The sequence below is a fragment of the Oncorhynchus mykiss genome, chromosome 20, assembly GCF_013265735.2.
Source record: "Oncorhynchus mykiss isolate Arlee chromosome 20, USDA_OmykA_1.1, whole genome shotgun sequence".
NCBI lineage: Eukaryota > Metazoa > Chordata > Actinopteri > Salmoniformes > Salmonidae > Oncorhynchus > Oncorhynchus mykiss.
In genome coordinates, this window is record NC_048584.1 from 30,264,277 (window position 1) to 30,336,365 (window position 72,089).

The 72,089-nt window shown below is 42.7% G+C and overlaps 1 protein-coding gene across 1 annotated transcript; it reads right to left on the reverse strand.

Annotated features, from left to right (window-relative positions):
* Window positions 1–7,702: 7,702 nt before the first annotated feature.
* On the reverse strand, window positions 7,703–44,988 carry LOC110498786 (lutropin-choriogonadotropic hormone receptor). The gene is made up of 13 exons (XM_036955549.1): window positions 44,701–44,988; window positions 43,639–43,710; window positions 33,378–33,452; window positions 32,855–32,929; window positions 32,589–32,669; window positions 27,040–27,117; window positions 26,603–26,671; window positions 25,095–25,169; window positions 18,148–18,336; window positions 12,435–12,668; window positions 11,994–12,105; window positions 10,382–10,639; window positions 7,703–8,429 (listed from the first exon to the last, which is right to left on the reverse strand). The coding sequence occupies exons 1-13, from the start codon at window positions 44,904–44,906 to the stop codon at window positions 7,866–7,868; spliced, it is 2,088 nt and encodes a 695-aa protein (XP_036811444.1). The 5' UTR covers window positions 44,907–44,988; the 3' UTR covers window positions 7,703–7,865.
* Between the last annotated feature and the right edge of the window lie 27,101 nt (window positions 44,989–72,089).

A 72,089-nucleotide genomic window follows, 5' to 3' on the forward strand; every position in this document is an offset into this window, starting at 1 on the left:
CCTAAGTCTAAATATTCTTGTTACATTGCACAACCTTCAATGATATGTCATTATTATGGCAAATTAGTTCGCAACGAGCCAGGCAGCCCAAACTGTTGCATATACCCTGACTCTGCGTACAATGAATGTGACACAATTTCACCTGGTTAATATTGCTTGCTAACCTGGATTTCATTTAGCTAAATATGCAGGTTTAAAAAGATATACTTTTGTGTATTGATTTTAAGAACGGCATTGATGTTTATGGGTAGGTACAGTCGTCCAACGATTGTGCTTTTTTCGCAAATGCGCTTTTGTTAAATCATCCCCCAGCATTGCATCGATTATATGCAATGCAGGACATGCTAGATAAACGAGTAATATCATCAACCATGTGTAGTTATAACTAGTGATTATGATTGATTATTTTTATAAGATAAGTTTAATGCTAGCTAGCAACTTACCTTGGCTTCTACTGCATTCGCATAACAGGCAGGCTCCTCGTGGAGTGCAATGAGAGGCAGGTGGTTAGAGCGTTGGACAAGTTAACTGTACAGTTGCAAGATTGGATCCCCCGAGCTGACAATGTGAAAATCTGTCATTCTGCCCTTGAACAAGGCAGTTAACCCCCCCGTTCCTAGGCCGCCATTGAAAATAAGAAAGTGTTCTTAACTGACTTGCCTAGTTAAATAAAGATTAAATAAAGGTGTTAAAAAAAAAAAAGACAATCGCCATATAAAGTTCAAAGAAGAAAAAGCCTGAAAGGAGAAGAGAAGAGGAGAGATGACTAGAAACAATTCGGTTGACTGTTTTATGTTTGGATTAATTATCGGAGTAGAGGACATTGTGCATTTTAGGTAAAATACCAACTCAACATTTATATCCCAGGACAAATTAGCTAGCAATTGCAAGCTAGCTAGCTAAATTGCCATACATGTTTAATGCTTTTTGACCTGTCCCCAAATTAATATAATTGGTTCAGTTTGTTTTGATATTTCAACCTGCTTGTCGTGATCGCGTTTGGTGTGGGAGGACAAAATCTATTTGCTCACGATGGCGCACGCACTCGTCCGGTTTGGGTATGGTGTTCGGTGCCAATACAATATGTATTGCGATTCATACTGTGATTTTTATTGTGATTTGTTGTTCCAAACATATTACTTCAGATTCACCACATTAAGAACCAGTGGAAGTTCTATCTGAAGTGTGGGGTGATGTGTTACGGAGGGGAGGACTGTCTTCTCGAAGGCTGTTGAGGAGGCAGAGTGGTGACTGGATTCATGTTATGTTCCACTGCAATGCCAATACAGATCCTAAGTAGCATACCAGTGTGAATATCAGAACTGAACCTTGGTCTGTATTTCACTCATGTGGCTACAGCCTTGACTTCGTCTTAAATGTGTCCAACGAGATGTATAATACAAGTGTGTAAAACAATAATATTATCATTTTGAAGTTATTGGGGAAAACTAGTTGTTCAGTGAGCTAGAAAAAACATTTGGAATCTATACAGACTTCTGTGAAGGAAATGTCTGTCCCAAAAAGTAGTGCACTATGGGGCATAGGGTTCCATTTGGGATGCTCACAATATCTAATTCAGCCACCACAGTGCAGTAAGGTCTTTCTGAATTGTTTATTTCATCCTTTATTTAACTATTTAAAATGCTTATCTTATTAATGTTAATGCCATTAATGAGTACATTTGCCAAGTAGGACCAAACGGAGCTTAATCATTTTTAATGATGCTCTGTTTGTTTATATGTATAATCCATTCATGTTAAGAGATACATCATATGATTTTCTGTTCTGAGCAATGTGACAAAACAATGTATACAGTATGCCACAAAATGTTTGTTTTTTTCTGCCATGGTGGTCTTTTCTGAGTTCTTGGTAGTGACTGAAATGTGAATTCAAATACCTCTTCTGTTTTCACTGCCAATAAAATATAAGCAGTAATATGAACCCTGCTGTTATTTTGTCATAAATTAAGAATGTACATACAGAACACAGAATCTAAATGGAAACGGACATGTTATGTAGTCAGGGCAAATGGATGCTTTACACCAGGGTTTCCCAACCCTCTCCTCAGGCCCCCCCAGACGTTTCACATTTTAGTTTTAACCCTGAACTGGCACACCAGATTAAATTAGTTGACTAATCAAGCCTTTGACTAATTGAATCCGGTTAGCAAGGAGAGGGTTGGGAAACCCTGGTGTATACGACCATGGTTGTCTCCCAAATGGCACTATATAGTGCACTATTACCAGAACCTTAAATGGAATCGGTTGCCATTTAGGACGTAGCCCATGTCTTTGCAAACAGGTTCATGTGCTCAAATGCATTAGCTTGATTGTGTGCTCAAACAGTCAGAAAATGTAGCTAATGGCAGAAAATCAATTTCCATTATGTACAGTATTACCCAAAAAGTAAATAATTGGAATTGAGTTAATTCTGGTTAAATACTGTATGTAACAGACTCTTGGGATACTGGAGATGGAGACTTCAACTGGGTACAAAGTCAAGGAAACATCACACAATTACAAATATATAGTTTATTACTAGTTTCAATGAAACAGGGGATAATAAAGGTTTTATTGGTTAATGTAACAGTTAACTTATCACAATGTTTTCTAAATAGAATATCACACAATGTTCAAATTAGAGGTATAAATCACAGCACTCAGGCAGGGTGATGGTGAAGCACAGCACACTTGAGGAAGCCACACAATCTACTAGCTACCAATGAATCAGGCTAAAGGCAAATACAAAATGGTGTTCCCCTTTTAAAATGTACACAAGCAAAAATACAATACAAACAATGCACTTTAATCAACTCACCAATACACTCAACAACAATACTTTAAAACACTTTGGCAAAAAGCAGTGTGGCAGCAGCTACCTCACCCTGATCTGGTTTGTATGCCAAGATAACTCCATGTGCTTCTCTTGTATTTAACTAGGCAAGTCAGTTAGGAACAAATTCTTATTTACAATGACCGCCTACTGGGGAACAGTGTATTAACTGCCTTGGTCAGAGGCAGAACAACATATGTACAGTGCCTTGCGAAAGTATTCGGCCCCCTTAAACTTTGCGACCTTTTGCCACATTTCAGGCTTCAAACATAAAGATATAAAACTGTATTTTTTTCTGAAGAATCAACAAGTGGGACACAATCATGAAGTGGAACGACATTTATTGGATATTTCAAACTTTTTTAACAAATCAAAAACTGAAAAATTGGGCGTGCAAAATTATTCACACCTGTTTAAACAGCTTGGAAAATTCCAGAAAATGATGACATGGCTTTAGAAGCTTCTGACAGACTAATTTACATAATTTGAGGCTATTGGAGGTGTACCTGTGGAGGTATTTCAAGGACTACCTTCCAACTCAGTGCCTCTTTGCTTGACATCATGGGAAAATCAAAAATAAATCAGGAACAAGACCTCAGAAAAAAATGTAGACCTCCACAAGTCTGGTTCATCCTTGGGAGCAATTTCCAAACGCCTGAATATACCACGTTCATCTGTACAAACAATAGTATGCAAGTATAAACACCATGGGACCACGCAGCCATCATACCGCTCAGGAAAGATACGTTCTGTCTCCTAGAGATGAACCTACTTTGGTGCGAAAAGTGCAAATCAATCCCAGAACAACAGCAAAGGACCTTGTAAAGATGCTGGAGGAAACAGGTACAAAAGTATCTATATCCACAGTAAAACAAGTCCTATATCGACATAACGTGAAAAGCCGTTCAGCAAGGAAGAAGCCACTGCTCCAAAACCGCCATAAAAAATACAGACTACGGTTTTCAACTGCACATGGGGACAAAGAAAGATAAATGGAGAAATGTCCTCTAGTTTGATGAAACAACAATATAACTGTTTGGCCATAATGACCATCATGTTTGGAAGAAAAAGGGGGAGGCTTGCAAGCCGAAGAACACCATCCCAACCGTGAAGCACGGGGATGGCAGCATCATGTTGTGGGGGTGCTTTGCTGCAGGAGGGACTGGTGCACTTCACAAAATAGATGGCATCATGAGGATAGAAAATTATGTGGATATATTGAAGCAACATCTCAAGACATCAATCAGGAAGTTAAAGCTTGGTCGCAAATGGGTTTTCCAAATGGACAATGACCCCAAACATACTTCCAAAGTTATGGCAAAAGGGCTTAAGGACAACAAAGTCAAGGTATTGGAGTGGCCATCACAAAGGCCTGACCTCAATCCTATAGAAAATAATGTGGGCAGAACTGAAAAAGCGTGTGTGAGCAAGGAGGCCTACAAACCTGACTCAGTTACACCAGCTCTGTCAGGAGGAATGGGCCAAAATTCACCCAACTTATTGTGGGAAGCTTGTGGAAGGCTACCCGAACCGTTTGACCCAAGTTAAACAATTTAAAGGCAATGCTACCAAATACTAATTGGGTGTATGTAAACTTCTGACCCACTGGGAATGTGATGAAATAAAAGCTAAAATGAATCACTCTCTACTATTATTCTGACATTTCACATTCTTAAAATAAAGTGGTGATCCTAACCTACCTAAAACAGGGAATTTTTATGAGGATTAAATGTCAGGAATTGTGAAAAACAGAGTTTAAATGTGGTGTATGTAATCTTCCGACTTCAACTGTACAAGTGATTATCCTGGCTTTCGCTAGCATCATTTTTTATTGTTTTGTATAATCTAAAGTGGTAAAATGTAACGTGAACAAGTGTTATTACTAAAAACAAGCTTTTATCTTACAACCATTCATTAAAAAATGGTTATTCTATATTTTTGAGAGAGATGCAAATCCCTAGATCCTAGTATGCGGGCGCCTTTAGTCAGTAGCCTTGCACGAGCCATGGCTTGTGTGAGCCGGAACAGCTCATAGGCTCCTGCTCCGATCTCCTGGTTCTGTAGCATGAGGCAGCTTGATGTACAAGCTCGCCTCTTGGGTATGACGCTACAAGCTTGGCACACCTGTAATTGGAGATTCTCCCATTCTTCTCTGCAGATCCTCTCAAGCTCTGTCAGGTTGGATGGGGAGTGTTGCTGCACAGCTATTTTCATGTCTCTCCAGTCTCTCCAAATGTTCAAGTCCAGGCTCTGGCTGGGCCACTCAAGAACATTCAGAGCGCTCAGAGCCACTCCTGTGTTGTCTTGTCTGTGTGGTTAGCGTCGTTGTCCTGTTGGAAGGTGAACCTTCACCCCAGTCTGAGGTCCTGAGCGCTCTGGAGCAGGTTTTCATCAAGGATCTCTCTGTACTTTGCTCTGTTCATCTTTGCCTCGATCCTGACTAGTCTCCCAGTCCTTGCCGCTGAAAAACATCCCCACAGCATGATGCTGCCACCACCATGCTTCACCAAAGTGATGGTGTTAGGTTTCCTCCAGATGTGACACTTGGCATTCAGGCCAAAGAGTTCAATCTTGGTTTTATCAGACCAGAGAATCTTGTTTCTCATGGTCTGAGACTCACTAGGTGCCTTTTGGCAAACTCCAAGCAGGCTGTCATGTGCCTTTTACTGAGGAGTGGCTTCCAACTGACCATCATAAAGGCCTGATTTGGTGGAGTGCTGCAGCGATGGTTGTCCTTCTGGAATGTTCTCCCATCTCCACAGAGGAACTCTGGAGCTCTGTCAGAGTGACCATGGGGTCCTTGGTCACCTCCCTGACCAAGGCCCTTCTCCCTTGATTGTTCAGTTTGGCCAGGCGGCCAGCTCTAGGAAGAGACTTGGTGGTTCCAAACTTCTTCCATTTAAGAATGATGGAGGCCACTGTGTTCTTAGGGACCTTCAAAGCTGCAGATATTTTTTGGTACCCGTCCCCAGATCTGTGCCTCAACACAACCCTGTCGTCTCGGAGATCTAAGGACAATTCCTTCGTCCTCATGGATTGGTTTTTGCTGTGACATTCACTGTCAACTGTGGGACCTTTAAAGGACAGTTGTGTCCCTTTCCAAAACATATCCAATCAATAGAATTTACCACAGGTAGACTCCAACTTGTAGAAACATCTCAAGGATGATCAATGGAAACAGGATGCACCTGAGCTCAATTTTGAGTCTCATAGCAAAGGGTCTGAATACTTATGTAAATAAGGTATTTCTGTTTCTGTTTTACAAATTTGCAAAAATGTCTTAACATGTTTTCACTTTGTCATTATGGGGTATTGTGTATAGATTGCTGAGGATTTTTATTTTATTTAATCTATTTTGCAATAAGGCTATAACCTGACAAAATTTGGAAAAGGTCAAGGGGTCTGGATACTTTCCAGTACCAGTCAAAAGTAGGGGTTTTCTTTATTTTTTACTATTTTCTACATTGTAGAATAATAGTGAATACCTCAACCATGAAATAACACATATGGAATCATGTAGTGTCCAAAAAAGTGTTAAACAAATCAAAATATATTTTAGATTTTAGATTCATCAAATTAGCCACCCTTTGCCTTGATGACAGCTTTGCACACGCTTGGCATTCTCTCAACCAGCTTCATGAGGTAGTCACTTGGAATGCATTTCAATTAACAGGTGTGCCTTGTTAAAAGTTAATTTGTGGAATTTCTTTCCTTAATTGCATTTGATCCAATCAGTTGTGTTGTGACAATATAAGGTTGGTACACAGAATATAACCCTATTTGGTAATAGACTAGAGTCTATATTATGGCAAGAACAGCTCAAATAAGCAAGGAGAAATGACAGTCCATCATTACTTGAAGACATGAAGGTCAGTCAATACGGAACATTTCAAGAACTTTGAAAGTTTCTTCAAGTGCAGTCGCAAAAACCATCAAGCGCTATGATGAAATTTGCTCTCATGAGGACTGCCACAGGAAAGGAAGACCCAGAGTTATCTCTGCTGCAGAGGATAAGTTCATTAGAGTTACCAGCCTCAGAAATTGCAGCCCAATTAAATGCTTCAGAGTTCAAGTAACAGACACATGTCAACATCAACTGTTCAGAGGAGACTGTGTGAATCAGGCCTTCATGGTCGAATTGCTGAAAAGAAACCACTACTAAAGGACACCAATAATAAGAAGAGACTTGCTTTGGCCAAGAAACACGAGCAATGGACATTGGACCGGTGGAAATCTGTCCTTTGGTCTGATCAGTCCAAATTTGAGATTTTTAGTTCCAACCGCCGTGTCTTTGTGAGACACAGAGTAGGTGAAAGGATTATCTCTGCATGTGTGGTTCCCACCGTGAAGCAGTGCGGAGGGTGTGTGATGGTGTGGAGGTGCTTTGCTGCTGACACTGTCAGTGATTTATTTAGAATTCAAGGCACACTTAACCAGCATAGTTACCACAGCATTCTACAGCGATGCGCCATCCCATCTGGTTTGCGCTTAGTGGGACTATCATTTGTTTTCAACAGGACAATGATCCAAAACACACCTCCAGGCTGTGTAAGGGCTATTTTACCAAGAAGGAGAGTGATGGAGTGCTGTATCAGATGACTTGACCTCAACCCAATTGAGATGGTTGGGGATAAGTTGGACCGCAAAAGGAAAAGTAGCCAACAAGTGCTCAGCATATATGGGAACTCCAGCAAGACTGTTGGAAAAGAATTCCAGGTTACTACCTCATGAAGCTGGTTAAGAGAATGCCAAGAGCGTGCAAAGCTGTCATCAAGGCAAAGGGCGGCTACTTTGAAGAGAAAAAAAAATGGGTTACTAAGTGTTATTTCATTGTTTTGATGTCTTCAGTATTATTCTACAATGTGGAAAATAGAAAAAATAAAGAAAAACCCTTGAATGAGTAGGTTTGTCCAAACTTTTGACTGGTTATGTATATATATATATATATATTTTTACAGACAATTGTTTTCGTTGTCATTCAACTATTGGCTTAAAATGTGATTTTACCCACAGTTCTGATTTACTGAGACTAGTCATGTTGCTCCGCCTCCCTCGCAGAGAAAGCATCCTTGCATCTTGATGTGGTAGGTGTAGAACCTGAAAGAGTGATGTTTTCTGGGGGACGTAGTACTACCCTTAGGCGGTATAGTGTGTGCTTCCAGGTTCTGTGCCCTGTAGAACTCAGCTCTGGCATGGCAAAAACTACAGCGACTCAACAACAAACGTATATCCTTCTGAAACGATCGAGTAAAGATGGTGTAGAGGAAGGGGTTACAGAGGGAGTTGATTGGGTAGAAGAGGACGAGCAGGATCTTGGAGTGGGAGACGGTGATGAGGGGCATGCGGAGAGCCGCCGAGATGCCGAAGAAAGAGATGGGTGCCATGCAGATGAAGTCGGTGAAGATTAGGACGGCCATGCGCTTGGCGATCTTGGAGTCACCGTGGCGGATTGCTAGGTCGGGGTTGTGGATGGACAGGTAGATGCGTACGTAGCAGCAGCAGATGATGAAAAAGGCAGTGACGTTGAGGAGGAGGAGGGCTACAACATACACCTGGGAGGCTAGGGACTCGATGTCCATGGGCAGGCAGATTGACACCTGGATGATAAAATATCAAAGAAAGTCAGTCAATCAGGTAAATGTGTAAAGCCCGTTTTACATCAACAATTGTCATGAAGTTATTTTACAGCAGAAATAAAAAGGCTGTGAATGTTCACCTACTACAGTATATGTTCTGTGTAAAGTGAGTGTTTGAATACGGGCCCAGGTTTACAGAAAGCATCACAGATTAAGCCTAGTCCTGGTCTAAAAAGCAAGTTCAATGGAGATTGAAAGTGCTTTATAGTCTAGGACTAGGCTTAATCTGTTTCTGATAAACCGGCCCTTTGTTAATACATGCCCTAAACTTAAATGAAAAAAATATATATATACAGTGGGGCAAAAAAGTATTTAGTCAGCCACCAATTGTGCAAGTTCTCCCACTTAAAAAGATGAGAGAGGCCTGTAATTGTCATCATAGGTTCACTTCAACTATGACAGACAAAATAAGAAAAAAAAATCCAGAAAATCACATTGTAGGATTTTTAATGAATTTATTTGCAAATTATGGTGGAAAATAAGTATTTGGTCAATAACAAAAGTTTATCTCAATACTGTTATATACCCTTTGTTGGCAATGACAGAGGTCAAACGTTTTCTGTAAGTCTTCACAAGGTTTTCACACACTGTTGCTGGTATTTTGGCCCATTCCTCCATGCAGATCTCCTCTAGAGCAGTGATGTTTTGGGGCTGTTGCTGGGCAACACGGACTTTCAACTCCCTCCAAAGATTTTCTATGGGGTTGAGATCTGGAGACTGGCTTGGCCACTCCAGGACCTTGAAATGCGTCTTACGAAGCCACTCCTTCGTTGCCCGGGCGGTGTGTTTGGGATCATTGTCATGCTGAAAGACCCAGACACGTTTCATCTTCAATGCCCTTGCTGATGGAAGGAGGTTTTCACTCAAAATCTCACGATACATGGCCCCATTCATTCTTTCCTTTACACGGATCAGTCGTCCTGGTCCCTTTGCAGAAAAACAGCCCCAAAGCATGGTGTTTCCACCCCCATGCTTCACAGTAGGTATGGTGTTATTTGGATGCAACTCAGCATTGTTTGTCCTCCAAACACGACGAGTTGAGTTTTTACCAAAAAGTTACATTTTGGTTTCATCTGACCATATGACATTCTCCCAATCTTCTTCTGGATCATCCAAATGCTCTCTAGCAAACTTCAGACGGGCCTGGACATGTACTGGCTTAAGCAGGGGGACACGTCTGGCACTGCAGGATTTGAGTCCCTGGCGGCGTAGTGTGTTACTGATGGTAGGCTTTGTTACTTTGGTCCCAGCTCTCTGCAGGTCATTCACTAGGTCCCCCCGTGTGGTTCTGGGATTTTTGCTCACCGTTCTTGTGATCATTTTGACCCCACGGGGTGAGATCTTGCGTGGAGCCCCAGGCCGAGGGAGATTATCAGTGGTCTTGTATGTCTTCCATTTCCTAATAATTGCTCCCACAGTTGATTTCTTCAAACCAAGCTGCTTACCTATTGCAGATTCAGTCTTCCCAGCCTGGTGCAGGTCTACAATTTTGTTTCTGGTCTCCTTTGACAGCTCTTTATTCTAGGCCATAGTGGAGTTTGGAGTGTGACTGTTTGAGGTTGTGGACAGGTGTCTTTTATACTGATAACAAGTTCAAACAGGTGCCATTAATACAGGTAACGAGTGGAGGACAGAGGAGCCTCTTAAAGAAGAAGTTACAGGTCTGTGAGAGCCAGAAATCTTGTTTGTTTGTAGGTGACCAAATACTTATTTTCCACCATAATTTGCAAATAAATTAATAAAAAATCCTACAATGTGATTTTCTGGATTTGTTTTCTCATTTTGTCTGTCATAGTTGAAGTGTACCTATGATGAAAATTACAGGCCTCTTATCTTTTTAAGTGGGAGAACTTGCACAATTGGTGGCTGACTAAATACTTTTTTGCCCCACTGTATTTTCAAATTCTGCTGACCTTAGTGTAGCTGCTGACTCCGAGGACAGGAAGCAGAGCGGCCAATAGGGAGAAGCCCCACCCCCCAGCCATCATGGCTACCACATGCCTCAGCCGCAGCCTTTTGTTCTTGTGCATGGCGTTAGTGATGGTGTGCCACCGCTCTAACGTTATAATGGTCAGCGTGTAGACCGACAGCTCGCTGGCGAACACCGTCAGGAACCCCGCCACACCACAGCCCGCACCCGTCTGCCAGAACGTGGCGTGGTTGTAGTATTCCTACAATAAAATACAACTTTATTATTGGATGTGGACTAGAACTCCTACAATAAAATACAACTTTATTATTTGATATGGACTAGAACTCCTACAATAAAATACAACTTTATTATTGGATATGGATTAGAACTCCTACAATAAAATACAACTTTATTATTGGATATGGATTAGAACTCCTACAATACAACTTTATTATTGGATATGGACTAGAACTCCTACAATAAAATACAACTTTATTATTGGATATAGACTAGAACTCCTACAAACAATACAACTTTAGAATTTGATATGGACTAGAACTCCTACAATACAACTTTATTATTTGATATGGATTAGAACTCCTACAATAAAATACAACTTTATTACTGGATATGGACTAGAACTCCTACAAACAATACAACTTTAGAATTTGATATGGACTAGAACTCCTACAATAAAATACAACTTTATTATTGGATATAGACTAGAACTCCTACAATACAACTTTATTATTGGATATGGACTAGAACTCCTACAATACAACTTTATTATTGGATGTGGACTAGAACTCCTACAATACAATACAACTTTATTATTGGATATGGACTAGAACTCCTACAATACAACTTTATTATTGGATGTGGACTAGAACTCCTACAATACAATACAACTTTATTATTGGATATAGACTAGAACTCCTACAATACAACTTTATTATTGGATATGGACTAGAACTCCTACAAACAATACAACTTTATTATTGGATATGGACTAGAACTCCTACAATACAACTTTATTATTGGATATGGACTAGAACTCCTACAAACAATACAACTTTATTATTGGATATGGACTAGAACTCCTACAAACAATACAACTTTATTATTGGATGTGGACTAGAACTCCTACAATAAAATACAACTTTATTATTGGATATGGATTAGAACTCCTACAATAAAATACAACTTTATTATTGGATATGGATTAGAACTCCTACAATAAAATACAACTTTATTATTGGATATGAACTAGAACTCCTACAATAAAATGCAACTGTATTTTTGGATATAGACTAGAACTCCTACAATAACATACAATACAACTTTAGTGTCCAAATAGGAAAGAGTCATTACAAAAATATAAACATTGGAAAGCAAGCATTACAGGGTCAGCCGCAGTGCAGCCCCCCTGGAGAAGTTTAGGGGTTAAGTTCTGCCTTGCTCAAGGGTTCAATGGTAGGTGGTTGGTAGTAATGTACTCAACTGAAAAGAGCAGCCCTACAGAAGCCAGTTCAGTCCCCACCTTTTCATAGCCCAACTTGAGACTTGAACCAGTGACCTTCTGATATACCTCTCTAAGCCTTTGGGCTATGTACCTTGCGTGAGTGGTAGTCCATGGCTGCAATGAGGAGGAGGTAGACCCCCATGCAGAGGTCTGCGAAGGCCAGGTTACACATCAGGAACCGAGAGACATTGAGCTTCTGGTGGCTGGTGAGCAGAATGATAAAAAATGTAAAAAATATAATCAATTACTTGAATATAAGTTGCAATTAAAGCATTGTTTTAATTATATTTTTCTTATTCAAGCAAAATTTCTTAGTAGACCACACATGGTCAGTTTACGCAAGAGGATAAGAGTTGAGCACATTCTTTCCTATAGAATTAAATCGATTACAAACCATTAATTCCAATTCAATTGGTTTGGAATCTATCCCTGACAAAGATGGTTGGCATTATCAGCACACTTGTCCAGAGACATGCAGGTCTATGACATTGACCACTCTAGTTAATCCTAAATCTATTTTCTCTCCCTTTACCTGATGATCAGTACGACCAGCACGGCCATGTTCCCGGCCACAGCGAATACAATGATGAGCCAGGTGACTGAACGGAGGAAGGAGTATCCCAGCAGATCCTCACAGGGGTTGAAGGCGTCGGACTCCGGGGTGCACTGGAAGGGTCCAGGACACAGGCTCAGCTGCAGGTCTGGGTATTGGAGGTTGATGTCGTACAGGTCTGTCACATTGTCTGCCGAGTGGTCCCTGTAGAAAAGGGGAAGACAACATGGATTTGTTCAACATTAGATGTAGGAGGTAGAGACCGCCCCCCCAAAAAGAAAATGGGCAATCAAGGGAAAAACATTACGAAAGCCTTTAACTTTCCCCTGATACATGGTGGAAATATTGTCTTACATGATTTCATCATCGTCATCGCACAGCCTTCTGAGGTTCGGAGAGAGTGCAAGGACAACTTTTTCCCTTTGGATGCATAAAGAGAAAAGGTTAGAGTAGACCCTTGAGTGTCAACCTTTTTGTGTACCTGTGATGAGCACCTATGTGCTAAAATATTACATGACATTACATTTCCTAACACTTTACCCAATACATTTAGTGTGTTCCCTCAGGCCACTACTCCACTATGTGGCGGAGGAATCAGAATTAGTTGGGTAACATAGATTAATAAGATGTTTTATTCATCTAATATGCTTATGTGAGATACTTGTCATTAGAATGTATCCTTTTGGACTATAGTGTTGGCAGTTGCACTTTTTTCTAAGCTGGGGCTCAGTCATTTGGGGCCCAGAGAGGGGAGAGGTCAGGCTTGTCGTTTACATGTCTCTGGTGCTATGCAGAATATCAGAAAGGGAAGAGGACAGGATGGAACCTTGCCTTCACATGTGAATGTATCTGTTAAACCATGTGAAGGGATGGCGTGATTAAGGGGGGAACCAATTAAGTCACTCCCCTCAGTGAGCTTGTCCAGGAGTGGGGAGAAGAGGGGGTTTACTTGAGATGGGAGTATATAGAGTTGACAATTGAGTTATGGCTTGGACGAGGTAATGTTTTGGTACTATGAAGTACCAGGAACGAGATTAGAACCTCGTTTTAGAGACCAAACTGAGAGATAATTATAGTGAATGCAATCTGGCTAAGGGATACTCCTTTCTCAAGTAAAAGGCCCTTTGTGAAGAGTTCCTAAGATCTGTGGTTCTTCATGTACAGTGAGGGAAAAAAGTATTTGATCCCCTGCTGATTTTGTACGTTTGCCCACTGACAAAAAAATGATCAGTCTATAATTTTAATGGTAGGTTTATTTGAACAGTGAGAGACAGAATTACAACTAAAAAAATATATAAATTGATTTGCATTTTAATGAGAGAAATAAGTATTTGACCCCTCTGCAAAACATGACTTAGTACTTGATGGCAAAACCCTTGTTGGCAATCAGAGGTCAGACGTTTCTTGTAGTTGGCCACCAGGTTTGCACACATCTCAGGAGGGATTTTGTCCCACTCCTCTTTGCAGATCTTCTCCAAGTCATTAAGGTTTCGAGGCTGACGTTTGGCAACTTGAACCTTCAGCTCTCTCCACAGATTTTCTATGGGATTAAGGTCTGGAGACTGGCTAGGCCACTCCAGGACCTTAATTTTCTTCTTCTTGAGCCACTCCTTTGTTGCCTTGGTCGTGTGTTTTGGGTCATTGTCATGCTGGAATACCCATCCACAACCCATTTTCAATGCCCTGGCTGAGGGAAGGAGGTTCTCACCCAAGATTTGACGGTACATGGCCCCGTCCATCGTCCCTTTGATGCGGTGAAGTTGTCATGTCCCCTTAGCAGAAAAACACCTGTATTCTCTCTCGCTGTGTGTCAACATGTACAGTACAGTATGCTCTCTCTCTGTGTGTCAACATGTACAGTACAGTATGCTGTCTCTCTCTCTCTCTGTGTCAACATGTACAGTACAATATGCTCTCTCTCTCTAAGTGTGTCAACATGTACAGTACAGTATGCTACATCCCCCAAAGCATAATGTTTCCACCTCCATGTTTGACGGTGGGGATGGTGTTCTTGGGGTCATAGGCAGCATTGCTCCTCCTCCAAACACGGCGAGTTGAGTTGATGCCAAAGAGCTCCATTTTGGTCTCATCTGACCACAACACTTTCACCCAGTTGTCCTCTGAATCATTCAGATGTTAATTGGCAAACTTCAGACGGGCATGTATATGTGCTTTCTTGAGTAGCGGGACCTTGCGGGCGCTGCATGATTTCAGTCCTTCACTGCGTAGTGTGTTACCAATTGTTTTCTTGGTGATTATGGTCCCAGCTCCCTTGAGATCATTGACAAGCTCCTCCTGTGTAGTTCTGGGCTGATTCCTCACCGTTCTCATGATCATTGCAACTCCACGAGGTGAGATCTTGCATGGAGCCCCAGGCCGAGGGAGATTGACAGTTCTTTTGTGTTTCTTCCATTTGCGAATAATCGCACCAACTGTTGTCACCTTCTCACCAAGCTGCTTGGCGATGGTCTTGTAGCCCATTCCAGCATTGTGTAGGTCTACAATCTTGTCCCTGACATCCTTGGAGAGCTCTTTGGTCTTGGCCATGGTGGAGAGTTTGGAATCTGATTGATTGATTGCTTCTGTGGACAGATGTCTTTTATACAGGTAACACGCTGAGATTAGGAGCACTCCCTTTAAGAGTGTGCTCCTAATCTCAGCTCGTTACCTGTATAAAAGACACCTGGGAGCCAGAAATCTTTCTGATTGAGTGGGGGTCAAATACTTATTTCCCTCATTAAAATGCAAATAAATGTTTGACATTTTTGACATGCGTTTTTCTGGATTTTGTTGTTATTCTGTCTCTCACTGTTCAAATAAACCTACCATTAAAATGATAGACTGATAATTTATTTGACAGTGGGCAAATGTACAAAGTCAGCAGGTGATCAAATACTTTTTCCCCTCACTGTAAGTTGAGAGGTGTATCTTTGCTATAAAATATCTCAGTTGCCATTATGTTGGGACTCTCAACAATTCATTATAGATAGTGAGTTGTTGAAAGTCAAAGGGCTATTGTAAAGCTCATATTATTAAAGATGAAGTTTAAGTATAACTCTGACTGGTGTGTGGTTTATAACTCTCCTCATTTGGTAATACAGGAAATTGCCACGACAACTATCACATACAGTTGAAATCGGAAGTTTACATACACTTAGGGTGGAGTCATTAAAACTAGTTTTTCAACCACTTCACACATTTCTTGTTAACAGACTATAGTTTTGGCAAGTCGGTTAGGACATCTACTTTGTGCATGACACAGGTACTTGTTCCAACAATTGTTAACAGACAGATTATTTCACTTATCATTCACTGTATCACAATTTCAGTGGGTCAGTAGTTTACATACACTAAGTTAACTGTGCCTTTAAACAGCTTGGGAAATTCCAGAAAATTATGACATTGCTTTAGAAGCTTCTGACAGGCTAATTGACATAATTTGAGTCAAATGGAGGTGTACCTGTGGAGGTATTTCAAGGCCTACCTTCAAACTCAGTGCCTCTTTGCTTGACATCATGGGAAAATCAAAAGAAATCAGCCAAGACCCCAGAAAAAAAATTGTAGACCTCCACAAGTCTGGTTCATCTTTGAGAGCAATTTCCAAACGCCTGAAGGTACCACATACATCTGTACAAACGATAGCACGCAAGTATAAACACCATGGGACCACGCAGCCGTCATACCGCTCAGGTAGGAGATGCGTTCTGTCTCCTAGAGATGAACCTACTTTCGTGTGAAAAGTGCAAATCAATCCCAGAACAACAGCAAAGGCCCTTGTGAAGATGCTGGAGGAAGCAGGTACAAAAGTATCTATATTCACAGTAAAACGAGTCCTATATCAACATAACCTGATAGGCTGCTCAGAAAGGAAGAAGCCACTGCTCCAAAAACGCCCCAAAAAAAGCCAGACTACGGCATGCAACTGCACATGGGGACAAAGATCGTATTTTTTGGAAAAATGACCGCTGGTCTGATGAAACAAAAATAGAACTGTTTGGCCATAATGACCATCGTTATGTTTGGAGGAAAAAGGGGGAGGCTTGCAAGCCGAAGAACACGATCCCAACCGTGAAGCACAGGGGTGGCAGCATCATGTTGTTGGGGTGCTTTGCTGGGACTGGTGCACTTCACAAAATAGATGGCATCACAAGGCAAGAAAATTATGTTGATATATTGAAGCAACATCTCAAGATATCAGTCAGGAAGATAAAGCTTGGTCACAAAGTGAAGGTATTGGAGTGGCCATCACAAAGACCTGACCTCAATCCTATAGAAAATGTGTTGGCAGAACTGAAAAAGTGTGGGCGAGCAAGGAGGCCTACAAACCTGATTCATTTACACCAGCTCTGCCAGGAAGAATGGGCCAAAATTCACCCAACTTATTGTGGGAAGCTTGTGGAAGGCTACCCAAAACGTTTTACCCAAGTTAAACCATTTAAAGGCAATGCTACCAAATACTAAATTAGTGTATGTAAACTTCTGACCCACTGGGAATGTGACGAAATAAATAAAAGCTGAAATAAATAATTATTTCTACTATTATTCTGACATTTCACATTCTTAAAATAAAGTGGTGATCCTGACTGGCCTAAGATAGGGAATGTTTACTTGGATTAAATGTCAGGAATAGTGAAAAACTGAGTTTAAATGTATTTGGCTAAGGTGTACATAAACTTCCGACTTCCCTGTAAATACAGTACAACATCCATGTGTACGTGCGTGTCTTATCATGTGTATGTGTGTCTGAGCCTGTGTGTGTCCAGTCTCCGCTGTTCCATAAGATGTTTTTTTTAAATCAGATTCTACTGCTTGCATTAGTTACCTGATGTGGAACAGAGTTCCATGTAACCATGGCTCTATGTAGTACTATGCACCTCCCATAGTCTGTTCTTGACTTGGGGATTGTGTAGAGGCCTATGGTGGCATGTCTTGTGGGGTATGCATGGGTGTCTGAGCTGTGTGCTAGTAGTTTAGACAGATGCCTCGGTGCATTCAGCATGTCAACACTTCTTACAATAACTGTGTGGCAAAATCCTGCACGGAGCCTTCACCGTGCGCTGCCACTTTAAGAGCGCATCAGCAGTAAGGAAGGAGGAAATAAAGACAGCTCGTTCAGCTCTTTGGGGAGGGGCTCTTGGGTGGCGCGACAGTTTGATTGTGTGTGCTGTGCTGCAGAAGTTTTGTTTTCAGCGTGTGTAGTTTATAAAGTATTTAACTCAATCATCGGTGTGATCGCTACAACTGGTAGTGATAAACTCAATCCATCCTCCACTTTGAGCCATGAGAGATTTACATGTTTATTATTCATGCTAGCTCTCCGTGTACATTTAAGGGCCAGCCGTGCTGCCCAGTTCTGAACCAATTGTAATTTTTTCGAGGTCTCTCTTTGTGGCACCTGACCACACAACTGAAGAGTAGTGCAGGTGCGACAAAACTAGGGCCTGTAGGATCTGCCTTGTTGATGGTGTTGTTAAAAAGGCTTTATTATGGACAGACTTCTCCCCATCTTAGCTACTGGTGTATCAACATGTTTTGACCATGACAGTTTACACTCCAAGCAGTTTGGTCACCCCAACTTGCTAAATTTTCACATTATTTATTACAATATTTAGTTGAGGTTTAGGGTTTAGTGAATGATTTGTCCCAAATACAATGCTTTTAGTTTTAGAAATATTTATAGATGTGTACCTACTTGTCTTTGCGTCGCCAGGTGTGAAAGGCACAGCAGTGGCTGGGGTAAGTAATCTCTGCCACCTCCAGCTCTAGGAGGCTTTCTAGAGGAGGTAGAGTCTTCAGGTAGGGGGTAGAACGGGCAATCAGGACCTTTAAATGTTCCAAACCTTGACGGGGGAGTGTGTCGAGAGCTGTGGAGGAGACGTCACTGGGCAACACACACAAGATACAGGAAACACCCAAGTCAAATGTTGACACATTTTTTCCTACCTGTTACAATATAACTTTATTGTCCATAGTTACAGCGAACAATGAAAAATTATCTTCTACTCTCTTCATTTCTCAACCCCTCCCACACATCACACAGAGTAGCACAGGGTAAAGCTGCATTGCAGCACCCCTGTATGGAGAGCATGGTGTGGTTAAAGGCCTTGCTCAAAAGCCCAATGGTAGGGGATTATCATTAGGATATGAACCCAGCAGCTCTCCAGGTGCCAGATCAATTTCTCATTTTTTTCCCAAGCGCCTCGCCCGGGAATCCAGAAGGCGACCTTTCGGCTACAGGCCCAACTCCTTAGCCGCTCGGGCTACCTACCCCCAAGACCTAACACTAAACTTTCACCCTAACAAATTTTTACACTCTTTTGTTTTTAACAATGTCAAGCAGGGTGCAAACAAACAATACAACAAGACAAGACAACATACCATTACAATCTAACAAATACAGAAGGAGACCTGGCCGCCAAGTTGTGTATATACACTGAACAAAAATTAAAACGCAACATGCAACAATTTCAAAGAGATAAAGTTCATATAAGAAAATCTGTCAATTTAAATAAATTCATTAGGCCCAAACCTATGAATTTCACATGACTGGGAATACAGATATGCATCTGTTGGTCACAGTGAGCATTTGCCCACTGAATTCGGTTACGACGCAGAACTGCAGTCAGGTCAAGATCCCGGTGAGGATGATGAGCTTGCAGATGAGCTTCCCTGAGACAGTTTCTGACTGTTTGTGCAGACATTCTTTGGTTCTGCAAACCAATAGTTTCATCAGCTGTCCGGATGGCTGGTCTCAGACGATCCCCACAGGAGAAGCAGGAGGATGTGGAGGTCCTGGGTTGGCGTGGTTACACTTGGTCTGCGGTTGTGAGGCCGGTTGGACGTACTGCCAAACGATGTTAGAGGCGGCTTATGGTAGAGAAATTAACATTCAATTCTCTGGCAACAGCTCTGGCGGACATTCCTGCAGTCAGTATGCCAATTGCACACTCCCTCAACTTGAGACATCTGTGGCATTGTGTTGTGTGCCAAAACTAGACATTTTAGTGGCCTTTTATTTGACCCCAGCACAAGGTGCACCTGTGTAATGATCATGCTGTTGAATCAGCTTCTTGATATGCCACATCTGTCAGGTGGATGGATTATCTTGTCAAAGAAGAAATGCTCACTAACAGGGATGTAAACAAATTTGTTTTTTGTGCATATGGAAAATATTCGGGGATCATTTATTTCAGCTCATGAAACATGGGACCAACACTTTACATGTTGCATTTATATTTGTGTTCAGTATATCTTCAATATTAAAGCTGATCTGTTCAGGAGTTTGAGTGGTTACATTACCCCAGCGCAATCCCTCAGCTGTGTTCTCTTTGTTATCATTCAAATCAAATCAAACTTTGTCACGTGCGCCGAATACAATCGGTGTAGACCTTACAGTGAAATGCTTACTTACAGGCTCTAACCAATAGTGCAAAAAGGTATTAGGTGAACAATAGGTAGGTAAAAAAATAAAACAACAGTAAAAAGACAGGCTATATACAGTAGCGAGGCTATAAAAGTAGCGAGGCTACATACAGACAGCGGTTAGTCAGGCTGATTGAGGTAGTATGTACATGTAGATATGGTTAAAGTGACTATGCAAATATGATGAACAGAGAGTAGCAGTAGCGTAAAAGAGGGGTTGGCGGGTGGTGGGTGGGACACAATGCAGACAGCCCGGTTAGCCAATGTGCGGGAGCACTGGTTGGTCGGCCCAATTGAGGTAGTATGTACATGAATGTATAGTTAAAGTGACTATGCATATATGATAAACAGAGAGTAGCAGCAGCGTAAAAAGAGGGGTTGGGTGGGGCACACAATGCAAATAGTCCGGGTAGCCATTTGATTACCTGTTCAGGCATCTTATGGCTTGGGGGTAAAACTGTTGAGAAGCCTTTTTGTCCTAGACTTGGCACTCCGGTACGGCTTGCCATGCGGTAGTAGAGAGAACAGTCTGTGGCTGGGGTCTTTGACAATTTGTAGGGCATTCCTCTGACACCGCCTGGTGTAGAGGTCCTGGACGGCAAGCAGCTTAGCCCCAGTGATGTACTGGGCCGTACGCACTACCCTCTGTAGTGCCTTGCTGTCAGAGGCCGAGCAATTGCTGTACCAGGCAGTGATGCAACCAGTCAGGATGCTCTTGATGTTGCAGCTGTAGAATCTTTTGAGGATCTCAGGACCAATGCCAAATATTTTTAGTTTCCTGAGGGCTTTGTCGTGCCCTTTTCACGACTGTCTTGGTGTGTTTGGACCATTCTAGTTTGTTGTTGATGTGGACACCAAGGAACTTGAAGCCATCAACCTTCTCCATTACAGCCCCGTCGATGAGAATGGGGGTGTGCTCGGTCCTCCTTGTCCTGTAGTCCACAATCATCTCCTTAGTCTTGGTTACGTTGAGGGATAGGTTGTTATTCTGGCACCACCCGACCAGGTCTCTGACCTCCTCCCTATAGGCTGTCTCGTTGTTGTCGGTGATCAGGCCTACCACTGTTGTGTCGTCTCCAAACTTAATGATGGTGTTGGAGTCGTGCCTGGCCATGCAGTCGTGGGTGAACAGCAAGTACAATAGGGGACGAGCACACACCCCTGGGGGGCTCCAGTGTTGAGGATCAGCGTGGCAGATGTGTTGCTACCTACCCTCACCACCTGGGAGCGACCCGTCAGGAAGTCCAGGATCCAGTTGCAGAGGGAGATGTTTAGTCCCAACCTTAGCTTAGTGATGAGCTTTGAGGGTACTATGGTGTTGAACGCTGAGCTGTAGACAATGAATAGCATTCTCACATAAGTGTTCCTTTTGTCCAGGTGGGAAAGAGTAGTGTGGAGTGCAATATAAATTGCATCATCTGTGGTATGCAAATTGGAGTGGGTCTAGGGTTTCTGGGATAATGTTGTTGATGTGAGCCATTACCAACCTTTCAAAGCACTTCATGGCTACGGACAGGAGTGCATCGGGTCTGTAGTCATTTAGGCAGGTTTCCTTTGTGCTCTTGGGCACAGGGACTATGGGGGTCTGCTTGAAACATGTTGGTATTACAGACTCAATCAGGGACACATTGAACATGTCAGTGAAGACACCTGCCAGTTGGTCAGCACATGCCCGGAGCACACGTCCTGGTAATCCGTCTGGCCCCACAGCCTTGTGTATGTTGACCTGTTTAAAGGTCTTACTCGTCGGCTACAGAGAGCGTGATCACACAGTCATCCGGAACAGCTGATGCTCTCATGCATGCCTCAGTGTTGCTTGCCTCGAAGCGAGCATAGAAGTGATTTAGCTCGTTTGGTAGGCTCGTGTCACTGGGCAGCTTGCGGCTGTGCTTCCCTTTGTAGTCTGTAATAGTTTGCAAGCCCTGCCACATAAGACGAGCGTCAGAGCTGGTGTGGTATGATTCAATCTTAGCCCTGTATTGATCCTTTCCCTGTTTGATGGTTCGTCGCAGGGCATAGCAGGATTTCTTGTAAGCTTCCGGGTTAGAGTCCCGCACCTTGAAAGAGGCAGCTCTACCCTTTAGCTCAGTGCAAATGTTTCCTGTAATTCATGGTTTCTGGTTGGGGTATGTACGTGCAGTCACTGTGGGGACGATGTCCTCTATGCACTTATTGATAAAGTCAGTGTGTGGAGTACAGGAGATCTAGATTTCTTCCCCTCTGGTTGCACATTTAACATGTTGATAGAAATTTGGTAGAACTGATTTACGTTTCCCTGCATTAAAGTCTCCGGCCACTAGGAGCACCGCCTCTGGGTGAGTGGTTTCCTGTTTGCTTATTTCCTTATACAGCTGACTGAGTGCGGGCCTAATGCCAACATCTGTCTATGGTGGTAAATAAACTGCCACGAAAAGTATAGATGAAAACTCTCTAGGCAAGTAGTTTGGCCTGCAATCACAATATACTCTACTTCAGGGAGGCAAAATCTAGAGACTTCCTTAGATTTCGTGCACCAGCTGTTGTTTACAAATATGCACAGACGTCTTACCTTGAGTGTGCAGTTCTATCTTGCCGGTGCAGCGTATATCCCGCTAGCTGAATATCCATGTCGTCATTCAGCCACGACTCCGTGAAACATAGGATATTACAGTTTTTGATGTCCCGTTGGTAGGATATTCGTGATCATACCCTGTCTTTTTTATTGTCCAATGAATGCACGTTGGCGAGTAGTATCAACAGTAACGGAGGCTTTCCCACTCGCCTTTCCCGGGTCCTGACCAGTCATCCGGCTCTTTGTCCTCTGTACCTGCGTCGCTGCCTCTTGCAAATAACGGGGATGTTGGCCCTGTCGGGTGTTTGGAGAGTGTCCTGTCTAATCCGAGGTGAGTGATCGCTGTCCTGACATCAGAAGCTCTTTGTCTAATCCGAGGTGAGTGATCGCTGTCCTGATATCAGAAGCTCTTTGTCTAATCCGAGGTGAGTGATCGCTGTCCTGATATCAGAAGCTCTTTGTCTATTCCGAGGTGAGTGATCGCTGTCCTGATATCAGAAGCTCTTTGTCTATTCCGAGGTGAGTGATTGCTGTCCTGATATCAGAAGCTCTTTGTCTAATCCGAGGTGAGTGATCGCTGTCCTGATATCAGAAGCTCTTTGTCTAATCCGAGGTGAGTGATCGCTGTCCTGATATCAGAAGCTCTTTGTCTAATCCGAGGTGAGTGATCGCTGTCCTGATATCAGAAGCTCTTTGTCTATTCCGAGGTGAGTGATCGCTGTCCTGATATCCAGTAGCTCTTTGTCTAATCAGAGGTGAATGATCGCTGTCCTGATATCAGAAGCTCTTTGTCTAATCCGAGGTGAGTGATCGCTGTCCTGATATCCAGAAGCTCTTTGTCTAATCCGAGGTGAGTGATCACTGTCCTGATTTCCAGAAGCTCTTTGTCTAATCCGAGGTGAGTGATCGCTGTCCTGATATCCAGAAGCTCTTTGTCTAATCCGAGGTGAGTGATCGCTGTCCTGATATCCAGAAGCTCTTTGTCTAATCCGAGGTGAGTGATCACTGTCCTGATATCAGAAGGTCTTTTTTGCCGTAAGATACGGTTGCAGAAATATTATGTACAAAATAAGTTACAAATAACGCGGGAAAAAACACATAATAGCACAATTGGTTGGGCACCCGTAAAACTGATGCCATTTCTTCCGGTGAAATTTTGCGACCTGCAGATTGGCCTTTTCTGGGATCTTTTATTTCATGAAACATGGGAACAACATTTTACATGTTGCGTTTATATTTTTGTTCAGTATAGATTACCGCATGCCTTTGTCAACAAGCATCAAACTTGTTTTATTTAACTTTTTAATGAATAATAATTAAGAAACCTCTCCAATCAGGATTAGACCCACCCGTTGTGTAACACACCATAAACCACAAGGTCTCTAAGATAACAGGTCTCAGTAGTCAGATTTAGTGTCCATGTAATCTTTACATGTACTGTATAACTAATGTGTATCTTTGACATTTCCAGTTATAGATAGGAAATACTGGGACTCCATAGAGGTCAGTGTGGCAGGAAGAATCCCACCGGGCACACAAATAAAATACATTTTTATTTGTCACATGCTTCGTAAACAACAGGTGTGGACTAACAGTGAAATGCTTACTTACGTGCCCTTCCCAACAATGCAGAGTGAAAGAAGATATAAAAAATAACACATAATAATAATAAAAGTAATAATACTGTAGATACACAATGAGTTGGCTATACGATAACTTGGCTATATGCAAAGGGTACCAGTACAAAGGATACCAGTACAAAGGATACCAGTGCAAAGGATACCAGTGCAAAGGATACCAGTACAAAGGATACCAATACAAAGGATACCAGTACAAAGGATACCAGTACAAAGGATACCAGTACAAAGGATACCAGTACAAATGGTACCAGTGAGTCAAAAAAGGTTTGCTCAAAAAGGGTCAATGCAGAAAGTCCAGGTAGGTTATTTGGTTTTAACTATTTAACTAACTATTTAGCAGTCTTATGGCTTGGGGGTAGAAGCTGTTCAGGGTCCTGTTGGTTCCAGACTAGGTGCATCGGTACCGCTTGCTGTGCTGTAGCAGAGAGAACAGTCTATGACTTGGGTGGCTGGAGTCTGACAATTTTTAGGGCCTTCCTCTGACACCTCCTGGTATCGAGGTCCAGAATTGCAGGGAGCTCAGGCCCCAGTGATGTACTACAATGTACACACTACCCTCTAGCTCCTTGCAGTTTGATGCCAAGTAGTTGCCATACCAAACGGTGATACAGCCAGTCAAGATGCTCTCAACGGTGCAGCTTCAATACTTTTTGTGGATCTGAGGACACATGCCAAATCTTTTCAGCATCTTTAGGAGGAAGAGGCGGTGTCATGCCCTCTTCACGACTGTGTTGGTGTGTGTGGACCATGATAGATCCTTAGTGATGTGGACACTGAGGTATTTGAAGCTCTTGACCCGCTCCACTACAGCCCTGTTGATGTGAATGGGGCCGTGCTCAGCCCTCCGTTTCCTGTAGTCCTGGTTGAATCACGTTGTTTCCACGTCATTTCAATGAAATGATGTGGAACCAACGTGGAATAGACGTTGAATTGACATCTGTGCACAGTGGGATGATTATGTTATAGGAATGGACTGTATTGAAGGTGAATGTTACATAAGAGTTCTCTAAGGAAGTATTCACTTACAGCACAGTTGGCCCTGATGCTCCCTCAAAGGCATCTTCATGAATGTTCCTCAGATACCTGTTGTCTTTCAGAATCCTACACGAGAAAACCATCACATGATACACATAGTATTAAATCATGTTTGTCTTTATCACAATGGAAGTTATATACTTGCAATAAATGAGTGGAACATGGGTGTTTTGCTTTTGTATTCTGATGTTTGACCCTTTTGTTTTCTCTTCTCTAAAACCTAGTAGTTTTTCTATGGATGCCCGACAGATCCTCAGCTCTACTAACTAAGCTTTGTTTGTTTAGACTCATGTTTTTGTGATCACGTTTTTATTATTTTCAATTAGGTACACAAGACAGATTGGACAAGGAAACAAGTGACAAGACCGAACAAGACAAACAGTTCACAGGATTTCCTCAACCCAAATTTAGATTAGTGGTGTAAAAAAAAACAGCAGTGTTTTTACAGTCATAAGTTGATGAAAGAGAAAATATGTTTCTTTCACTCACCCCATGCATGCGTCCTACAGATATTTCCATGTTTATAATGTCCATGAATGATAACAGCCACTGCTGTCTGCTTAAAGAATGAGGAGCCTGCCAATGTGAAGCTATCATCTTTTTGGCTGTTGTTAATCCAGCCAGCCAAATACGTTGCTGTTTGACAGATAGAGTCATGTCCTCATTTAACAATAAAATAGATGGTGAACATTTCTAACCATTATGTCAATGAGACCGGATGAAACACAACCACAGAAACGTAAAACCCCTGGGCACTCACAGACCATATGAAAAAATTGCCAAGAGCCCCCTGAGGGTACAGTGAGCAATTTGAGGATTGTCTGGCTTTCACCTTGAATAGTTTGCATGGTGTGCAGTAAGTTCTATGGGCAAAATTGTAATGTATCATTTGGTGGTTGGGGTTTCTTGAGGAAAATTATATGTTGGACAAAACCCTTTTCCAATTAGTCACAGTACTACACACAGAGAGGTCTTTCTTCCACGATGCATGGGTAGGGATTGGTTTATGACAAATTTTCAGAGAATGTAATTTAGAGACAATCCCTGGCTCCCAGTGGGTGGGCTGATGACCGAAATCCATAGATTAGGGCCTAATGAATTTATTTCAATTGACCGTTTTCCTTCTATGAACTGTAACTCAGTAAAATCTTCTAAATTGTTGCATGTTGCGTTTCTATTTGTGTTCGGTATATGAATGTTTAGACTCATTGAAAGCGATTCTGGCGAGATCAAGATGTTGCAACCCACCGCCACAGCGTGGCACCCACTCAATGTTGTGTCTTCCAAGATGTTATTTTACTGGGTTTCTTTGATTAACCAAGCCTTTGACACATCTCTAATAACAGCAACCAAGGCTTAGCAAAAACCACAAGAGCAGCTCCTGTTTAGATGTTGTGTGAGTGCTTGCACGTGTTTGTGTGTTCAGGCACTTCATTGTAAGAACTGAAACTAAGCAGGAAGCGGAAGAAAAGGTTCATTGTTTGAGAGGAATTACGTACAGTTTATCCAGCTTTGTTCCGTTGAAAGCGTGCGACTTGATTTCCTTGAATCCATTTTTTATAATTTTCCTGAAAGAAACATTTTCACACATTTAATTTCAATTGGTTGTTATCAGCTTGACCGATTTACAATTGCTTACATACAGCAGTAATGGATTGAAAAACATCATTCACAAGTGCTGTCCTAAACCCTGGATTTGATGAAAATGATCATGGTTACCGCAATCAATTAGATGAGATTTAATTAAATCAGCAGTGAAACAATTCTTACATTAAACAGCCAGATGAGATCTTTTTCTCATCACTGATCTGAACACGTGGTGAGACAAAATGAAATCTAAGAAATGTATTCATTTTCTCACGAAAATTGGATATCCTATATTATGGCTGTTTGGAGTATGGCTCCAAATAATTAATAGTATTGGACTCATACTCACATGTACACACTCTCCTCTGTGATCCCTTGAAAGGCATTGGCAGGTATACTGTGGAGCTGCATGTTGTCTCCCAGCTCACTGCACACAGAAGAGAGAAGAGAAGAGCAGAGGATAGGAGAGAAGAGGATAGGAGAGAAGAGGAGAACAGAGGATAGGAGAGAAGGGGATAGGAGAGAAGAGGAGAGAAGAGGATAGGACAGAAGAGGAGAGAAGCGGATAGGAGAGAAGAGGAGAGAAGAGGATAGGACAGAAGAGGAGAGGAGTGGATAGGAGAGAAGAGAGGATATGAGAGAAGAGGATAGGACAGAAGAGGAGAGAAGCGGATAGGAGAGAAGAGGATAGGAGAGAAGAAGAGAGAAGAGGATAGGACAAAAGAGGAGCGAAGCGATAGGAGAGAAGAGAGGATAGGAGAGAAGAGAGGATAGGACAGAAGAGGAGAGAAGCGGATAGGAGAGAAGAGGATAGGACAGAAGAGGAGAGAAGCGGATAGGAGAGAAGAAAGGATAGGAGAGAAGAGAGGATAGGAGAGAAGAGGAGAGGAGGGGAGAGAAAATCAGAGAAGAGGATAGAAGAGAAGGGGAGTGAAAATAAGAGAAGGGATAGGAGAGGATAGGAGAGAAAAGAAGCGGATAGGAGTGGAGAGGAGAGGAGAGAAAAGAAGAGAAGGTTTAGGTTTAAGGTTTAATTTATTTGCAACAAAGAAAATAAGTGATAAACAACAATACAGATGAAAACAAATAAATAAAGATAAACAATGTGCAGGTTGGAAGCCAAAGGGATTACATAAAAACCACACCACAAAAAAACAACATACAATACATAAGTAAAAAAATAAAGCTTTGTTAAAACAGATAACAAAACCCACTAATCATAAATGTACAAATGAACCAATCGGCAATCACAAAAAAAACTAAAACAGTATATGCTTTGTTTAAATGTGTGTGCATGTGTAGACAGATGTGAGAGTTGGGCTATATGGAAGAGATTACTGGGTAGTTTGGTTCATCAGGCTGACCCCCAGTCTTCACTTGAAGTTATTGAGGAATGATGAGGTTTTGGCAATGTGAAGATAAGAATTCCAGAGTATGGTACCTCTGTATCTGATAGAGAATTGACTATGTGAGGTGCAGCAGTGGGGAGGGTGAAGGTTATCGCAGTGTCTTGTGTTATATAGATGGATTTCAGAATTAACCTGGAAGAATCCATTGAAGGGTTTAGGTAAATGGTCTGGGTGGTATGAGTATTTGTAAAAATTGGAGTACATTAATGTAGACAAGATATTGAGTTTCTTAAACAAAGGTGCATGTACTGGCTTAAGCAGGGGGACACCTCTGGCACTGCAGGATTTGAGTCCCTGGCGGCGTAGTGTGTTACTGATGGTAGGCTTTGTTACTTTGGTCCCAGCTCTCTGCAGGTCATTCACTAGGTCCCCCCGTGTGGTTCTGGGATTTTTGCTCACCGTTCTTGTGATCATTTTGACCCCACGGGGTGAGATCTTGCGTGGAGACCCAGATCGAGGGAGATTATCAGTGGTCTTGTATGTCTTCCATTTCCTAATAATTGCTCCCACAGTTGATTTATTCAAACCAAGCTGCTTACCTATTGCAGATTCAGTCTTCCCAGCCTGGTGCAGGTCTACAGTTTTGTTTCTGGTGTCCTTTGACAGCTCTTTGGTCTTGGCCATAGTGGAGTTTGGAGTGTGACTGTTTGAGGTTGTGGACAGGTGTCTTTTATACTGATAACAAGTTTAAACAGGTGCCATTAATACAGGTAACGAGTGGAGGACAGAGGAGCCTCTTAAAGAAGAAGTTACAGGTCTGTGAGAGCCAGAAATCTTGCTTGTTTGTAGGTGACCAAATACTTATTTTCCACCATAATTTGCAAATAAATTCATTAAAAATCCTACAATGTGATTTTCTGGATTTTTTTTCTCCTCATTTTGTCTGTCATAGTTGAAGTGTACCTATGATGAAAATTACAGGCCTCTATCATCTTTTTAAGTGGGAGAACTTGCACAATTGGTGGCTGACTGAATACTTTTTTGCCCCACTGTACCACACCATATACCACACCTCCTCGGGCCTTATTGCTTAAATATACAATGATAATATAGCTTTACCCATTTTAAGATCATATACACTCAACCCCAGTTGTATGTGACTCTACTATTCTAATTATTTTCACTGAAAAGGAACTGACCCTGGTCTTTGTGATGACATCCTGTGGCCAGGGAATGATATTTAGTATCTCTTCTCTTCTCTTTGCTTCTTTCCGCTTTTCTCGTCACTCGTCTCTCTTCTCTCCTCTCCTCTTCTCTTCTCTCCTATCCCTGCTCTCCTATCCTTTTCTCTTCTCTTTATGACATGTCTCCATAATGCTGTTCACCACTGTAGAACCTCAAGAGTGGGAAGAGTGTCCATTTTTGTTCATGAACATTTTCATTTATTTGTATTGTTGACCTCGCACTTGCATCTGATGACATTGATATTGAATCTCTTTTCATAGAAATTCCCTCCTGTTCATTTTTTGGTTGATAAAAATGTGGTATTGGATGCATCTATCGGCCACACGATTCTGACATTGGTAGTTTCATTAATATCTTTGGATCAACCTTGGATTTGATTATTCATGGAGATACAAATGTGTTTTCTATTGGGTGATTACAACATAAATGTATTTAAAAATGAGAACCACTCACTAACATCTGACATTTTAAATACTTTATACTCCAGCTATCTAACCAGATCATCTGCCACCCTTATTGAAAATATTTTTAACAAATTCTTTAAATAATGTGGCTAATGCAGGTATGCTTTAAACTGACATTTCTGACCACTTTTAAAATGTCCACTTCTCATTGGTAGCTGGAAATGAACAGATGTGAATGATTAGTAGCATGTAATGTGGAATATGTCTGAGGATGCCAGGCTGCCCTGTATCACGCACTCCTATCATCCATTACGCACACCAACCTTCCCTCGTCATGCGCATCAGCGATATTGAACTCACCTGGACTCACTAATCACCTGTTTATTACCTCCCCTCTATTTGTCAGTTCCACAGCTCTGTTCTCTGCTGCTGCATTGATTGTCTTTTGTTTGTTATTAGTGTGTTATTAGTTTGCTTCTCTGCTTCAGTTTGATCCTCCTGATGTAATGGAGGTAATTGGTCACTTAAAGATAACAGCAGGCCCGTCTGAAGTTTGCTAGAGAGCATTTGGATGATCCAGAAGAAGATTGGGAGAATGTCATATGGTCAGATGAAACCAAAATAGACCTTTTTGGTAAAAACTCAACTTGTCGTGTTTGGAGGACAAAGAATGCTGAGTTGCATCCAAAGAACACCTTACCTACTGTGAAGCGTGGGGGTGGAAACATCATGCTTTGGGGCTGTTTTAATGCAAAGGTACCAGGACGACTGATCCGTGTAAAGGAAAGAATGAATGGGGCCATGTATCATGAGATTTTGAGTGAAAACCTCCTTCCATCAGCAAGGGCATTGAAGATGAAACGTGGCTGGGTCTTTCAGCATGACAATGATCCCAAACACAAGGTCCTGGAGTGGCCTAGTCAGTCTCCAGATCTCAACCCCATAGAAAATCTTTGGAGGGAGTTGAAAGTCCGTGTTGCCCAGCAACAGCCCCAAAACATCACTGCTCTAGAGGAGATCTGCATGGAGGAATGGGCCAAAATACCAGCAACAGTGTGTGAAAAACTTGTGAAGACTTACAGAAAATGTTTGACCTCTGTCATTGCCAACAAAGTGTGTATAACAAAGTATTGAGGTTATACACTCTATCAGCAAGACAAAACAGCAGCCTCTGGTAAGACACGGGGCGGGGGCCTATGCATTTATGTAAACAACAGCTGGTGCACGATATCTAAGTAAGTCTCAAAGTTTCTCTCACACTCAATGCGCTGTATTCCACCATAAGCAAACAGGAAAACGCTCATCCAGAGGCGGCAATCCTTGTGGCCGGTGAATGCAGGGGAAAAAAACAAATCTAGACACTTTTACTCCACACACTGAGATGCGTACAAAGCTCTCCCTCGCCCTCCATTTGGCAAATCTGACCATAACGCTATCCTCCTGATTACAAGCAAAAATTAAAGCAGGAAGCACCAGTGACTCGGTCTATAAAAAAAGTGGTCAGATGAAGCAGATGCTAAACTCCAGGACTATTTTTCTAGCACAGACGTGCCTTTTCCCACCTGGACAAAAGGAACACCTGTGTGAGAATGCTATTCATTGACTACAGCTCAGTGTTCAACACCATAGTGCCTTCAAAGCTTATCACTAAGCTAAGAACCCTGGGACTAAACACCTCCCTCTGCAACTGGATCCTGGACTTCCTGACAGGCCGCACCCAGGTGGTAAGGGTAGGTAACAACACATCTGCCATGCTGGTCCTCAACACAGGGGCCCCTCAGGGGTGCCTGCTCAGTCCCCTCCTGTACTCCCTGTTCACTCATGACTGCATGGCCAGCCACAATTCAAACACCATCATTAAATTTGCTGATGACACAACAGTGGTAGGCCTGATCACCGACAACGATGAGACAGCCTATAGGGAGGACATCAGAGACCTGACTGTGTGATGCAAGGACAACAACCTTTCCCTCAAAGTGATCAAGACAAAGGATATGATTGTGGACCACAGGAAAAGGAGGACCGAGCACGCCCCCATTCTCTTCGACGGGACTGTAGTGGAGCAGATTGAGAGCTTCAAGTTCCTTGGCATCCACATCATGAACAAACTAACATATTCTAAGCACACCAAGACAGTTGTGAAGAGCGCACGACAAAACCTATTCCCCTTCAGGAGACTGAAAAGATTTGGCATGTGTCCTCAGATCCTTACAGCTGCACCATCGACAGCATCCTGACGGGTTGCATCACTGCCTGGTATGGCAACTGCTCGGCCTCCGACCGCAAGGCACTACAGAGGGTAGTGCTTACGGCCCAGTACATCACCGGGGCCAAGCTCCCTGCCATCCAGGACCTCTATACCAGGCGGTGTCAAATGAAGGCCCTAAAAATGGTCAAAGACTCCAGCCACCCTAGGCATAGACTGTTCTCTCTAGTCATAGACTGTTCTCTCTGCTACCGCACGGCAAGCAATACTGGAGCGTCAAATCTAGGTCCAAGAGGCTTTTAAACAGCTTCTACCCCCAAGCCATAAGACTCCTGAACAGCTAATCAAATGGCTAACCAGACTATTTGCACCCCCAATACATTGCTGCTACTCTCTGTTATCATCTATGGATAGCCACTTTAATAACGCTACCTGCATTTACATAATTACTTCAACTACCTCGACACCGGCGCCCCCGCACATTGACACATTGACTCTGTACCGGTACCCCCTGTATATAGCACCCGCTATTGTAATTTACTACTGCTCTTTAATGATTTGTTTTTCTTACCTTTTTTAAGGTATTTTCTTAAAACTGCGTTGTTGGTAAGTAAGTATTTCACTGTAATTGTATTCGGCGCATGTGACAAATAAAATTTGATTTGAACCACCCAGTTTAGAATATTATACATACAGGAAGAAGTACTCCAGTATGACCAGGGAGGAGATGGTGGAGAAGTCTGGAAAGTGTATTATTCCTGTGTTACAGATACTCCTGGAAGAGAGAGAAGAAGGGGAAAGAGGTTTTAAAAAAAGTGGGTGAAATGTGTGTGTTACAAAGCTGTGACAGCATTTCATCAAGTAAACAAAATGCCAAAATGGAATATTGACAAACTGAGTTGTTGTAGCTGGAATTACAGTAGTATGGTAACTAACAATAATATTGCCATAAAAGCTTACAGGTATCTCAGCTTGGGCAGATCAGTGAAGGCCCCCTTCTCTATACTGATCAGATTTCTGATGTTCTGTATCTGTCTAAGGAATAAAAGAAAGCATCACAATAAACATTTATTTAGAAAACTTTAACACTGATTTCCAACATCCCAATCAAGTAACATATTTTTACTCGTGATAAGTGCACTTGTGAATCATACGTGTACATTATTTTGTTACAGTAATATTCTGTCCAGGAATGAAGAGGATTAAGTAAATAAGTAAAATTCGGCATGAATTGTTGTGTTCAATCCAGACAAATGGATTTAGAAAAAAGTTAAAAGACCCACAACAAAATCCTCAAACAAACCACAGTCTATTACAGTAACTTATTAGGGTAGGAGACACATACTAAGAAAATGTAAACACAGTCAAATACAAAACCCTCAATGGAACAAAACGTTATCTCACCAATTAAAACCTTCAGAACTGGGAGAGGAAAATGCTGTAATATGGTGTGTGTGTGTGTGTGTGTGTGTGAGACACTTACATCTCAGTTAGGCTGTGGAGAGAGAGGAATGCATGGTTTCTTATGTACCTGGTGCAGTCACTCTGAGATATCTCACTGTAGAAGAAAAAGAGACAGCATAATGTAAATTCACATTCTAAAGGAATATTCTCCTTAATAATAAAATAGAGACAGAATATGCCGAGAGTAAACTGCAAATGGACCGCAAAGTGAAATTAGAAGTATTCTGATAAGGCCAAAGGGGATAGGATCAGAGAGGCTCTAGTGACATGCCCTTGACAGTTTCCTGTCTTCCTGATGATGCCCTTGCTACCCTCCAACCCATCCCCCATCCCAAACCAACCTTCCACACCCTCTCAACCCCTTTCTTCTATTGTTAATTATACTTTCTTTATAGACCTCAATACGTTTTACCCTTCCAGTCCACCGTACCACCCACTGATATGTAATTAACCAACACTTTTCTTTAGATAGCCTTTTAGATTCCATCTTAAACCAGATAATTAAACCTAGCGACCCACTCTGCTTATATTTTCCCTCAGCCCTGTGTGAGTGTATGTGTTTGTTTGTGTGTGTGTACCTCTCTTCTTAAGTTGTTGCATAACATCTTAATTACTGTTACTTTTGTGAAACGATTAAAAAGCCATTTCATTTCAGAGCATCCTCACACATGGAGGAGAGGCTGGGCCATGATTTCCAGCCAATGTGAGTCGTCCGTGACAAGACAATACCATCTGAACTCCACCACAGCAAATTAGCCAGTGTGACCTAGGACTGGATTAAATCAGATTGACATCGGCATATTGGTTGTTTTGGTGGTGTCGGAGGTGGAACTGAGTTCGAGCTGTCATATCCACAAGCCTCCAAATCATTGCCACCTTCTATCTCATATTACTTACATTCCTTCAAGGATCTCCTTAAGGGATTGCCATCCTTACAGAAGCCCAACTACCACGGCCTGACGGTGATGTCTACCTGAAACTCCTGGCCAAAACCTACAGAGTAAATCCCTAAGGATCCTTCATCTGCAGTCCATGGCTTCATCCGGTCTATTCTCATTCCCCTCCTGAATCCTTATTCTTACATCCATTCCATTTCTGCAATAAATATTCTAAACCCATTTCAATTGCTGGTCCTTAAACTCATATAAAGAGATAATGATAGCTAAGGGGGCTGCAATAAACCTCAACCAAAATCTAAATCGGACACTAATTGAGTTATCAGTAAGAAGACAGCTGCATCCTGATCAGATCACGGGAAGCTTGTTCCCCTGGCTATAGGAGTTGGCAAGTCAGCACAAACAGATCTGGAACCAGGCTACAGTAAGCCATCCCCCCTGATGGAATACCATAATATGGGTCTTGCCAATTGACTTGTGAGTGGTGAGGGGTCCTTGACTCAAAGGCCAAGCTGGGGTAAAGCTGTCAGCCCAGATGAGGGATTCACCCAGCTATACATGCAATGCATTAGTTAGATGGGATCTGGATGTACAGTTGTGGCCAAAAGTTTGAGAATTACACAAATGTTAATTTCCACAAAGTTTGCTGCTTCAGTGTCTTTAGATATTTTTGTCAGATGTTAATATGGAATACTGAAGTATAATTACAAGTATTTCATAAGTGTCAAAGGCTATTATTGACAATTACATGAAGTTGATGCAAAGACTCAATATTTGTAGTGTTGTGTTAAGGTGCGTGAATGAGGACCCAAAAGCGAATTAACAAAACAGAGTTACTTTAATGACGAAACACACGTAGGCTCAGATGGACAGGCAGATTCCGACAGGACAGGACAAGGTTGCAGCAAACACGACGATAGTCTGGTTCAGGCATGAGTAACACAAACGAGAATCCGACAAAGACAGGAACAAAAACAGAGAGAGATATAGAGGACTAATCAGAGGGAAAAAGGGAACAGGTGGGAAAAGGGGTGACGAGGTAGTTAGGAGGAGACAAGGAACAGCTGGGGGAAAGAGGGGGAGAAAAGGTAACCTAATAACGACCAGCAGAGGGAGACAGGGTGAAGGGAAAGGACAGAAACAAGACACAACATGACAATACATGACATGTTGACCCTTCTTTTTCAAGACCTCTGCAATCTGCCCTGGCATGCTGTCAATTAACATCTGGGCCACACTGATGGCAGCCCATTCTTGCATAATCAATGCTTGGAGTTTGTGGGTTTTTGTTTGTCCACCCGCCTCTTGAGAATTGACCACAAATTCTCAATGGGATCAAGGTCTGGGGAGTTTCCTGGCCATGGACCCAAAATATCGATGTTTTGTTCCCCGAGCCACTTAGTTATCATTTTTGCCTTATGGCAAGGTGTTCTATTATGCTGGAAAATACATTGTTTGTCACCCCCAAAAAATGGTAGACCTCCACAATTCTGGTTCATCCTTGGGAGCAATTTCCAAACGCCTGAAGGTACCGCATTCATCTGTACAAACAATAGTACGCAAGTATAAACACCATGGGACCACTCAGCTGTCATACTGCTCAGGAAGGAGACGCGTTCTGTCTCCTAGAGATGAACGCACTTTGGTGTGAAAAGTGCAAATCAATCCCAGAACAACAGCAAAGGCCCTTGTGAAGATGCTGGAGGAAGCAGGTACAAAAGTATCTATATCCACAGTAAAACACAGTCCTATATCGACATAACCTGAAAGGCTGCTCAGAAAGGAAGAAGCCACTGCTCCAAAACCGCCATAAAAAAGCCAGACTACAGTTTGCAACTGCACATGGGGACAAATATCGTACTTTTTGGAGAAATGTCCTCTGGTCTGATGAAACAAAAATAGAACTGTTTGGCCATAATGATCATCGTTATGTTTGGAGGAAACAGGGGGAGGCTTGCAAGCCGAAGAACACCATCCCAACTGTGTTGTGGGGGTGCTTTGCTGCAGGTGGGACTGGTGCACTTCACAAAATAGATGGCATCATGAGGGAGGAAATGATGTGGATATATTGAAGCAACATCTCAAGACATCAGTCAGGAAGTTAAAGCTTGGTCGCAAATGGGTCTTCCAAATGGACAATGACCCCAAGCATACTTCCAAAGTTGTGGCAAAATGTCTTTAACAAGGTAATAGAGTGGCCATCACAAAGCCCTGTCCTCAATCCCATAGAACATTTGTGGGCAGAACTGAAAAAGCATGTGCGAGCAAGGAGGCCTACAAACCTGACTCAGTTACACCATCTCTGTCAGGAGGGGATGGGCCAAAGTCACCCAACTTTTTGTGGGAAGCTTGTGGAAGGCTACCCAAAACATTTGACCCAAGTTAAACTATTTAAAGGCAATGCTACCAAATACTAATTTAGTGTATGTAAACGTCTGACCCACTGGGAATGTGATGAAAGAAATAAAAGCTGAAATAAACCATTCTCTCTACTATTCTTCTGACATTTCACATTGTTAAAATAATGTGGAATTTTTACTCGGATTAAATGTCAGGAATTGTGAAAAGTTTAAATGTATTTGGCTAAGATGTAGACTTCCGACTTCAACTGCAGCTTAGCATGAGTTGACAAGTACTAAGTGTTTTTTGTGGTGAGGATACTTGGGATTCAGCCTCACCTGGCCTCAACCGCTTGGTTGACAGCAAACTGACCTTCCTGCCACACCATCAGGTCAGTAAGAGTGACAGAGATCAGCCAAAGTAAGTTACCGTGTATTTTACAATAACTACTTGCAGCAAGCTGACCATAAATTATAATAAAATAAGCACGAACTAGGCTGGGCGATATGGCCAGAATATCAAATCACAATATTTTTCAAGTTTTTGATGGTATTTGATGTTTTGGAATAATTAAAGTTCTAAATATGCTTTATGAGTAGTTCATGACCCTAGAGTGGCAACACATAAATTATACGTGATTTCAATGGGGCATTCTACATTCTGATTGTTTTATACTGTTCAATCCAACTTCAACCCCAAAAATGTTTTAGCATTTTCAAAAATATTCTGCATTTCCTGCACTCATGTTACAATTTCCGCACTTTGTCACGTAGGGCTGCATGATATGAACCAACAATCTAGGCCTAATTATTTGGTGAACTGTTGGAATCGTAGAAATATAATGATTATTCAAATTCTACATTTGGATAGCAGGCAGCACTTTAAATACATAGTTTTTTTGGGAACTCAGTCTGGGTCTCAACTTTTGCAAGGTAGAATTGTCGAATACACAAGGTGCAATATCGAAATGTGGTTGTGCACCAACAGTTTTTCTCTTGTTATGTCAGTCACTAATAGTCACTCAATTATCCCACGTCAGCTAAAATGTTTTAGATTGTTAAATTAGTGTAGCATCCAGCTATCTAAATTTACAGTAACCATGGTCAGATTATTTCCCTACAAAACCATCAACTCCCTACTAAACCATCAACTCCCTACTACATCATCAACTCCATATTAAACCATCAACTCCCTACTAAACCATCAACTCCCTATTACCCAATCAACTCCCTACTAAACCATCAACTCCCTATTACACCATCAACTCCTATTAAACTATCAACTCCCTACTAAACCATCAACTCCCTATTAAACCATCAACTCCCTACTAAACCATAAACTCCCTATTACACCATCAACTCCCTATTACACTATTAAACCATCAACTCCCTATTACACCATCAACTCCCTATTACACCATCAACTTCCTACTAAACCATCAACTCCCTATTACACCATCAACTCCCTATTACACCATCAACTCCCTATTACACTATTAAACCATCAACTCCCTATTACACTATTAAACCATCAACTCCCTATTACACCATCAACTCCTATTAAACTATCAACTCCCTACTAAACCATCAACTCCCTATTAAACCATCAACTCCCTACTAAACCATAAACTCCCTATTACACCATCAACTCCCTATTACACTATTAAACCATCAACTCCCTATTACACCATCAACTCCCTATTACACCATCAACTTCCTACTAAACCATCAACTCCCTATTACACCATCAACTCCCTATTACACCATCAACTCCCTATTACACTATTAAACCATCAACTCCCTATTACACCATCAACTCCCTATTACACCATCAACTTCCTACTAAACCATCAACTCCCTATTACACCATCAACTCCCTATTACACCATCAACTCCCTATTACACTATTAAACCATCAACTCCCTATTACACCATCAACTCCCTATTACACCATCAACTCCCTATTACACTATTAAACCATCAACTCCCTACTAAACCATAAACTCCCTACTAAACCACCCACTCCCTACTAAACCATCAACTCCCTACTACATCATCAACTCCCTACTAAACCATCGACTCCCTACTAAACCATCAACTCCCAACTAAACAATAAGCACCCACTTTTCCCATCTGGTTCCACCCACCATGTGTAAGAAAGATGGCTTACTAAAACATGTGTGAGGCTTTTGTTCAGTGTGCTAACACAGTCTTGTGTCTCACAAGAAACCAGGGTTTGATACCCAATCAGTCACATTGGGACTTTATTATGTGTCTATAAGACTGAAAAACAAAAGTGATTAATGAAATTCATAATGAAAACTGTGATGCTATTTCTATCCACACAATGCCTAATTGTCACGCCCTGACCTTAGAGAGCCTTTTTATGTCTCTATTTGGTTTGGTCAGGGTGTGATTTGAGTGGGCATTCTATGTTCAGATTTCTATGTTTTGTTTTTCTATGTTTTGGCCGGGTATGGTTCTCAATCAGGGACAGCTGCCTATCATTGTCTCTGATTGGGAATGATACTTAGGCAGCCTTTTCCCTTTTGTTATTGTGGGAAGTTATTTTTGTTAGTGGCACTATAGACCTTGTAAGCTTCACGGTCGTTTCTTTGTTTCTTGTTTTGTTGGCGACATTTATATAAATAAACGCAAATGTACGCTCACAACGCTGCGCTTTGGTCCACTTCTTCAGACGATCGTGACACTTATATTCAGACCAAGACCCTCTATGCTGTTCACTGTGTGTGTTTGTATGTACAAATAGTATCTTTGGGCTGCATTGTGTGCGTCCCAGGTGGCGCTCTATTCCCTAACTATGACCGATGAAGTCTACTTTATCTAACTACACTGAACATAAATATAAATGCAACATGCAACAATTTCAAAGATTTTACTGAGATACAGTTCATATAAGGAAACCAGTCAATTGAAATAAAGGAATTAGGCCCTAACCTATGGATTTCACATGACTGGGAATACAGATATGCATCTGTTGGTCACAGATACCTTAAAGGTGGGGGCTTGAATCAGAAAACCAGTCAGTATCTGGTATGACCACCATTTGCCTTATGTGGCGTGACACATCTCCTTCGCATAGAGTTGATCAGGCTGTTGATTGTGGCCTGTGAAATGTTGTCCCACTCCACTTCAATGGCTGTGCGAAGTTGCGGGAACTGGAACAAGCTGTTGTACACGTCGATCCAGAGCATCCCAAACATACTCAATGGGTGACATGTCTGGTGAGTATGCAGGCCATGGAAGAACTGGGAAAGTTTCAGCTTCCTGGAATTGTGCACAGATCTTTGCGACATGAGGCCGTGTATTATCATGCTGAAACATGAGGTGATGGCGGCGAATGAATGGCATGACAATAGGCCTCAGGATGTCATCACGGTATCTCTGTGCATTCAAATTGGCTTTTATAAAACGCATGTGTTCATTATCCGTAGCTTATTCCTGCGCATTACGGAGGTAAAGAAGCCGGATGTGATGGTCCTGGGCTGGCGTGGTTACACGTGATCTGAGGTTGTGAGGCCGGTTGGACGTACTGCCAAATTCTCTAAAACAACGTTGGAGGTGGCTTATGGTAGAGAAATTAACATTCAATTCTCTGGCAACAGCTATGGTGGACATTCCTGCAGTCAGCATACCAACTGCACACTCCCTCAAAACCTGAGACATCTGTTTAATTGTGTTGTGTGACAAAACATTTTCGAGTGGCCTTGTATAGTCCCCAGCTCAAGGTACAGCTGTGTAATGATCATGTTGTTTAATCAGCTTCTTGATATGCCACACCTGTCATGAAACATGGGACCAACACTTTACGTTGCGCTTATATTTTTGTTCAGTTTAGATAAAGCAGACACATTTTATATGGATATAGTGTGGTGCCTTATCTTTGAAAATGTATGCAGTATCAGATTATTTTAAACAGCAACCCCCACTATCTACAGTTTTTTTTGTCTTCAGAAATAGACCGTGGAAGAACATCAGCCATGAGTAGACCGAAGTTTAGCCTTGCACGAGCCTTGGCTCATAGTTTCAAGTTTTATTAGTCGTATGTGGGGATAGACATGGTATACACCGCCCAATGAAATGCTTACTTGCAGGTTCCTTATCGACAATACACCAACAATAAGAAATAATACAAGATAAGAATACTCATAGGAGCAGGAGACTGTTTCCTGTTTCTGTAGCATGAGGCAGCTTGATGTACAAGTAATCCCACAGAACAGGTTGCTAGTCTATCACAGGGCCTTACTCCCACTCCATCTCCTAAATGCTGAGTGTCAAGCAGAGACGCATTGGGTCCCATTTTCAGTCTTTGGTATGACTCGGCCGGGGAACAAACTCCGAACCTTCCGGCTGTCATAACTCTCCTGTGACGATCTGAAGGATCGGGTTACAGGGGGGTCCGCTCTACAGCGTGCTCTCTCAGAGGGGGAGAGCGGGAAGTAGACTGTTTTATGGTCAGTCATAAAATGCCCCTATGCTCTGTAGTGTTCGAGATTGGAATGTAAACTGTGGAACACAGAGACACCCTTGGACATCAAACGTTTGAATAATTAAACAATGTTTCTATTTTGAATGAGAATGATCCATGGACACTTAAAGGACAGTTATGTTGAGTGTGTTTCATTTGGTGATCTCATGAAAGACAGGAAACATACATAACTGTATCTCTGTCAGGTTTACATCTAAATATTGTGAAACGTATGTGATTAAACATTAAACTATTTGTGAAAAGATGTAATGTGATGTTAACCTTCTAAATGAGAGTATGGATTTTCATAAAGTTGTAACTAGTCAGTGGCCACACCCCCGTGAGCCCAGACATCACATTAGGCGTCATAGAACCAACCCTTCTTCCACAGAGTATAAAACCTAGTTCCTATGAAATGTACATTAGACCAGAAAAGATGGAGCAACGCTAAATGTTGAAATGGTTAAGAACTACAGCGCTATAGACCACGCAAACCACGGTGTAAGCTAAGGTCGCAAATGGTTGAATTTACAAGACCAAAACGTGCTGGGTGACGCTGGACGCTGGTGTGTGAAGCAGTTTAAACTACTACTCTACCAAAGGACAAGACCAGAGGACGTGGAGATCATTCCCATGTTGAAATGGTGAAGAAATCTAGAAAAGTAAGAATAATTATTCAGACTGCAGCTGTTTAAATACTTTAGTCTGGTAAACGCATCCTATTCTAATAAGATTTCTGAATGGTTCTCTGAAGTATCCATTATAACAACTACGACAGACTGTGACTTCCGGGGAACGCAACCAGAGACTTTTCTGTCAACTCTCTCCAGCAGATGGACCGGCAACCACAGAGAGAGACAGCAAGACATACACTCGTAAATATGTAAATTGCCATTTATTTTCAAATAAGCGGTCGTTCATGTAAAGTATTAGCACTTTCTATGAGTGTAGTTATCAGCTATGAGTTTCCCGCTATTGAGCGGTCCCTACCCCATTTCCTTTGTCTACCAAGCCATCATAACGGTTTGTCCTCTAGGGACTTTCTTTGTATCATGTATGAACTAATTGTGTGTGTTTTCATGTATTTCTGTGATTTGATTATTTAGCTAGTAAATAAATAAATAAGCCAATTTGTATATCACTGATTCATAATTTATGCTAGGGTTCGTGCAGATATCCAAGGGTTTGCAATGTTCAGTAATGAGAACTGATGAGGTACAATTCATTAATAAGCGACTGTTTTGATAACATATTTAAATATCTGAAGAGGTGTTTCAGGAAATAGAGACTATATAAACTTTTTCCCGTGGTGCCCCGACTTCCTAGTTAATTAAAGTTAACATGATTAGTTTAATCACGTAATAATAATTGTACATAGAGAATTGATTTGATAAAATAAGTCTTCACATTTAATGGTAGTCACAGACACAACACAGCGGACACTCTGATCATAAGGCCAGTGAGTTGGTTCATCAACCACGCTTATCATTATTTCACAAATAGTAACCAACAATTTGTTCATATGAATTGACATGCTTTTGATCTCCTAAATAGTGGGTGAAAGGTAATACATCATAAATAAATGTAGGTCAAACTACTTCCTCTAAAAGGATGTGTGTATGTAGGCAACTCATCTGCAGTGTCTTAGCTCTTATTACTTATTTATATAATAAGAAAGACTCCGAATACAAGGAAATGAACTGGAGCCTCACATTTCCTAAAATGAGTTAGTACCAGAATAACAGAACAACACTGTGCATGATCAAGGGTGCTCCATTCTTAAAGGGGACATCAGTCATTAACAGAACATAACATCATCCAAAGATACCCATCCAAAGTGGACATCTCCTTTCCTCTTCTTAAAGCCCCCAGACAGTCTTTCACTGCATGTCTATTGAATCCCAGTGTGTGTTTATTGAATGAAAATAACTCCAAACATATTTTTTTTATTTCCCTGAGCCTCCTTTTGCCATTGAAATGCTCAGTCTGACAGTGTGGGTGTGTTGATAAAAATGTTAATATTTAAATACACAGCCCTGGTAGATAAAATCATCTCTAGACTCTAGAGCCTACTCGCTTCCAAAAGTCATTGGTCAGACTAATTAGGTCTGATTGCGATGTCATGCTTTGGGCCAAAAACACCATCCCACCTGAACAGGCTGAAATTCCAGGGCGCCCCCTCACACACAAACCACATCTTACACTAAAAGGCCATTATCTGAGTGTTACTTTGACCTCATAATGTGGAAATATTATAAAAATGACGACTGTACTGCCACTTTAACATCCATTTAGATACATGTTTCATACAATATAATGTTAGATTATCACACCTTTCATAAAAGCTACCAGCAGTATGTCTTCCACAAAACAAATACGTTTATAACTGGGCACTAGTCAAGTTTTAAACAGCCTCATGAAGCTTTGCTGATCTATAACATTGAAAAGGTAAACCCAGAGTTAAACTGAAAATGTGTAATAGGGCTAAAGGAATACTGACAATGCTATATGTCACAGGTGAAAAGGGCTTAATAAATACATTTAATTGAAACTTACATTCTGGACACGTTGACCAGTCCTCTGAAGGCATTGCTTGGAACTTCATTCAACGGCAGATGAGTTAGTCTTCTAAAGATTATACACAAGGAAAAACTTGTTTTAAAAACATGTAGTCTAAGGTAATGCTGGCTGCTGGCAACCAGATCACAGAGCATTTCTTATTATTCTGTATGTAAATCTGTGACAGTCCATTTAGTATGATATGTTATGTTTCATATGGTATGTATTCATTTGTATATATCCATCACCCATTTTGTATGATATGTTTTACATTACAAAGCGGAAAATGTATTTGCAAAGCAGACAATATGTTACAAATTTGTAACACATGTGATATGTTATGAATTCTAGGTGGCTAACATTAGCTAGCTGGCTAAAATTAGCTAGACTAAGGGTTAGGGTTAAGTTTAAGTAACGTTAAAAGTTTAAGGTTATAGTTAGGGTTAGGGGAAGGGTTACCTAAAAGGGTTAAAGTTAGGGTTCGGGGGAAAGTTTAGCTAACATGCTAAGTAGTTGAAAAGCAGCTAAAAATTAGTAAGTAGTTCAAAAGTAGATAATAAGCTAAAATACAAAAGTTGTAATGAGATTTAAACTCGCAACTTATGGGTTGCTAGATGTTCGTGTTAGACATACATTTTTGCCTTATGTAAGCATCTGTACTATGTAACCATACCAAAGATAACATATCATACCAATTTGATTGGATTTACATTTACTATGTTATGTCTAGTCTATGAGACCAGGCTGAGTATTAGGCTACTATGGTGGCCTGAATTTTAATAAACTGAAGTGAAGAGGGTAAAGCACAATCAGTAGCTAGGTACTGTACTACAGACAGTACTGTCCTGATAAAAGGCCATCATTGTATCTACTGTAAATTGGATTGTGTTTCCTAATTGACTGGTTGAATTCAAAGGTTAAATAAATAATCAAATAATAAATAATCAACGACAAAAGTGTCGGGCAAATTTAAAAAAAAACATGGGTAGATATTGACGCTATAATGTAATATATGCACAATCTCTCCACCAAAACGGACTTACATTTTAGGGTACTTACAAGTTTCGAATAAACGATGGAGCGGCTTGGGACCTCAGTTGCGTTTCCCTCGTGCAACTGAGTTTATCTCCCGTGTCTTTGTAACATGTATCGCTCTTCAATGAACATTTGCAAATCGACGGACAAGTGAAAGTCCAGCAGGAGCGCAAATTCAGAACACCCGACAGCGCGAGAAGAACCCACACCGTCCGCCTTGCTGGTGCCATCCTGTAGGCTACCTGGGCATTGATCAACCGCTTCCCCTTTCTCCCCAATCGTCACTTTCTAAAGAGAACTCAAATAAAACCGACCTCAGATAGACGAACCTAGGTAGCCAACCTAACAAAGCAAATTGAAGCGGAGGAGAAGAGAGAACCATTATCATTTCCACCTGCCCTGCGCTAATGCAAAGTCCTGTATTTTCCTGGGGTGCGTCACTCAGTAAATCAGCATTCAACAAGGTTACAGTTATAGCCCAGCCCTGACAGGATCACAACATAACTGCTCTACTCTCTCCACATTAAAAATACAAATTATACAAGACAAAAATGCTGGGTTAAAAACAACTCAATTTGGGTAAATGTTTGGTTATTTTGAGCCAGCTAGTTCACAAACAAAAGATTGTTTTCCTTAAATTGGGTTTTTGATGCTGGGTTATTGAGCTATGATCCACTGGGTCAGAGCAGAAGACTGGAGGCGTGGCTTAGTAACGGGGTGGCTTTTAGATAATATTTTTTCGGGTCACTTTTGAGAGTAAATGTAATTCCGGTTAATCTGTTCTGTTGCATTGTTAATGCGTGTTATGGTTGAGCACTGACACTTTTGTAGCTTAAGTAGGGGTTACACAATAGTATGAGTTCCTTAAGAGCCTATGCACATCCCAAAGTAGGGATAGTTACTACTTTCTTATAATATTTAAATATACATTTTATATTAAAATATGTCATTTCAAAAATATTGAATGAAAATGTAAATTTACAGAGTACACACTTAAAATGATGAACATGAGTGACATTTACTCTCATGGGTGGCCAAAAAAGAGCTGAAAGTCAGGCCTGTACTAAGCCACGCCTCCAGTCTTCTGATCTGACCCAGTGGATCATGGCTCAATAACCCAAGTAAGTGACCCAACTGGCTCGGTCAAAAATAACCAAACGTGTGTTATGTCCACTATTTACCCAGCACTGGGTTGTTTTTAAAGCAGTATTTTATTTGTGTAGGCGGCAATGTAGGTTAGACTGCACATCACTCACGTCACTGGTTAAATGCCATTTAGTGGTTCCTATTGGCCACTGCTTTGTGCAGTTTTGAGTTGTTTCCTTAGCTACTACTTTGTAACACACATTAAGTTAGTTCATTTATTCTTCAAAAGTTTGCAGTTTAAGCCTATTCGACATGGTGTATCTCCCCAATCCCATGGCACTGGCCTACAATAAATAAAATAATGTGAACATGAATGTCATTTTACGAGGGGTGCAGGAAACCTTGGAGAGGCAGCTGTGCGGCTATATAACCCTCACTGGTGAATGGATTTAGCCTTCAGTCCTGTCAAGCAGTGGACTTCTTCCTTAATTGGTCATCACTGGTCACCTCCTCTGCTTCTCTGCAATAGTGGGTGGATTGTTGAGCATTGACTATCCAGACCTAGCATGTTTTAAGCATTTCATTGTACTGTGTACACCATGTGTATCCTGTGCATATGGCAAATACACTTGACTTGATATGGAGTGGTGGGAAGAGACACATGCGATCATACATTTAGCAAAAAAAATATTATTCTTAATTTACACTGATAATTAAGAGAGCAGTTTTATTGTGCAATACAACAGTTTACTGGTTTGGAACAGATGTGCAAGCCAGATATATAAATGACAAAACAAAGATTTAATTAGGCAAACATTCACAGGATAGACCAAGCTTAAGGGCACTTGTTATATAAATAATAGTGTATATAAATAACATTTATATTATCTTATTTATCTTCACACAGAATACCATATTAACTTAAACAATCACTTTTTTTACAGAAGGAAAAATAAGGAAGTAATGAGAAATAGAAATGAGAGAATAAACAGAATGAGCTGCAGAAAAGAGGGATGGTGCCATCGTGAGCATCTTTAGTGGCTTGTGAAAGTCCTTTGGCATTTTTCCTATTTTGCCTTACAACCTGGAATTAAAATAGATTTTTTGGGGGGTTTGTATCCTTTGATTTACATAACATGCCTACCACTTTGAAGATGCAATATATATATTTTTTGTGAAATAAACAAGAAATAAGACAAAAAACTGACAACTTGAGCGTGCATAACTATTCACATCTCCAAAGTCAATACACCCCCAAAGTCAATACTTTAGAGCCACCCTTTGCAGCAATTACAGCTGCAAGTCTCTTGGGGTATGTCTCTATAAGCTTGGCACATCTAGCCACTGGGATTTTTGCCCATTCTTCAAGGCAAAACTGCTCCAGCTCCTTCAAGTTGGATGGGTTCCGCTGGTGTACAGCAATCTTTAAGTCAGATTCTCAATTGGATTGAGGTCTGGGCTTTGACTAGGCCATTCCAAGACATTTAAATGTTTCCCCTTAAACCACTCAAGTTTTGCTTTAGCAGTATGCTTAGGGTCATTGTCCTGCTGGAATGTGAACCTCCATCCCAGTCTCAAATCTCTGGAAGACTGAAACAGGTTTCCCTCAAGAATTTCCCAGTATTTAGCACCATCCATAATTCCTTCTATTTTGAACAGTTTCCCAGTCCCTGCCGATGAAAAACATCCCCACAGCATGATGCTGCCACCACCATGCTTCACTGTGAGGATGGTGTTCTCGGGGTGATGAGAGGTGTTGGGTTTGCGCCAGACATAGCGTTTTCCTTGATTGCCAAAAAGCTCAAATTTAGTCTCATCTGACCAGAGTACCTTCTTCCATATGTTTAGGGAGTCTCCCACAAGCCTTTTAGCGAACACTAAACGTGTTTGCTTATTTTTTTCTTTAAGCAATGGCTTTTTTTCTGGCCACTCTTCCATAAAGCCCAGCTCTGTGGAGTGTACGGCTTAAAGTGGTCCTATGGACAGATACTCCAATCTCCGCTGTGGAGCTTTGCAGCTCCTTCAGGGTTATCTTTGGTCTCTTTGTTGCCTCTCTGATTAATGCCCTCCTTGCCTGGTCCGTGAGTTTTGGTGGGCGGCCCTCTCTTGGCAGGTTGGTTGTGGTGCCATTCCATTTTTTAATAATGAATTTAATTGTGCTCTGTGGCATGATAAAAGTTTAAAATATATTTTTATATAACCCAGAAGCTTACAAGAAATTCTGCTATGCCCTGCGACGAACCATCAAACAGGCAAAGCGTCAATACAGGGCTAAGGCTGAATCATACTACACCTGCTCCGACGCTCATCTTATGTGGCAGGGCTTCTAAACTATTACAGACTACAAAGGGACAGCCACGAGCTGCCCAGTGACACGAGTCTACCAGACGAGCTAAATCTATCTATCTAAATCTATCTAAGCTATGCTCGCTTTGAGGCAAGCAACACTGAGGCATGCGTGAGAGCATCACCTGTTCCGGACGACTGTGTGATCACGCTCTCCGTAGCCGAGGTGAGTAAGACCTTTAAACAGGTCAACATACACAAGGCTGAGGGGCCAGACGGATTACCAGGACGTGTGCTCCGGGCATGTGCTGATCAACTGGCAGGTGTCTTCACTGACATTTTTAACATGTCCCTGATTGAGTCTGTAATACCAACATGTTTCAAGCAGACCACCATAGTCCCTGTGCTACACCATAGTCCCTGTGCTATAAGTCACGTCCGTAGCCATGAAGTGCTTTGAAAGGCTGGTAATGGCTCACAACCCACACCATTATCCCAGAAACCCTAGACCCACTCCAATTTGCATACCGCCCAAACAGATCTGCAGATGATGCAATCTCTATTGCACTCCACACCGCCCTTTCCCACCTGGACAAAAGGAACACTTATGTGAGAACGCTATTCATTGACTACAGCTCAGCATTCAACACCATAGTGCCCTCAAAGCTCATCACTAAGCTAAGGTTCCTGGGACTAAACACCTCCCTCTGCAACTGGATCCTGGACTTCCTGACGGGCGCCCCCAGGTGGTAAGGGTAGGTAGCAACACATCTGCCACACTGATCCACAACACTGGGGCCCCCCAGGGGTGCATGCTCAGTCTCCTCTTGTACTCCCTGTTCATCCACAACTGCATGGCCAGGCACGACTCCAACACCATCATTAAGTTTGCAGATGACACAACAGTGGTAGGCCTGATCACCGACAACAACGAGACAGCCTATAGGGAGGAGATCAGAGACCTGGGCGAGTGGTGCCAGAGTAACAACCTATCCCTCAATGTAACCAAGACTAAGGATATTATTGTGGACTGCAGGAAAAGGAGGACCGAGTACGCCCCCATCCTCATTGACGGGGCTTTGGTGGAGCAGGTTGAGAGCTTAAAGTTCCTTGGTGTCCACATCAACAACAAACTAGAATGGTCCAAACACACCAAGACAGTTGTGAAGAGGGCACGACAAAGTCTATTCCTCCTCAGGAAACTAAAAGATCCTCAAAAGGTTCTACAGCTGCAACATCGAGAGCATCACTGGTTGCATCACTGCCTGGTACGGCAATTGCTTTGCCTCCGACAGCAAGGCACTACAGAGGGTAGTGCGTACGGCCCAGTACATCACTGGGGCTAAGCCGCCTGCCATCCAGGACCAGGCGGTGTCAGAGGAAGGCCCTAAAAATTGTCAAAGATCCCAGCCACCCCTGTCATAGACTGTTCTCTCTACTACCGCATGGCAAGCGGTAGCTGAGTGCCAAGTCTAGGACAAAAACGCTTCTCAACAGTTTTTACCCCCAAGCCATAAGAGTCCTGAACAGGTAATCAAATGGCTACCCAGACTATTTGTATTGTGTGCCCCCCCAACCCCTCTTTTAAGTTGCTGCTACTCTCTGTTTATCATATATGCACAGTCACTTTAACTATACATACATGCTATCTGCATTGTGTCCCGCCACCCACCATCCGCCAACCCCTCGTTACGCTAGTGCTACTCTCTGTTCATCATATATGCATAGTCACTTTAACCATATCTACATGTACATACTACCTCAAGCAGCCTGACTAACCGGTGTCTGTATGTAGCCTCACTACTTTTATAGCCTCCCTACTGTATTAAGCCTCACTACTGTATATAGCCTCGCTACTGTATATAGCCTCACTACTGTATGTAGCCTCACTACTTTTATAGCCTCCCTACTGTATATAGCCTCGCTACTGTATATAGCCTCGCTACTGTATATAGCCTCACTACTGTATGTAGCCTCACTACTTTTATAGCCTCCCTACTGTATATAGCCTCGCTACTGTATATAGCCTCGCTACTGTATTAAGCCTCACTACTGTATATAGCCTCGCTACTGTATATAGCCTCACTACTGTATGTAGCCTCACTACTTTTATAGCCTCCCTACTGTATATAGCCTCCCTACTGTTTTTCAGTCTTTTTACTGTTATTTTTATTGTTCACCTAATACCATTTTTTGCACTAGTTAGAGTTAGTTAGAGCCTCTAGTTAGAGCCTGTAAGTAAGCGCACGTGACAAATAAACTTTGATTTGATTTGATCTGTACTTCTCCACAACTTGACCTGTAAGGAGAGCTCCTTGGTCTTCATGGTGCTGCTTGCTTGGTAGTGCCCCTTGCTTAGTGGTGTTGCAGACTCTGGGGACTTTCAGAACAGGTGTATTTCTACTGAGATCATGTGACAGATCATGTGACACTTAGATTGCAAACAGGTGGACTTTATTTAACTAATTATGTGACTTCTGAAGGTAATTGGTTGCACCAGATCTTATTTAGGGGCTTCATAGCAAAGGGGGTGAATACATATGCACGCACCCCTTTTCTGATTTTTATTTTATGAAACTATTTTTTTTTTCATTTCACTTCACTAATTTGGACTATTTTGTGTATGTCCATTACATGAAATAAAAATACATTTAAGAGAGGGAGTGGAGAGGGAGGGGAGGGGAGGGAGGAGAGGGGTGGAGGGAGAGAGACAGAGAAGAAGGGAGAGAGAGAGGGATGGAGGTGGAGAGGGAGGGGAGGGAGGAGAGAGGTGCAGGGAAAGAGAGAAACAAAGAAGAAGGGGGAGAGAGAGGGATGGAGAAAGAGAGAGGGATGGAAAGAGAGAGAGAGAGAGAGAGAGAGAGAGAGAGAGAGAGAGATGGAGAGAGAAAGAGATGGAATGACAGAGAGAGAGGCAGTTGCAGCCTTCACCTGAGCAGGTTCACCCAGTTCTTCTGAGAGGTTCATCTAAAATTACTGACCAATAATGCATGCCAGTTCTCATTATCCAGTTATAGTGCCTTGAGTCGCTACACACCAAGGTTGTTATAGTAAACTAAAACTAATCATAAGAAAACAATTTAGTGAACTTAAATCAAATAACTAATCAAACTATTTGAAAAACTAAAACTATACTGAAACTATTATCTTTCACTCTAAAACAAATTGAGATTTACTTCATAATTTAAAGGTATGCTCAGCGTGTCACGTTCTGACCTTAGTTCTTTTGTTATGTCTTTGTTTTAGTATGGTCAGGGCGTGAGTTGGGTGGGTTGTCTATGTTCCTTTTTCTATGTGGTGTTTTTGTGTTTGGCCTGGTATGGTTCTCAATCAGAGGCAGGTGTCGTTAGTTGTCTCTGATTGAAAATCATACTTAGGTAGCCTTTTCCCACCTGTGTGGTGTGGGTGATTGTTTTCTGTCTTTGTGTATTCACCGTACAGGACTGTTTCGTTTCGTTCGTTCTCGTTATCTTGTTTTTGTGTTCATGATAATAAATTATCAATATGGACACTTACCACGCTGCGCATTGGTCCTCCTCTTCTTCCACCACAGACGAGCGTTACACAGCGAGATGACGTTGCCACGAGCATCACTGCAGATATTGGTCACATTTGAGTGGTAAGGCTAATGCAACTGACTGTAGATGAAAGTCAAGGAGTAAAGTAGAGGTAGGTGCATCCAGAAGTAGGACAGAAGGGGTTTCCCAACAGCAAGGCTGGGATCAACATGGCAGTGTTGCCATTGTTTATAAAAGGCTTTCTTTCTAAAGTCGAAATAAACACGTTTCTAACACCAATTTCCAAATGCCTGGAGGTACCACGTTCATCTGTACAAACAATAGTACGCAAGTATAAACACCATGGGACAACGCAGCCGTCATACCGCTCAGGAAGGAAACGCGTTCTGTCTCCTAGAGATGAACATACTTTGGTGTGAAAAGTGCAAATCAATCCCAGAACAACAGCAAAGGCCCTTGTGAAGATGCTGGAGGAAACAGGTACAAAAGTATCCATATCCACAGTAAAACGAGTCTTATATCGACATAACCTGAAAGGCCGCTCAGCATGGAAGAAGCCACTGCTCCAAAACCGCCATAAAAAAGTCAGACTACAGTTTGCAACTGCACATGGGGACAAAGATCTTAGTTTTTGGAGAAATGTCCTCTGGTCTGATGAAAAAAAAAATTGAACTGTTTGGCCATAATAACCAACCTTATGTTTGGAGGAAAAAGGGGGATGCTTGCAAGCTCAAAAACACCATCCCAACTGTGACGCACAGGGGTGGCAGCATCATGTTGTGGGGGTGCTTTGCTGCAGGAGGGAGTGATGCACTTCACAAAATAGATGGCATCATGAGGATGGAAAATTATGTGGATATATTGAAGCAACATCTCAAGACAACAGTCAGGAAGTTAAAACTTGGTCGCAAATGGGTCTTGCAAATGGACAATGACCCCAAGCATACTTCCAAAGTTGTGGCAAAATGGCTAAAGAACAGCAAAGTCAAGGTATTGGAGTGGCCATCACAAAGACCTGACCTCAATCCTATTGAAAATTTGTTGGCAGAACTGAAAAAGTGTGTGCGAGCAAGGAGGCCTACAAACCTGTTTCAGTTACACCATCTCTGTCAGGAGGAAAGGGCCAAAATTCACCCATTTATTTTGGGAAGCTTGTGGAAGGCTACCCGAAATGTTTGACCCAAGTGAATCTATTTAAAGGCAATGCTACCAAATACTAATTGAGTGTATGTAAACTTCTGACCCACTGGGAATGTGATGAAAGAAATAGCTGAAAGCTGAAATAAATCCTTTTTTCTACTCATATTCTCACATTTCATATTCTTAAAATAGTGGTGATCCTAACTAACCTGATACAGGGAATTTTTACTCTGATTAAATGTCAGGAATTGTGAAAAACTGAGTTTAAATGTATTTGGCTAAGGTGTACGTAAACTTCAGACTTCAACTGTACATTTAGAATCTGCGCTAAATCAGCTTGCCAGTACTTTTTAAGGTCATGTTCATTTTGCACCGTAGATTGAATCTGTATCTCACACAAAGAGAGCTAGAGAGAACATGACTTTAGGAGGAGCTCTCCTGTTGCTGTTCTGCTTGTCCTGTCTAGATTGTTGATTGTGCATTTCCTCCCTCCTCCCCTCCTCCCCTGCTTACCCAGCTGCTCTCTCTCTCTCTTGTTAGTGTCATTCAGTGTGTGATTGTGATTCTGTTGTTGCACTGCCTCAGTAGACGTCATGACATCCCCAAGCAGACCCAGATCGTTAGCAGCCGTCTTCATTATGTTCCACAGGCCGGGTCTCTGACTGGGGCTCTCTCCCATAAAGACCTGGGTTCAAATACTATTCGAAATCTTCCTCAACACGGGGGCTCCATAAGGGTGCGTGCTCAGCCCCCTCCTGTGCACCGTGTTCACCCATGACTGCATGTCCACGCATGTCTCCAACTAAATCATCAAAATTGCTTACAACACAAGTATTAGTCCTGATTACCAACATCGATGAGACAACCCCCAGGGAGGAGGTGGTGCCAGGAAAATAACTTATCCCTTAATGTCAACAAAGTGAAGGAGCTGATCATGGACTTCAGGGGACAGCAGAGAAAGCACGGCCCCATCCACATCAACGGACCGCAGTGGGGTGAAAAGCTTCAAGTTCCTCGGCGTGCACATCACCGACAACCTAAAATAGTCCACCCACACAGACAGTGTGGTGAAGAAGGTGCAACAGAAACCTCAGGAGGCTGAAGAAATTAGGCTTGGCCCCTAAGACCCTTACAAACTTCTACAGATGTACCATTGAGAGCATCCTGTTGGGCTGTATCACCGCCTGGTACGGCAATTGCACCGTCCGCAACAGCAGGGCTCTCCAGAGAGTGGTGCAGTCAGCCCTACAAATAACCAGGGGCACACTGCCTGCCCTGCAGGACATCTACAGCACCCGGTGTCACAGGAAGGCCAAAAAAGATAATCAAGGACCTCAGCCGCCCGAGCAATGGTCTGTTCACCCTATTACCATCTACAAGGTGGAGACAGTACAGGTGCATCAAGCTGGGACCGAGAGACTGAAAAACATCTATCTCCAGGCCATCAGACTGTTAAATAGTCACCACTAGCCAGCCCAGTACCCTTCCCTGAACCTTAGTCACTGTTACTAACCGGCCCAGTACCCTGCTCTGAACCTTAGTCACTGTTACTAACCGGCCCAGTACCCTGCTCTTAACCTTAGTCACTGTTACTAGCCGGCCCAGTACCCTGCCCTGAACCTTAGTCACTGTTACTAACTGGCCCAGTACCCTGCTCTGAACCTTAGTCACTGTTATTAACTGGCCCAGTACCCTGCTCTGAACCTTAGTCACTGTTACTAACCAGCCCAGTACCCTGCTCTGAACCTTAGTCACTGTTACTAGCCGGCCCAGTACCCTGCCCTGAACCTTAGTCACTGTTACTAACTGGCCCAGTACCCTGCTCTGAACCTTAGTCACTGTTATTAACTGGCCCAGTACCCTGCTCTGAACCTTAGTCACTGTTACTAACCAGCCCAGTACCCTGCTCTGAACCTTAGTCACTGTTACTAACCAGCCCAGTACCTTCCTCTGAACCTTAGTTCTTTCTTTTTCTTTTTGGGGTTTGTGTGTATTGTTTTGTATTGTTAGGTATAATGCACTGTTGGAGCTAGAAACAAGCATTTCGTGTGTATGTGACCAATAACATTTGATTTGATTATTTTTTGTTGTTGATACTGTCATGACGTTGGCCTGGGGATAGGTTTATGACAGTCATAAATACCTCTTTCTCCCTTTTTCCTCTCTCTACCCTACTGATGTTACATTTGCAAAACCCTTGGTTAACATAGAGATTCTGGGAACATCAGAAGATGGGGGGAAATTAACTATATTCTGGTAATCCGACCATGTCATGCCCTGGCCATAGAGAGGCTTTTTATTCTCTATTTTGGTTAGGCCAGGGTGTGACTAGGGTGGGCGTTCTGTGTCCTTTTTTCTATGTTTTTGTTCTATGTTTTTGTTCTATGTTTTGTATTTCTTGTTTTGGCCTGGTATGGTTCCCAATCAGAGGCAGCTGTCAATCATTGTCTCTGATTGAGAACCATATTTAGGCAGCCTGTTTTCCCACTATGGGTTGTGGGTAGTTGTTTTCTGTTGTGTGTCTGCACCAGCCAGAACTGTTTCGGTTGTTTGCTTTGTTATTTTTGTTATTTCTGTGTTCATTTAATAAATATGGACACATACCACGCTGCACCTTGGTCCTCTCCTTCCAACAGCCGTTACAGAACTACCCAGCACAACCGGACCACGCAGTGTGGTAACCAGGAGCAGAGGGTTCTGGACTCCTGGATATGGGAGGAGATTTTGGACGGTAAGGGACCCTGGGCACAGGCTTGGGAATATCGCCGCCCCAGGGAAGAGCTGGAGGCAGCCAAACCGAGCGGCGGCGATATGAGGAGTCAGCACGGCAGCGCAACAGGGACGAGAGGCAGCCCCAAAAATGTATTGGGGAGGGGGGGGGGGCACACGGGGAGTGGGGCTAAGTCAGGTAGGAGACCTGAGCCAACTCCCCGTGCTTACCGTGGCGAGAGGTGGACCGAGCAGGCACCATGTTATGCTGTGAGGCGCACAGTGTCCCCAGTGCGCAGGCATAGCCTGGTGCGCTACATCGCAGCTCCTCGTATCGGCCCAGGCTAGAGTGGGCATCGAGCCAGGAGCAATGAAGCCGGCTCAGCGCATCTGGTCTCCAGTGCGTCTCCTAGGCCCGGGTTATATGGCACCAGCCCTAGGCACGGTGTCCCCGGTTCGCCAGCACAGCCCAGTGCGGTCTGTTCCACCCCGCCGCACTTGCCGGGTTACGGGGTGTATCCAGCCAGGTCAGGTTGTGCAGGCTCTGTGCTCGAGACCTCCAGTGCACCTCCACGGTCCGGTCCATCCGGTGCCTCCTCCACGCACCAGGCCTCCTGTGGCAGCCCCACACACCAGGCTGTCTCTTCGTCTCCTCCCTCCAGGTGCTCCCGCCTGTTCTATGTTTTGTATTTCTGGTTTTGGCCTGGTATGGTTCCCAGTCAGAGGCAGCTGTCAATCGTTGTCTCTGATTGAGAACCATACTTAGGCAGCCTGTTTTCCCACTATGGGTTGTGGGTAGTTATTTTCTGTTTAGTGTGTTTTGCACCTGACGGAGCTGTTTCGGTTGTTTCTTTTGTTCCTTGTTGTATTTAGAGTTCAGTTTATTAAAATAATGATGAACACTTACCACGCTGCATCTTGGTCCTCACCTTCTTCCACCAACTGTCGTTACAGTCCAATTGAACATATGCGGTGGTACTTAATGAATATGATGTCAGTTCGGTTGTCATCCGAGACATTCTCATCAATGATAAGATGACAAACTCTACAGTGGAAAGTCTACACATCAGAGTTATCGGATTGACATGGAATTGTTGTTGTTCAATTTAAACGTTTGAATATGAAATTATTCAAGATGGGATTAAATGTGATTTTAGCTTCTAAAATGTGAGATTTTGGTTTTCACTGCTCAATCAGTGGCCCATCACTGTGAAGGGACATGGGCTATAAAACTTTTCAAACACGCCCTCCTCTCCCTTCCTATATAAGCCCTTGACGACAATATAACCTCCTGTTCCGAGGACGTGAGGACGACGGTCCGATGTCAGAATGGTTCAGATAATAGTTACAGAACGAAGCCAACATCAGCGTGAGCTTTGGTTGCGAATGGTATGAACTTTGAACTCTTATTCACTACAGAAGTGATACCTCCTAGCCGTTGAGTTAGCAACAGCCGCTGCAAACGAGGGTTAGGAAGGAAAAGACAGCGTATCCCGTCTACCACACAAAGACGTTACTACAACGTATTCAATTTACCAGCAGAGACATTCTTCAAAGGACAAAGGACTCGGTTGGGCAACACGGCCTTCCATCTACGACCAACCTACCGAAGCGCAGCTCAGAGTAAATAGTTATTGCATTTCCCTTTTCCAAATGGGCGGTAATTTAGAATGCATAAGATACTGTATTTACAATAGCACAGCTTCGCCCTTTGTTCTTCTGTCTTCCCGCTCTTTCACTCAAACCCAGACCCTTTTCTTTTGTGTAACCAGCTGTCATATCTGTTCCGCCCGCTAGGGACGTCTTCCTTTATGACGTCATTTGTAATCAAGTTATGATTTAATTATGTGTACGTGTAATTCTGTGTGATTAGTTAGGTATTTAGTAAATAAATAATTAAACCCAATTTTGTATTGCTGATTCAAATTGTTAGCCAGGGTTTGTGCAGATAACCAAGAATTTATAACTTTCAGATGAGACTGAATTAAGATGATTAATATTGACTGCTATTGATGTAAAATATTACTAGGTCTTTAAGGGTTTATTCGGAAGAAAACAGCTCTATAAATATTATTTCGTGGTGCCCTGACTCTCTAGTTAATTACATTTACATGATTAGCTCAATCAGGTAATATTGATTACGGAGAAATTATTTTATAGAATAGCATGTCACATCACTTAATCCGGCATAGCCAAAGACACAACAATACATTTTAAATGATTTCAAGTAGTAATTGAACCCAGGTCTGCTCTCTCATGCCACTCACTCTTTAATCCCACTAAAGGTAGCTTTTTAGGGAGCTTTCTGGCACCTCTCGCTGGATGGCTGTTGACATGTCAGTATCCTGCTGTTTGATAATCAGAGGACACCAGGGGTGTTACACGAGGTGGTTTGTGTGTGTGTGTGTGTGTGTGTGTGTGTTTGGAAGACTGAGATGTGCTCATGTGGAGAGCAGGGAGACCATTTTTAGTGCTTGGTCCTGTGTGGCTCAGTTTTTAGGAGTGTGGCATAAGCAACACCATGGTTGTGGGTTCAATTCATGGAGACTGGGGAGGTGTGTTCAATTGGTGAGACTGCAATCCACCTGTAACTTGCTTATAATACTTACTCAATATCAGGGACAGGAAGATTCAAACACGTACATACTGCTTCAGAGATTGGTAGGAGAGAGGGGTAAGTTGAGCCATATTTTACATTCAGCATTACTACTTCAATGGAAATATAGTATTCTTTCTAACAAAGATATCTGAATAATATTTCAGGGTGGTGTGTATCACTGGAAATAATCAGAATGAGCATAGGGTCCGTTGAGCCGCCTTATGGTAAGTGGGTGATGGTGTCTTGTGACAGTGGGTGATAGTGCTTGTCGGCAGTGTTAGGGAAGCTACTTTGAAAGGATAGTTTACTAAGCTACCAATTACTTCACACTGAAAGAAGTCAAGCTACACTAAAGCTGCCCCTACGAAAAATATAGTTTACCATAACTAAAGTTACTTTGAAAAAGTAGTTAACTACAGTGGGGCAAAAAAGTATTTAGTCAGCCACCAATTGTGCAAGTTCTCCCACTTAAAAATATGAGAGAGGCCTGTAATTTTCATCATAGGTACACTTCAACTATGACAGAAAAAATGAGAGAAAAATCCAGAAAATCACATTGTAGGATTTTTTATGATTTTATTTGCAAATTATGGTGGAAAATAAATATTTGGTCAATAACAAAAGTTTATCTCAATACTTTGTTATATACCCTTTGTTGGCAATGACAGAGGTCAAATGTTTTCTGTAAGTCTTCACAAAGTTTTCACACACTGTTGCTGGTATTTTGGCCCATTCCTCCATGCAGATCTCCTCTAGAGCAGTGATGTTTTGGGGCTGTTGCTGGGCAACACAGACTTTCAACTCCCTCCAAAGACTTTCTATGGGGTTGAGATCTGGAGACTGGCTAGGCCACTCCAGGACCTTGAAATGCTTCTTACGAAGCCACTCCTTCCCAGGCGGTGTGTTTGGGATCATTGTCATGCTGAAAGACCCAGCCACGTTTCATCTTCAATGCCCTTGCTGATGGAAGGAGGTTTTCACTCAAAATCTCACGCTACATGGCCCCATTCCTTCTTTCCTTTACACGGATCAGTCGTCCTGGTCCCTTTGCAGAAAAACAGCCCCAAAGCATGATGTTTCCACCCCCATGCTTCACAGTAGGTATGGTGTTCTTTGGTGTTCTTTGGTGTTCTTCAGCATTCTTTGTCCTCAAAACACACCGAGTTTAGTTTTTACCAAACAGTTCTATTTTGGTTTCATCTGACCATATGACCATATGACATTCTCCCAATCTTCTTCTGGATCATCCAAATGCTCTCTAGCAAACTTCAGACGGGCCTGGACATGTACTGTCTTAAGCAGGGGGACACGTCTGGCACTGCAGGATTTGAGTCCCTGGCGGCGTAGTGTGTTACTGATGGTAGGCTTTGTTACTTTGGTCCCAGCTCTCTGCAGGTCATTCACTAGGTCCCCCCGTGTGGTTCTGGGATTTTTTCTCACCATTCTTGTGACCATTTTGACCCCACGGGGTGAGATCTTGCATGGAGCCCCAGATCGAGGGAGATTATCAGTGGTCTTGTATGTCTTCCATTTCCTAATAATAGCTCCCACAGTTGATTTCTTCAAACCAAGCTGCTTACCTATTGCAGATTCAGTCTTCCACACCAAAGACTACATCCAACCAAGCCATAGACTGTTCACTCTGCTACTGTCCAGCAAATGTTACCAGACCAACAGGCAGCTAATACCCCAAGCCATAAGACTATTAAATAGGCATAAGAATGCTAAATAGTTCATTAAATGGTTAACTGGACTATCTGCACTGGCCCTATCTTGCACTGACTCTATGTACACTCATAAGACTATATATACACACTACAGTATGCACTGGGACCGTTTCTACTTGTATTTAGCTCATAGGAGTGGACGTCTGCTGCAATAGCCCATCCGTGACAAGGACCGACTAGTTGTTGCTTTCCGAGACACCACTGTTATTTGCCTGTTTGTGATCCGCCTGTTAGCTTGCACGATTTTTGTCATTTTCTTTCGACCTCTCATCATACCACGCTCAAAGTCGCTTAGGTCACTTGTTCTGCCCATTCTAACGTTCAATTGAACAGTAACTGAATGCCTTGATGCCTGTCTGCCAGTTTTATATAGCAAGTTGTATATGGCAAGTCATGAAAACGTGACTCACTGTTTTTAGGAGAGAACCATTTTTGTTGAATGGGTGTATACACTGCTGCTGCCTTGCCACTCACATATGGAATGCTCTCCCTGACCATCTGAGATCTGCTCCATCAATCAGAACTTTTAAAACAGGCCTTAAAACACATTTCTACAGACTCTTATAGTCCTAATCTGTTCTATATTTTACTATTATTATCTATCCTGATGCCGAGTCACTTTACCTTGTCTTCATGTACAAATCTACATCAAAAGCCTCGTACATTGATCTGGTGCTGGTACTCTCTGTATACGTCTCCATTCTTGTGTATTTTATTCCTCCTGTTACTATTTTTCTTTTTATAATACGTTTTTAACACTGCTTCGTTGGGAAGGGCTCGTAAGCAAGCACTTTGCGGTGAAGTCTACACTCATTGATTTCTCACACACACACACACACACACACACACACACACACACACACTTTAAACCCACTACGCTCTTTTGAGACCCCTTTTTCAAAGTCCTTTAGATCTCTTCCTCTAGCCATTGTGGGCAAAATAATCACCCTAAGCATGATGGGATTTTAAAATGCTTAATTAACTCAGGAACTACACCTGTGTGGAAGAACCTGCGTTCAATATACTTTGTGTCCCTAATTTACTAATGTTTCCTTTATTTTGGCAGTTACCTGTATGTTAAATACTCATGCACTTGCACATTGGTTGTGTGCAAATAAAGAAGGGGACTGAGCATCGTAGACTAGCCTATATAATTTCTGAAGAGGTATCATTCCAGAATGAGGGGTGCTGTAGCAGTGGCAGGTAGCCTAGTGGTTAGAGTGTTGGATCAGTAACCGAAAGGTTGGTGGATGGAATCCCTGAGCTGACAAGGTAAAAATCTGTCATTCTGCCCCTGAATAAGGCAGTTAACCCACTGTTCCTAAACTGTCATGGTAAAAAATAATTTGTTCTTAACTGATTTTTCCTAGTTAAACGATGGTAAAATGTAGCTCTGCTGGTGTTGCTATTCTGTCTGTCCTGGGCTCAGGAAGAGAGTGGAGGGGTTAGAGAATGACACCACTCATCAGGGTGAGAGGTTAAGATTAACAGCCTTAGACTATGACACACAAACTGGTTGAAATAAAACCTGGTAATTGAGCATTATTGATTTAAAAGTCACCAAGGGCCAAGGTTGTGGTTAGAATTCCCACATGGACCATATACACATTTACTTAAAATATATATGAAGTTACCATACAGTATTTAAATGGCATGGTTCGTGTCTGGAGTGTTTCTAAACCTCACTCCTCACACCATTGAGATCTGCACCACACCTCCCTTTTGCTCCTGTGTTGTAGTTCATCCATCATAACAGCAGGTGTCAGTATACACCCTGTAATGTGACAATTAATCATGAGTTTCTGTTATGCTGTAGCAATCATTACACGTCTCAGAGTAATACTGCTGCAGGTAGCCTAGCCGTTAGAGCATTGGGGCAGTAACCGCAAGGTTGCTTGTTTGATCTACCTCAGCCGACAAGGTGAAAAATCTGTCAATGTGCCCTTGAGCAAGGCACTTAACCCTAATTTGCACCAGGGGTGTTGTACTATGTCTGACGCTGTAAAAGCAACACATTTCACTGCACCTATCTGGTATATGTGACATTATAAAGTTTTTTTTAAAAGCATCTCAGAGTAAGACTGCTGATCTAGGATCGGGTCCTTTCCGTCCATTTGATGTTATTCATTATGATCTAAAAGACAATATTGGTCCAAGATTAACACTCTGAGACACCATAAATACAGGCCCTGAAATTGGATTCCATAAAGAACAGCCTGACAGATGCTCTGTCTTTGATTCATTATTCATTCTGATGAATCCAGAGCTATGAGAACAATAAATGCTATGAAAATGGGACATGAGCTTGTTTACCGCTCCCTTTCTGAGGACACTATCTAGCTAATTACAAAATGATGTGAGGAGATTCACATTTCCCCCACAGCTCTGACTAATCAAGACAGGGGTTTTTGCTGTTAAACATAGCTACAGTGACTTTTCCCTCATTTTGTTACATTACAGCCTTATTCTAAAAATGATTAAATATTTTTTACCCCTTAGCAATCTACACACAATACCCCATAATGACAAAGAGGAAACTGTTTTCTAGACATTTTTGCAAATTTATTACAAATGAAAACCAGAAATACCTTATTTACATAATTATTCAGAGCCTTTGCTATGAGATTCGAAATTGAGATCAAGTTTCCATTAATCATCCATGAGATGTTTCTACAACTTGATTGGAGTCCACCTGTGGTAAATTCAATTGATTGGACATGATATGGAAAGGCACACACCTATCTATATGAGGTCCCACAGTTGACAGTGCATGTCAGAGCAAAAACCAAGCCATGAGGTTGAAGGAATTGTCCATAGCACGCTGAGACAGGATTGTGTCGAGGCACATATCGGGGGACGGGTACTAAAAATGTCTGCAGCATTGAAGGTCCCCAAGAACACAGTGGCCTCCATCATTCTTAAATGGAAGAAGAACATGAGAAACAAGATTTTCTTGTCTGATGAAACCAAGATTGAACTCTTTGGCCTGAATGCCAAGTGTCAGGTCTGGAGGAAACCTGGCAACATCCCTACGGTGAAGTATGGTGGTGGCAGCATCATGCTGTGTGGATGTTTTTCAGTGGCAGGGACTGGGAGACAAATCAGGATGAAGGCAAAGATGAACGGAGCAAAGTCCAGAGAGATCCTTGATGAAAACCTGCTCCAGAGCACTCAGGACCTCAGACTGGGGCAAAGGTTCACCTTCCAACAGGATAACAACCCTAAGCACACAGCCAAGACAACACAAGAGTGGCTTCGGGACAAGTCTATGAATGTCCTTGAGTGGCCCAGCCAGAGCCAGAACTTGAACCCGATCGAACATCTCTTTAGAGACCTGAAAATAGCTGTGCAGCAACTCTCCCCATCTAACCTGACAGAGCTTGAGAGGATCTGCAGAGAAGAATGGGAGAAACTCCCCAAATACAGGTGTGCCAAGCTTATAGCGTCATACCCAAGATGACTTGAGTGTCTGTCACGTTCTGACCTTTGTTTTAGTATGGTCAGGGCGTGAGTTGGGTGGGTTGTCTATGTTTGTTTTTCTATGAGTTGGTATTTCTGTGTTTGGCCTGGTATGGTTCTCAGTCAGAGGCAGCTGTCAATTGTTGTCCCTGATTGAGAACCATACTTAGGCAGCCTGTTTTCACCCTTGATTTGTGGGTGATTATTTTTCGCTGCATTTTGGTCCTTCGATCCTTCCTACTACTCCTCCTCGGAAGAGGAAGAAGAAGACCGTTACAGAATCACCCACCACAACCGGACCAAGCAGCGTGGTACCCAGGAGCAGCGGGTTTAAGACTCCTGGACTTGGGAGGAGATCTTGGATGGCAAGGGACCCTGGGTACAGTAAGGAGAATATCGCCGCCACAAGGCAGAGCTGGAGGTAGCGAAAGCCGAGAGGCGGCATTATGAGGAGCTTGCATGGCAGCGCGGCTGGGATGAGAGGCAGCCCCAAAAATGTCTTGGGGGGGGGGGCACACGGGGAGTGTGGCTAAGTCAGGTAGGAGCCAACTCCCCGTGCTTTTAACTCTAATTTGCTGTGGAGAGAGGTGGACCGGGCAGGCACCGTGTTATGCCGTGAGGCGCACGGTGTCCCCGGTGCGCAGGCATAGCCCGGTGCAATACATAGCAGCGCCTCGGGCTAGAGTGGGCATCGAGCCAGGTGCCATGAAGCCGGCTCAGCGCATCTGGTCTCCAGTGCATCTCCTCGGGCCGGGGTACATGACACCAGCTCTACGCATGGTGTCCCCGGTTCGCCAGCACAGCCCAGTGCGGTCTATTCCACCTCGCCGCACTGGCCTGGCTACGGGGAGCATCCAGCCAGGTAGGGTTGTGCAGGCTCGGTGCTTGAGACCTCCAGTGCGCCTCCATGGTTCGGTCTATCCGGTGCCTCCTCCACACACCAGGCCTCCGGTGGCAGCCCCCCGCACCAGGCTGTCCCTCCGTCTCCTCCCTACAGGTGCTTCCGCCTGCTCAGCGCTGTCAGAGTCTCCCGTTTGTCCTGAGCTGCCGGAGTCTCCCGTCTGTCCTGAGCTGCCGGAGTCTCCTGTCTGTACTGAGCTGCCGGAGTCTCCCGTCTGTCCTGAGCTGCTGGAGTCGCCCATCTGTCCTGAGCTGCCGGAGACGCCCGTCTGTCCTGAGCTGCCGGAGTCGCCCGTCTGTCCTGAGCTGCCGGAGTCTCCCGTCTGTCCTGAGCTGCCGGAGTCTCCCGTCTGTCCTGAGCTGCCGGAGTCTCCCGTCTGTCCTGAGCTGCCGGAGTCGCCCGTCTGTCCTGAGCTGCCGGAGACGCCCGTCTGTCCTGAGCTGCCGGAGACGCCCGTCTGTCCTGAGCTGCCGGAGTCGCCCGTCTGTCCTGAGCTGCCGGAGTCTCCCGTCTGTCCTGAGCTGCCGGAGACGTCCGTTACTCCGGTGCTGCCGGAATCGCCCTTCACTCCGGAGCTGCCCGGAGTCTCACGCTTGTCCGGTGCTGCCGGAATCTCCCGTCCATTCGGGACCCGTTGCTAGGGTCTCCAGTCCGAGGTCGACGGCGAGGGTCGCCACTCTAAATAGGCCACGGAGGCGGGTAAAGAGGCGGGCAAAGACTATGGTGGAGTGGGGTCCATGTCCCCCGCCAGAGCCGCCACCGCGGACAGACACCCACCCAGACTCTCCCCTATAGGTTCAGGTTTTGCGGCTGGGTTGTCTATGTTTGTTTTTCTATGAGTTGGTATTTCTGTGTTTGGCCTGGTATGGTTCTCAATCAGAGGCAGCTGTCAATCGTTGTCCCTGATTGAGAACCATACTTAGGCAGCATTGAGTTGTGAACATTGAGTTGTGTATTTGACACAGCAGTTGACATGGTACTGATAGTCTACAATGTGGTGAGTATCTATGGATGGACAATCCAGTTGCAAGTGCAGTTGATGTCCTTGCATGTCAACCATTTCCACATGAGAAAAGTGACATAGTGTCGTGTGGTGTCTGTACTGAGGACGAGGAAATGAAAGATAAAATACTTGTGTATTACGTTAGGAGTGGGGTGTCATTTCAGATTTGAGGGTGACTGAATGGATGAGAGACCATTCAGTATGTTTTAATTGAGTAATCAACAGGAATCAAATCAATCAATCACTGATCTGAGATAGTGTTCTGTGTGTGTGTGTGTGTGTGTGTGTGTGTGTGTGTGTGTGTACTATACTTGTGGGGACCAGACCAACTGGGGACATTTTGCCAGTCCCCACAAGGAAAAAGTCTATTTTGAGGGGGATTAAGGTTAGAATTAGTGTTAGGGTTAAAATTAGGGTTAGAGTTAGGGTTATGGTAAGGGTTAAGTTTTAGAGTGAGGTTTTGGGGTTAGGGAAAATAGGACTTTGAATGGGAATCAAATGTGTGTCCCCACCAGGTTAGTGGTGTGTGTTAAATCTGTGTGTGTATGTGTATGTGTGAGTGAGTGCGAGTCTTGAGATGTTGTCTTGGGAGGTGGTTGTTCAAAAGGAAGGAGTACATGTTCTTGCAGTGTGGATGCCTGGGAGAATACAAATACTTTGACTTTAAAAGCCCAATGTCACTCTCTTCTCTCTCCTCTGTCTCTCTGTCTGCGTCCTTCTGACACAGACTCTCTCTGTCAGTCCTTGTTAACGAAGTGCCAATTGACAGAGGCCGTCTCCCAAATGGCCCATAGGACTTTGGTCTAAAGTAATGCTCTATGTAGGGAATAGGGTGACATTTGGGACTCAACCAGGCTCTTTCAATGAATTGTGTGTGTGTGTGTGTCAAAGTGGATTTACACTGAATGGGTATTCAGGCTGACTGACCACCTCTTATCCTACAATCAATAACATCATCACGGGACTCCATCACTACCACAGGACTGTGGGGTTTGTCCTGCATCAGGCCCAGCTAGCACATTTGGTTCCAGAATGTTGCAGAAAGGTTATATGCAAAATTACCACAGGGCAACCAAACCAGGCTTCAAGAAACATGGTTCTTAAAAAGTCAAGCCATAAATGGTAAAAAATAAAGTACAAAATAAATCATAATGAATAAGGTTTTGAAGTGTCTGTCCTATATCTAGGAGATGTAAGAAAGCCCAGGAAATATTTAAATATTTTGGGACACATTAAAAAACTACCTCCTTACTACCATTCATGTGTATGGGTTACCTTCAGACAAGTCCCGTGACACTTGTGGGGGTCATAGCAAAACGTGAGAGTCTACCCTTTTCACAGAGTGGTCATATTAGTTTATAGGCCAGGCCAGACACTAGAGACATTTTAGTTTTTTGCCCACGCAAAAAAAACATCTCTAGCTTAAACTGATGGATTTTCATAGGGTGCGTCAATAGACTCCTAATGTTTTCATAAGCTACTATTTCATCCCGCTTCAAGAATATAAAATCTAGGGTTGCCAACCAAGCTGGCTGGTCGTTTGTTCGATTGGCACCGTTACCAGCCAAACCCACTGGTCGTCGGTCCAATTGGCAGGTTGGTTGTTATGCAGGGCATGCTCTGCTGGTGCTGACAGTGATAGCGTTTTCCGTGGTAGGCTACACATGTAGTCGACTGCTGGACAATGTTGGGGAGTAGTTAACTACATGTAGTTCAGCTAGTAATTTAACTACATTTTTCATTTGTGTTTTTAATAGGTAATTAATTATTTCTTTGCCATGTAGTTGTGTAGCTAACTACTGGAAATACACTACTTTTTTTGCAAAAATCTGGGTGAAATATGCAATAGTTTCCTTTCTTTTTCAGAATCAGACCTGCCTAAGTCTCATTGAAACATAGTTGTCATTTAATAGACTAAATTATACATTCTGTTGACATATGATCCCAAAGTATTTTTGGATGTAGTGAACTACTTTTTTAGTGTTGCTAGTATTGTTTTACACACACACACACTTTGAGGATGCATGATATTTTTTATTGTGAAACAAACAAGACATAAGAGAAAAAAAAAGAAAACTTTAGCGTGCGCAACTATTCACCTGGGCTTTGCCTATGCCATTCCAAAACATTTAAATGTTTCCCCTTAAACCACTCGAGTGTTGTTTTAGCAGTATGCTTAGGGTCATTGTCCTGCTGGAAGGTGAACCTCTGTCCCAGTCTCAAATCTTTTGAAGACTGAAACAATTTCCCTGTATTTAGCATCATCCATCATTCCTTCAATTCTGACCAGATTCCCAGTCCCTGCCGATGAAAAACATCCCCACGGCATGATACTGCCACCACCATGCTTCACTGTGAGGATGGTGTTCTAATACAACAAAATAGGAAAAATGCCAAAGGTGGTGAATACTTTTGCAAGGCACTGTATTTAGCAAAGATAGGTATACATTTTGTTGTTTTGTTCTGTAAGCCATTTAACAAACTACAACAGACTAACATTGGAATTGGAGTTGATTGCAAGGCAGTACATAAAAGACCATAAATACACAACTTGAAGCAAGCACATATATCGCCATGGAGGACGTTCTGATTGGCCAGTGAGGGACCAAGTTTCGACACAAGCAAACTTGTTTATTCATTAAAACCCCGCCCTTTCGCACCAACACCAGCAAGTGCACCGATAATTGTGAGTCGATGTGTAGGGTTACAAGGCAATTTAGGTAAGGATAAAGGGACTAGACAACAGTATAGATAATAAACAGTAGCAGCAGCGTATGTGATGAGTCAAAAGAGCAAGTGGAAAAAGGGTCAATACAGATAGTTAAATAGTTAACCAATAGCTACCCGAATGAACTAGTCAGCAGTCTTATGGCTTGAGGGTAGAAGTTGTTCAGGGTACTGTTGGTTCCAGACTTGTTGCAGATTTGTGTGGTAGCAGAGAGAACAGACTATGACTTGGGTGGCTGGAGTCTGTAACAACTTTTAGGGCCTTCCTCTGACACCGCCTGGTATTGCTGTCCTGGATGGCAGGGAGTACCGCCCCAATTATATATTGGGCCGTACGCACTACCCTCTGTAGTGCATTGTTATCGGATGCCAAACAGTTGCCATATCAAGCGATGATGCAGCCTGCCAATATGCTCACAATGGTGCAGCTGTATAACATGTTTAGGACATGAGGGCCCATGCTGCATCTTTTCAGCCTCCTGAGGGGGAAGAGGCATTTTCATGCCTTCTTCACAACTATGTTGGTGTGTGTGGACCATGATGATTCCTTATGATTCCTTGTCCCGGTGGGAGAGGGCAGTGTGGAGTGCAATAGAGATTGTGTCATCTGTGTGATCTGTTTGGTCAGTATGCAAATTGGAGTGGGTCATGTTAGCCATGACTAGCCTTTCAAAGCATTTCATGGCTACAGATGTGAGTGCTACGAGGCAATAGTAATTTTGACAGGATACCTTGCCGTTCTTTGGCACAGGAACTATAGTGGTCTCCTTGAAACATGTAGGTATTACAGGCTGGGTCAAGGATAGCTGGAAAATGTTAGTGAAGACACTTGCCAGCTGGTCAGTGCATGCTCTGAGTAAGCGTTCTGGTGATACATCTGGCCCTGCAGCCTTGTGAATGGAAACCTGTTTAAAGGTCTCACTCACATTGGCTCTGGAGATCGAGATCACACAGTCATCTGGAACTGCTGGTGTTCTCATGCGTGGTTGAGTGTTGCTTTTCTCGACGCAAGCATTGAAGGGATTTAGCTCGTCCGGTAGGCTCGAGTCGCTGGGCAGGTAGAGGCTGGGTTCCCTTTGTAATCCGTGATAGTTTGCTTGTAAGCAGTAATCAGGACGATATAGTTATGCCCAGATTTGCCAAATGGAGGGTGAGGGAAAGCTTTGTATGCATTTCTGTGTGTGGAGTAAAGGCGATTTCGAGTTTTTTCACCTGTAGTTGCACAGGTGAAATGCAGGCTGCATTCTGTCCAATATCAATATTTTGACCCAGCCAGTTGGGTTGCGTGAATAACCCAACAATTACCGGACACTAGCAGCGCTACATCTGGATGTGTATTTTCTTGTTTGCTTATGGTCCTGTACAGCTCGTTGAGTGTAGTCTTAGTGCCAACATTTGTTTGTGGTCGTAAATAGACAGCTATTAAAATATATAGATGAAAACTCTCTTGGTAAATAATATAGTCTGCAGCTTATCATGAGGTATTCTAACTTGGGCGAGCAAAACATCTAGGCTTCTTCAACATCAGAAATCGCTCACCAGCTGTTGTTAACAATTAGGGACCTCCAGCCATTTCCAGAGCTAGCACACCCCATTCAACTTGTTAATAAACACAATAATATAATCTATGGAATTTGAACAATATAGTATATCTATTAAAGCAGAATCAAACAACATGTATGGTTTTACAAAGTACTTTTGAGATTGAGAAAGGTTATTTACAGAACCTTTCTCCATAAAGGCTCTATAAAGAAACCATTAAAAAGGCCCAGGGTTGTAACCATAGCGGAACTCTTTTTTTGGTGCAATATACTGTAGACTTTTTTAGGAAAGGGTTCTTTAAATCACCATACAGGTTCCATTTAGAACTTTATGAACATGGTTCTTTATAGAATAGCATGGTTCTTTACTTTATGAGCATGGTTTATGAGCATACCTTCAAAAAAAGATTCCATATAAGCATCAAAAAGGGTTCTACTATGGTTACAAGCCAAAGAACCCTTATTTGGCACTAAATAGCATTTGTTTTTAGTGTGTACATGACTGGGTTCAGATTCAGAGCAGCGTGCTGTAGGTAAGCCTGATCCCAGATCAGTTTGGGCTGTCTGGACAACTGTCTTGTCAACTTGCCAAGACAGCCCAAATAGATATGGGACCAGCTACTGTAAGGTCATTCATCCAGGATATCTTTTCCTCTCCTAATGAAGCTGAAAAGGGGAAGCATGTGGGGGAGGGAGGAGAAGTGGAGGACCACAGGGAGTAGGGTCATTAATCCACTTATTTGGAAGACCACTGAAACGGAACGCCAATCGTATTCCTCTCATCAGGATAGATAATTGTCCAGAACCTAGTGACCGACAACAATAAGCACTGTCTGACTGCACCACATAGACAGAGAGAGACCAACGGCACTTAAAGGAGCACTTCACCACTTTTAACCTCATATTCATTATCTCTGGAACCTTGGGGCGGCAGGGTAGCCTAGTGGTTAGAGCGTTGGACTAGTAACCGGAAGGTTGTGAGTTCAAACCCCCGAGCTGACAAGGTACAAATCTGTCGTTCTGCCCCTGAACAGGCAGTTAACCCACTGTTCCCAGGCCGTCATTGAAAATAAGAATTTGTTCTTAACTGACTTGCCTGGTTAAATAAAGGTAAAATAAAAAATAAAATAAAATAACAGTGTTTACAGGTGTTAATTAAAAAAAATATATAACGGGGTTTAACAGTGCTAAGACCTGCCTAAACACAATCAATGTATTATTATTATTATTATTATTATTATTTTTTTATGGTGGTCTTTATTTAGGTTGATAACAACACAGTAGATGTGTCACCAGACGACGATACCTCATGTCTAATGGAAGGTTAGAGAAGCCTGGCAGTGCTAAAGGTGCTGTAAATTGTGTCACCATGTCAGTGCCTCTGTGACTCCTTCTCAAGTCTTGATCATTACCTCCTAACCAGGGGAACTGCCATCCATTGATAGATGCCCATGTTGGCCTCATCTCATTTGGACGGTATGTATGAGTGTGTGTAAGCTTGCATGAGTGTGTGTGTCTGTATGTGTGTGCGTGTGCAGTGTGTGTGTGTGTGGTTGTACAGTGTGTGTATGTGTGTGTATGTGTGTGTGTGTGTGTGTGTGTGTGTGTGTGTGTGTGTGTGTGTGTGTGTGTGTGTGTGTGTGTGTGTGTGTGTGTGTGTGTGTGCTTGCATGAATGTGGTGGGTGTGTTAACAAAGGTAGGCCTGCAAATATACATCATGACTGGAAATTAACACTAAGTAAGCTGTCCTCACTCTCCTCTCAGATAGGGAAAGGGGGAGAGAAAACAGAGACAGTAAAAGGGAGGGAGAAAATAGGGACAAGGAAATAGAGGAATAAAATAGAGATAAGGAAAGGGAGGGTGAAAGTAGAGACAGGGAAAGGGAGAGAGAGATACAGAGAGAGGGTGATAAAGAGAGAGAGAGAGAGGTGAAGGACAGATCAGTAGCGGCGATTACATCGAATAGAAGAATTCAATTTGGGTCGAGGTTTATCATGTGGGTGGGCCACATTACAGCCTTTGTGCCTGTCAGAGATTGGGAGTGGGGGGAGTTAATCATACACTCATGCACACACACACGAACACACACACTTCTTGTTTCTTAGCGTTCAGTGTTCTGAGACAGGTAGTGTACAAGAAAGAGGTCAGGAATGAAGTGGGGGAAGCATTGCCTGAGTCCCAGATCTGTTTGTCCTGTGTTGCTAACACAGAGGTTATCATGTCAGCACAAACAGACACAGGATTTAGGGTCCTACTCTCTATGGCCATGGTCACAGGAGTTTCATCTGTCTGTTGAGGTCAGACCTGGCTACAAATTGTATTTGTTTTCTTTCAAATCCTTAAGCTGCTCTTGATTGAGCTTTCCTAGTGCAATGAAGCCAATGTATGAGTCTCAAATCAAGAGCTTGAGACTATAAGATTATATCTGCAAAAAGATGATTCTGAGATACCAACCTCATGATGATTTCAGATCTTTTGTGGCCCCCACCCCCATTCAAAGTTGCCCATCCGTGCTCTACAACATCCATAGAATACAACCCTACCTCACACAGGAAGCGGCGCAGGTTCTAATCCAGGCACTTGACATCTCCAGTCTGGACAACTGCAACTCGATGTTGGCTGGGCTCTCCTCTTGTGCAATCAAACCCCTGCAACTTATCCAGAACGCCAAAGCCCGCCTGGTGTTCAACCATCCCAAGTTCTCCCATATCACCCC

Bases quoted from the DNA above. Each gene is read 5' to 3' on its own strand.
- LOC110498786 (XM_036955549.1), bottom strand. From the start codon at position 44,906: ATGGCACCAGCAAGGCGGACGGTGTGGGTTCTTCTCGCGCTGTCGGGT. The intron at 27,118-32,588 runs GTATGTATAATA...TTCTGTGTGCAG, and splicing joins ATACTGGAGTACTTCTTCCT to TGAGCTGGGAGACAACATGC. The intron at 26,672-27,039 runs GTGAGTATGAGT...TGTTTCTTTCAG, and splicing joins ACAGAGGAGAGTGTGTACAT to GAAAATTATAAAAAATGGAT.